The sequence below is a fragment of the Schistocerca gregaria genome, chromosome 8 (assembly GCF_023897955.1).
Source record: "Schistocerca gregaria isolate iqSchGreg1 chromosome 8, iqSchGreg1.2, whole genome shotgun sequence".
Taxonomy (NCBI): domain Eukaryota; kingdom Metazoa; phylum Arthropoda; class Insecta; order Orthoptera; family Acrididae; genus Schistocerca; species Schistocerca gregaria.
In genome coordinates, this window is record NC_064927.1 from 217,033,958 (window position 1) to 217,106,046 (window position 72,089).

Below are 72,089 nucleotides of genomic sequence, written 5' to 3' on the forward strand. Positions count from 1 at the left end.
CGTTCTCGCTTCCCGCGCCCGGGTTCCCGGGTTCGATTCGCGGCGGAGTCAGAGATTTTCTCTGCCTCGTGATGACTGGGTGTTGTGAGATGTCGTTAGGTTAGTTAGGTTTAAGTAGATCTAAGTTCTAGGGGACTGATGACCATAGATGTTAAGTCCCATAGTGCTCAGAGCTATTTGAACCATTTTGAACTGCTACGGTCACAGGTTCGAATCGTACCTCGGGCGAGGATGTGTGTGATGTCTCTAGGTTAGTTAGGTTTAAGTAGTTTTAAGTTCTAGGGGGTGATGACCTCAGAAATTGAGTCCCCATAGTGCTCAGAGCTATTTGAACCATTTTGAACTGCTACGGTCGCAGGTTCGAATCCTACCTCGGGCATGGACGTGTGTGATGTCTCTAGGTTAGTTAGGTTTAAGTAGTTCTAAGTTCTAGGGGACTGATGACCATAGATGTTAAGTCCCATAGTGCTCAGAGCTATTTCAACCATTTTGAACTGCTACAGTCACAGGTTCGAATCCTACCTCGGGCATGGATGTGTGTGATGTCTCTAGGTTAGTTAGGTTTAAGTAGTTTTAAGTTCTAGGGGGTGATGACCTCAGAAATTGAGTCCCCATAGTGCTCAGAGCTATTTGAACCATTTTGAACTGCTACGGTCGCAGGTTCGAATCCTACCTCGGGCATGGATGTGTGTGATGTCTCTAGGTTAGTTAGGTTTAAGTAGTTTTAAGTTCTAGGGGGTGATGACGTCAGAAGTTGAGTCCATAGTGCTCAGAGGCATTTCAGCCTTCCAAGCCAGTCCTCACCTTTTTCGTTGAATGGACGAAAAGACGGTATGTCACTCTCAGCTACAACTGTTGCCTGTTGTTCTGTTAGATGCGCGGCATTCGCCAGTAACTGCTGCACCGTGTTCAGCAGAGTGGAGATTTGCTGCGTCTGAAACTGAAACATCTGTGTTAGCTGCGTTGCATCTATCGCTTGCAGCTGAGGCCCCTGAGCAGGACGTGGGAAAGGTGGGTTGTTCATGTTGTGCTATGAAAATGTAATAAAGAGATAAGGCAAGCATGAAAAATATGCACACAGGAAAAGAAAATATCCGCAATGACCACCTGGAACAACTGACTATCAAACGATTCAAATGGCTTTTAGTACTATGGGACTTAACATCTGAGGTCATCAGTCCCCTACAATTTAGAACTACTTAATCCTAACTAACATAAGGACATCATACATATCCATGCCCGAGACAGGATTCGAACCTGCGACCGTAGCAGCAGTGCAGTTCCAGACTGAAGCGCCTGGAACCGCTCGGCCACAGCGGCCGGCACTGACTATCAAGTATACTATAAGAGACACTGTCAAAGCAAGTAAACATATCGCTGCAAAGAAAAGACAATGTAGAATTAGGCACCATCAAAAGACAAAGGAAAATCTGTGGCCGCCATGCACTGGGTTCCTCTTATAACTCGTGGCCAAATTTCAAATCCCGCCTACACGTCAAATGTGGAGTGTCTAGCAAAACTTGCTTTCTTGGATCGCTAGACAACATTCAAGCGAATTGTGTTAATGAGTTTTATTACAAAATGAGCAATTACAATACCTAACTTTGTATTACACAGATGTGTCGCAAGAAAAGGGCGACATATGAAATAATCAAGTCTCGTCAGTATAACAATTCCAAAGTCTGATGCTTAGAGGGTTCAATCGAAGTAATGAGCTTTGACGCTTCTATGCAAGGCGCTGGTCTCGAGGCAGCTGTTCGACTGGGCCACGACCATCCGGGCGCGGCGCTTATGTCTTCTCCACATAGAGGCCGCTGCTGTCGCGTTGTCATCCTGGAGAGGGGTCGGTCAGCGTGCAGCTGGCTGACGTCGTCTCAGAGCTCTCTCTGCTCTATCGTTCCCGACTGGTGTGCTGACGCTTGACTTTACGCCGTAACAGATACGATAGAGCAGCATAGTAACGGTGCGTGTCCACGATCTTTTTGACAGAACCGTCGTATTTGCGCGGGCAGTGGGCTCAGCGCTCGCAACTCCAGTAGCGCCCTGGGCCACGACCGGTGCGTTGTACTGGCGCTCGGCACATGGTCTGCATGGATCTCCACCCTGAATCTCTCGTCGGGTATATTCTCCAGAATTGTTTTAACTCATGCACCAATATGCTGTCATCATGCAGACCTTTCTCGAAATGTTCAAATGTGTGTGAATTCCTAAGGAACCGAACTTACGCACTACTTAAACTAACTTATGCTAAGAACAACACACACTGCCATGCCCGAGGGAGGACTCAAACCTCCGGCGGGTGGGGCCGCGCCATCCGAGACCTTCCTGAATTTTCAGGACTGTCGCCCGTTCAGCTCCCTTAATAATCTGACACCGTATGTCAGTCCCCCCCTCGTAGTGTCCCATACAGTAAACTTACAGATATTTTAATTCACCGCTGGATGGCGGTAAAAGGGACTCGAATTTGTGGTGTTCTTGCCCCTGCACTGTCAAGGTCGATGAAAGCTCACGTTGGTCAGGAATTCTCAAAGAAGGTCATGTGGAAACATGAATAATGTATTTTTATAAGGTTCAGGAACTACTGTGACTCGTCAGTCTCTCCACAAAATAATTTTTTTTAAAGGATCCCCCGGATCTTGTAGTGTAGGAACGGATACCTTGCCCCCAAAGCAACATATTCCCCCCGTTTTTTCCTTGCATTTCAGTGCCCTACAAGCTCTAGTTACTTTGTTAAAAAGGGTCAATTTTGATGAGCCTGTGGTTAGTGAAACCCAAAGCTTTTTTTCACAAAACCCGAGGTGTTCACTGCAAATATTTGCTGAAGTTCAACTTCTCATTCAGCAACAACGTGTTGACATGTGTCTGCTTCTTCGACTGTTTCAGAGGCACCCACTGATGCTATCTGTGTTGCGTTCACCTGACGCCTTTGGCTGTCTCAGAAACACGCTGAGGTGCAATGGGTTCACCGTTCTGCTAACATCCAGCATCTGCCTGCGCAGCGGTTTCAGCCGCGTTTCGAGCATATACGCCTGAAGCTCTGCCTGCTGTATTCTTCGCTCTACAGCATATGCGAACGGCTGTTGCTGTCTAGCTATCTTCATAGCTCGAGTTGTTCTTAGCTCTATGACAGATTCGAATTACGTTTCCCAGGCATTAGAAATTTAAACAGTAATTCCCAAACTGACGACCTGGTGCAAGATATCCCATCTAAACTACCTTACCTAATGACTAACTACAATAATAACGATACAGAAATCCAAAACCGTGCCGCGCGTGGCTCTTGTTCGTGCCATCTCTCTCTTTTTTTACATTCTGTTTTTACTGTACTGCCACCTCGTTTTGTTAATTCAATTACTGGTGTTACTGAGTTGCTGCCTTGCCTGCCCGTGAGGGACAGCAGCAGCGCTTATGGATATATGCCCCGAAGTATTATCTCTGCTGGACTGCTATTACTTCCCGGTTGTTGTGTGTTGAGAAGTGAGTTCGTATCTGGCAGTGAGTTGCAACGCGCCCCCAATGGAGTTCGGAGCTGGCAGTCGGACATTTGGGACGCGGCAGGAGTCGGTCGAGTTGGAGCGGCAATGAGGTTCCGATAGCCATGAGTCGTCCTAACGATGCCGGCACACGTGGTTTCAATAGGGACGTCTTGGTTGATCGTCGGTTGGTCGACTTACCGGACTACGTGACTGCCCACCGATCGTTTATGGGTTGCCGATGTGTGTGTCTCAACTCGTCGTTCGTCCTCGTCACTGCCTAGTCACTGCTTTTACCATTGGTCGCGTCCTTCGTCCAAGTGTTTGTGATATTGTGTGTAGCTCGTGATGTCGAGTTCCCAGTTATTTTAGTGCTGTTTCCGTGCTGATGGCCGGCCGGTGTGCGCGACCGCTACGGTCGCAGGTTCGAATCCTGCCTCGGGCATGGAGGTGTGTGATGTCCTTAGGTTAGTTACGTTTAAGTAGTTATACGTTCTAGGGGACTGATGACCTCAGAATTTAAGTCCCATAGTATTCAGAGCCATTTGAACCATTTGAACAGTGCTGATGTGTAGCAGTTGGTCAGTTGGCGCAGTCGTGACGTAGCACCAGTGGGGCATGTAGAGTCAGGAAGATGCGGACAACCATCACTTACTGACGATTGCCGACATGCATGCTTTGAGTGGGGACGTCTTTGGTTGACCGTCCGTCGATCGTCTTGTTAGACGACGTGTATTTGACCGTCGATTGCTTATGGGTTGGCTGTGTCAGCCGATTCGTGGTTCGTCCTCGTTATTGCACAGTCACTACCGTGAGCATCGTCTAGTTCTCGTGCAGATATTCTTGGGGCTATGTGTAGTTGTCGGATTTTCACTGACAAGTTTATTTGAGTGTTGTCGGCCTACTGCCTCTGAGGTAGTCGGTCGTTTGATTAAACGACGTGGGTTTTCGGGTCGTCACCCCTAATGGATTGTCTGGGATCCGTTTTTGTTTGGTTCCACAGTCTCTGCTGTCAGCATCGGTGGAATTTTGGTGCAAGTGTGGAGCGTAACTCACCTTGAGCATTGGTCTGTTGACGGTCTGTCGGTTGGGTAGCCGGCGGATCGGATGTAGTTGGGCCGACTACCTGTCTTCCCTAAGCGAACGTTAATATTTCAAGTTGAGACCGACCCCCAGAAACTTTTTAGCGCCGCTGGCTGTATTACCTTTTCTTATTGGTGTTGATTGTGTATTTTAATGGCTCATAGCAGATGATTTGAATTTGTATGCTTTTAGTTGGGCTTTAAATAATGGGCCTTCAGCCGTTTTAAAATTGAAAGTTCCTTACTTGTCCAGTCTTTCATTGTTTGGGCCTGCAGCCTCATTTAATTTTTTTCTGGATGAAGCTTTCGGCTTTCTGCATTATAAAAATTTAATATAGTTGTGTTTTGTATCATGGGCTTTCAGCTGTTTTAAAAGTAAAATTCCTTATTGTTCAGTCTTACATTGTTTCGGCCTTCAGCCTCCTTTTTTAAAATTATTCAAGGATAGAGTTTTGGGCCTTCTGCCTTTGAAAATGTGTTGTAGTTGTGTTTTTAAATCATGAGCCTTCAGCCGTTTCAAAATTAAAATTCCTTATTTGTCAAGTCTTAGACTGAAAATTCCTGGCAGATTAAAACTGTGTGCCGAACCGAGACTCTAACTCGGGCCCTTTGCCTTTCGCGGGCAAGTGCTGTATCAACTGAGCTAGCCAAGCACGACTCACGCCCCGTCCTCACAGCTTTGCTTCCTCCAGTACCTCGCCTCCTACCTTCCAAAGCTGTGAGACGGGGCGTGAGTCGTGCTTGGCTAGCTCAGATGGTAGAGCACTTGCCCGCGAAAGGCAATGGTCCCGAGTTAGAGTCTCGGTGCGGCGCACAGTTTTAATCTGCCAGGAAGTTTCATATCAGCGCACACTCCGCTGCAGAGTGAAAATCTCATTCTGGAAGTCTTAGACTGTTTGGGCCTTCAGCCTCATTTGAAATATTATTTAAGGATAAAACCCTGCTGCTTTCTCCCTTTGAAAATTTATTGTAGTTTTGTTTTTAAATCATGGGAGTTCAGCCGTTTTAAAAATTAAAGAGGTTGTGCCCTTAAGCCATAAGCTTGTGTCGATAGTTAAGCTTGGAAATTTGCTCTGTAATGTTTGGGCCACTAAATAAAGATATATGTGTTCGAGTGTGACTGACAGCCGCTCTTTTGTAGCCCCATTCCACAATTCCAACTACCTGTTCTGTCCTGCAGATTTGAGCAGGCGTTTCAAAAACAAATGCCAAGTCAACGAACTAGAGAAACAACAAATCTAAACTATAAACGAACTATCGAAATTCTACGAATATGAAGGAAACGAGCGAAAGAAACGACAGACCTAATATGAAAACAAACTACCCAGATACCACAAACCAAGGAATTACCAAAGAAAGTATCACTTACTAAAATCTAAACTGCAAAGCCACGTTAATGTCTTCAAAGCAAATGTTCGAATACTAGAAACAAGCTTTGAGTCACTGAAATCCAAGGAGAAAACAATGCTTAAGAATCCCGATAGTGTCACGATCGAATATACCTTCTATATTCTGTGAAATATTTTCAGGAGCCTTCATTACATTGTTATGGACTTAAGTGATGATTTTATTCTAAAGTAACATGTTTTGCTTAGGTGGGAACCTAAGAGTAATACCGTTTAAATTTGTGCAAAATAGATTTATGTTCATACTTCCTTCATTTGTTAAAACAGTTAAACAATAATCCGTAAATAAACTTAAATCATTCAATGGAACACCAACATTCACGTACGACATTTTTAGACACGTTTCTCATACCATGGGAACGGTAGTCTCGTAGCCTTATTGACCATCCCACAGGAATAGTTATTTGTATCGGAATAAAACGCAGCGTGTGTGTTAATTCAGGGTTTAGGGTATCTACATTCTAAAGTTCATCTAAAGTTGTTCAGTCGCTTCACCGCTTCATCGTGAATGGGTAACAAACATACTAACTCGACGGAGAAGAAAATAAGCAATTTCTGGTTCGGTGCACCGAAAATTATATAACATTTGCATGTGAAGCAACATCATCTGCCGCCACATGTGTGCCTCTTACTAGCAGGTAAGTTCGCATATCATAATGCAGTCTCACTAAAACCCTATGACGTTCTCCATGCAAATGAAGTCTCTCTGCAATACCACATTTAAGTAACACCATCGGTGTGAGTGCTCAAGGCGATTCCATAGATGACAAGATCTTGAGAAATTCGTCAGCTTTGGGATGTGGTAACACCAGGTGTGCGTATCCTCGTAAAATGTCGTAAAAGAGCACAATAATAATGAAGAAAAGCAAGTATTAATAGGAAGAAATGTTGTAATAATCTCAATTTTTAATAAGAAACTGTCAAAATCTTTTACAAACGCTAAAAAAAAAGAAAAAAATGTACTGCAGCAGGACGCTCATCAGGATACTACACAATTCTGTTTGATAACATGACATCTCTAACCGCGCAGCTACGCTGCTGTTTCGTGTGATTTATTAGTACCTCGTTAAGCTTGTTAGTGGCAATTTGGCTCTAACTGGCTTTTGATTACAGCAAATCATACCTAGAATTATGGGTTTTTGATAAATATTCAATTCCCCGTCGCCATGAGACGTAATACCATCATAACTCAATCTCCAATCTGGAAATTAACGTACACTGTGCACTTTTTGTCTGGCCTTCCTGTTGTGACTTTTCATTGGTCGTTGCTCAGAGCTCAATTATTTTTCCACATTTCACGTTATACCCTAAAAAATTAAATAAATACCTATTACTATACACATTTAAAAGTAGCCTGTGTGTTAATCCAGGATATTAGATATCTGTCTGTCAAGTTTCATCCGAATCCGTGCGGCCGTTTTAGCGTGATGCGGTAACAAACATGCACACAAACTTTCGTATTTATGATGCAACCTTTATAAAACATGTCTAACGGAACAACACACATTTATTACGAACCCCATATTCATTTAACAGTTTGACACTTTGCCACAGCTGCAGGCATATCAGGAGGCCTCTGTATTCCACTCGTCCAGTCTCATTCTTTCTGCCACGTCATCAGTAGTTTACTGTAATCTTTTTGATACAGATATGGATAATTCGTTTCGTTTGTTTTCTTGTTATATTCTCCAGTAAGGGAGTTCTTTAAAAGCTACCTTACACATAATCCCGTGAGAATAAAGGTAAATGGTTTATAAGGCGCTCGCGGACACCTAACAGTCGTGACGTTAACTAGCCGTTTATAGTCCAGGAAAATTCATACACAAGTAAGTGGGACGATCCACACTCCAATGATCAACTCAATAACTTTGGATGGATAATGATTACTCTATGAAATCCAAAATCTGCAGAACAGTGCCCACTTGTATGTGCAACATTCGTAGTGGCTGGTTTGAATGGCTCAGGGCCTATTTCCACCCAGTTCATTGAGCAATATGAGCGGTTGTTCTGTCTCTAATCACCTCGTGTTTGACGCAACGTTCAACTATAATCTCTCTCCCACCCTTGTAAACAGTGCGTAAATCGACACAACAAATCGCTCTGATCGTCCCATTCTGAGCTGGGGATATTTTCGGTGCATCAACAGAGTCACTCCGGGAATAAAGTATAAATGAAGAAATCACGAGCATTCTATGTTCACCATGCCTAGGGAAGTGCCGTGATGGTTAAAACTAGTCGCCGGTTTGATGACCGATTTCCTAAGGTGTTTAGATACCTGGGGTAGTATCATAGGTTGCTGAATGTTGCTTGCCTAACGCACAAGGCAACCTTACATCTAACATGATTAACGTTAATAATTTTTCACATTATGCTGCAATAGAAGGAACTGCACATCCAAGCAGTTACTCTATTTAACACATTTGGAATATCCCACATTGACCACGGGTACATGTAAATCATGGCGTCGTTATAGGTATTCGTAAAGTCCTGTCAGATTCACTAAAACTTAACTTCAGCTTGGTCAAACAAGGTAGAGCAATGTAACTTATTATTATGAGTTAGGATACACAGAAGAAAAATCTGGTAAAAACACAAATTGATATTAAAGCCCAGCATTTGATTAACCCATTTCGTATGCAGGTCAGACAAGTTACTCGAGAAAATACTAGGAAGTGATAACTACAACAGAAACAATCCTAAATGGTGATAAACAGAGAACAGATTCGTCTTTTATGGATCTGGTTACTCGAACAAAATGATGGAATACAAAGCGCTGACAAATGTATCTGTACTGGATGTCATGACAATGTAACTTCCTAAATCAGCTCAGAAATCTGAATATCTGAACAGCCGATGCAAATCTTATACAAAATATTTAATTAGAACATTTTTTTATTTCATAAGCGCGAAAGCATTTTAACAGGTTGTGAATATCACATATGGTGGTTGTAACGCAGAAAAGGTGCACTTTACGGATCGGATTATAGGACTACGATATATACGAGTCAATTTACTTTTGTTTGTATAATTTTTTTATTTGTGTTGTAGATTAGAAACTTTTGGCCTTTGTTATACAGAGTCAGACACATTACATTTTTCACCACAGACGCGCCTGCTTTTACTTAGAAATTCATGGCGAAACAGGAGATTACGTTCATGGCGTACATGAAACTATCTGTAATATCCAATAAAATGGAAATGCCGTGTGGATAGGACTTCCCGACAGGTAGACCGTTCGCCTGGTGCAAGTCTTTCGAGTTGACGCCACTTCGGCGACTTGCGTCTCGATGGGGATGAAATGATGATGATAAGGACAACACAACACCCAGTCCCTGAGTGGAGAAAATCTCCGACCTAGCCGGGAATCGACCCGGGCCGTTAGTTACGACATTCCGTCGCGCTGGCTACCCAGCTACCAGGGTTGGACGTGATACACAATAAACAAGTGCAAAAAGAATAAAGGGAACAACAGATAAAAAATAACCGATGATAAAAAAAGTAGGGAAAACGAGGCTGGGAGTAAGAGTGTGTTAATGACTTAGGGTAAAAATTATGAGAGACTGCAATTTGTGTGATACAGGAATCGTCAAGGAGTGAAACACAGGACGCCATAATTTTGGGACGATGATACTGTCGTCGAGTTTTTAAAATGGGGCAATTTAAAACTTCTGTGACACATTGTACAGAAATTTACGACAGTGATTACTGAGGAAACTATGAACAATATTTAGAAAAACAAGAAATTACTAAGCAAATGCAGATTTTATTTATACTAGTTGCTCAGTCATATCAAGATAAAACGTGTAGATCAAAGTCTTACTGTCCTTTCCTTCCGTAACACGTTTTCAAAGTGTCATATTCATGTTATCATTCTTATGTACCATGTACCTCAAGAAATATTGTCTTACAACATTATTCACAGCGGAAATTTTAATTAGTAAGAATTAATTTCACAGCAAGTAATCACGCTGAATGATGAAGTTATAAAGACTTTTTTCAAATTCAAATGGCTCTAATCTCTATCGGACATAACATCTGTGGTCATCAGTCCCCTATAGAACGTAGAACAACTTAAACCTAACTAACGTAAGGACATCACACAGAACCATGCCCAAGGCAGGATTCGAGCCTGCGGCCGTAGCGGTCACGCGGTTCCAGACTGAAGTGCCTAGACTTTGAGTTTTATAGGTTTTGTTGAGTGGCCTTGACATGTTACAGTAGGTCGTATTGGGAAGCAGAAAGAGTATTAATTCGTTTACTCGCCTTCATGCAGGCACTCGCCCAGAAAGTGCACCATTTACTGAACATGATTACCTGTAGCCTAGTTCATGCAGTTCTACGTCAGGTAAAATTCAGTAAATCACATGGCAAAGAAAGTGTTTTAATGGCAATAAGGAGGTGACGGATATCAATGTAACCAAGAGTAGTGTCAGTAAAGTGTATTTGCACGAATTTTATACTCATGTCAACCCATCACTTGCACCCTATTATAGAAGATCATTCACTTTGTTCTACAGGAGGGAAAAATATCAACCACCTCAAACAAAAAAGTCTTATTTGCCTGAATTTAGCAGAACTTTTACCGTCTTCATGTACTGTCCATACCTCAGCGGTCTCTCAGCACACAATGACTTTGCAATTCATGGGCAGGTCAGCTCTCCTTGGCGATCTAGCTTGGTGGCGGTACATGTTGCTAAATCATACATCTAGAAGAATGGCGTATTTTCGTTCACTTTTGTTGACGGTTTCACATCTCGAATATTACGTTCATTCCACTTTTACGTATTCATATTTGGTTTCTCAAGCGACATACTATAAATATTCCACTGTTTTCACGAAAATGAAGAAAATTTGTAGTCAGTTATCAGGAAGCACGATGCGCTCTTGTACTTTAGATACCTGTGTATGTCTTTAGTTAATTTTCTTTGTGTTGCTGTACTTTTTGTATTTTAAGCAATGTTAACCTCTAACATTTTATTTCATCAAAATAAAATAACTCTATTAACGCGGTATTCTCGTTGGGTCCTAAATCGTACATCAGGGTTATTTGTGGACTATATGGTTCTTCCCCATTTACGATAGTAAAACACTTTCTTCATAGTTATCTAGCTTATTACCTGGCCCAACAAGAGAAGATGAGTTATACGTCAGTTTCTTATGACATGTTTCTTGAGACATATTTATTTTCTGGTGCCTTTCAGGGGTCTCCCTTCTTTCGACATCGATAATATCCCCTGCCGGGTCGTTATTCTCACTTTCATAATATTAGCTTGACAGTTAATGATGTTTCCGATCAAGCAGCCGAAGTAATTTTTCTGATCGTTAGATATTGGCTCTCTTGCGAACTTCATTATCTTTGTATCTGAGAGTCAATATAGGAGTTCCTTCAGCATTATAAGTCAATCTACTTTCATTGTTAATCTTCTTCAAAGTTAGATTCAGACGATTTTTCATATCCGATGTCTATCCTTGTGTAGACTAACTTTCTGATCTCACTGGACCAGATATATAGCGACGCAATAAATTGCGACTTGAATGCGGACTTACACTTTTCGTTAGTTCCTTTACGGATTGGTCCACAGCTGCAATAAGCCTTTTCAAGATTAAAGTAATTTTTCTACCCTTGACTGTTTAAAATTAACGTTTCTGGGTGCAATCATTCGCTCGTGCACTGTAACCAGAATCTCGACGAGTCTTCATCAGCAAGTGCTTCAAAACCCTAAGCTCCATGTGCACCTTGCAGCCATAGGATAAAGACGGGAGCGTAAGCAAAACTCTCTGCCACCGTACTGTGTCGTACACTGCATAAGTTGATCAAATGTCAGAATAATACCCCACGTAATGGAAGCACTTCATATGGAAACTACTCCAGACGGAAACCTGGAAGTTAAATCCACTGGAGCGATACTCTATCGCTATCGGATACATAAGAGGGCAAACCAAGACGAGAAATGGAGTCGGAACTCTCTTCTTATACGCATGAATTTAACTGTAAGCACACTGAATGCGAATAGACTGAAATCTACAGAAACAATTTTCTCTTACGCAGTGCGTAAGTTCGGAGATGAACATAAGGAAACTTTAACTGTTCGAGTACGTAATGGGTAAACAGTATATTCCAAATTATTTATGTAGCTATCATTTATAGTTGCTGAGGAAGATCAGATACAGTGAAGTTAAGAAAGGTGGCAAAACAGATACAGAGGACTGCTTGACAACTTTTGTGGATAGACTTATCCCTAATACCCATCTCCATAAGGGATGTCGCAAAAATAAGCCTGCATGGTGTCACTCAACTCGGAGGCAAACCGATTCGAATCCTGGGAGTTCATGAAATTTTCACTTTCAGATGATCAGCAGTCTTCGCAGCACTGTTCGAGGTTGAATTCCAAAACTCACCACACTATCTCATAAGGTGGGTGCACGTGACACTGTTGATGAAGATCCCGCCGTTGGATCTGGGCCCTAGAATCGGGTGCACCGTTGGTGCTGTTCTTGAGGAGGAGTCTGTGTTCCGGCTCTGGGTTGCATTCTCTCCTTTTTCTCATCATTATCACACAGCAGCAACATGACGCTGTACTACACAAGCACCAATTACACTCACCTACATTCTACAAATACTCATACGATACAACTGTCACAAATCCGCTAGGAAAGGGGTCAATGTGCGCGGAGTAACAACATCCGTTCCGACAGGCCGCTGAACTCATCCCCGCTAACAAAGCCATACGACATTCCCATTGACATTTATTCATAATGCTACTGCGATATACCTGAAGAATATGTTACTTCAAGCATTACCTGATATTGAAGTATGAACTGGATTCAAATAAAGCAAACGTTGAAAGAAACTGCCAATCAAGGAAACGACATTGGAGAAACAAACGCATATCAAATTTGTGTGTAAAGCTTTTTGAAATGCGCAATGTCCTTCTGGAAATTTCTCCAAATTAAGTATGGTGAACGTTCCTCTGACGTTCTCACGCTGGTTAAACGAACTCGTGGCCGGCCGCGGTGGTCTCGCGGTTCTAGCCGCGCAGTCCGGAACCGTGCGACTGCTACGGTCGCAGGTTCGAATCCTGCCTCGGGCATGGATGTTTGTGATGTCCTTAGGTTAGTTAGGTTTAAGTAGTTCTAAGTTCTAGGGGACTAATGACCACAGCAGTTGAGTCCCATAGTGCTCAGAGCCATTTGAACCATTTTGAAACGAACTCGATAACAGGCACGTTCCCCTTCTTCCAACCCGCTCTATCCCGTTATGCCACTTTCTTAAAGCTTACAGTCCTTCGAATGATAATCAAGAAGTGGTCAAAGTAGGGTATCAAGTGCCGTCTTTCGTTCATGAAAACCGCATCCTTAGGCTTCTCTTAACAAAAATGAGCCTTATATTTTGGCTCTCGTTAATCCCAATCAGTGAGTCAGGAATGTAATTTGGGTTGTCTGCTCAGTAGGCGTTAAACTGTGAGGCCTCGTACAGCTAAAGCAGTAGTTCTGGCCTGGCCTGCAGACAGCGACTCCTTTACCATCATAGTTGGAATCGCCTGTCAAGTGGGTGGCAATAGAACACTACTCAGGAATTTTCTGTTTCCCTCATATTTAAGTGGGCAGCATGGGCTCAGAAGTAGAATGGAAAACTGTACTCTTCCCAGCATTCCTCAAGGGTCCATAAGGCATGGACCCTTGAGGACCGCTGGGAAGAGTACAGTGCTCCATTCTGCTTCTCAGCCCATGCTACGACAATGTTGTACACACTGTAAACAGCAGATGTACGAAGGATCCATCAAGCCCAGCTGGGTCTCTACACGAGGAGCATGAATGCCACAGATTTCCAACACAGCCTACGATTCTGCGACGTCCTTATGCTGTGGGTGACACAGTGGTGAGTGAAGTTCAGCGGATTGAAGATGCAGACCTTGATCGCAGCAAAAAGGTCCTGCAGCTATGAATGCCAATGATCATCACAGTTGTAGCAGTGCCTTGTGGAAGCACTACTAAACACCTGATGCTGACCACCGAATGTCACCTCACGTGGTTTCAGCATTTGGACGTCCTACACAAGACAGCGACAGGAATCCATCTGCCCAAGGATTCCTAATGGAAGATTTCCAATTATCAGCCAGGTGCAAATTCTTCGGGAATGGTTTCGGTACCTGATGCAGATATTTTGCCAGAAGTCGTGCCAGTCTCCCAAACGATGTATCTTCGTGCTCAAAACCCATGTGCAGCATTTGAATACCATTCGTTGACCTCATCTCCTTCAGAACTGAGCTTACTGAAGACTGATTAATGAACATCACCATCACCTAGATGCATCACTGCTAGGCTACCACAAGAGAAGAGAATAACAGTCCATCCTATAGCCTGGTGGCATAGCTACCCAGATTGAACTCCACTTTAACCCAGAGAGAAATGCGACATCCTCTCCAGATTGCAACAGCGGTCCGGCAGAGGTGGATGGAGAGCCAGTTGAGAGGTCTATTCCCAGAGCCCATGCCCAGCCTTCTATTACTATCGGACATCAGTGTGCACACAGTCTTGGATCCATGATGTTCGTCGCAGCACATGTGACTTCACAATTGAATTTAGATGGAACCCTTGAACGTGTCTGCCCTCCAGATCAGGAATTTGATTTAGAGAAATACTTGTCAAATGTTGCACCTGACGTTGGATCTCTCCCAACTCACAGCTGTGTCGACCAGAGGAGATAATACACAGCCGTATGGCTTCACATAGCATTGTATAGGTCTAGAGGGAAGCAACCAAGATATGAGTACACATGAGATGGACTACGTAATGCTTCCGCCATACTCCTGTAAAATAATTTTATACATCTATCATGGTTATGATTTGAGACCTTAAGAGGACGGCCAAAACATGGACAGACTGCATTATGTTCTTACTTGTCCCTGTGCGAGAACATTCATCCACTAAGGGTGGATAAAACAAGATGAAAGGTTGCATTCAGCTGATATTGCATGTGTCTTGGGAGGGAACATTCCCAAGTGTCAATAAATTATTTCGATGAAACTTGGCGGGTGTGTAGAGGTTGCAAAATAATGCAGTACATATTTTTATGCCCATTTTCACTTTTAACACCACAAAACGCAATTTGCCATGTTAGGTTTGGAGAGATTATCTTCGAAACGATGATATATATATATATAAAATCTCAAATAAAAGTTGATATGTAATTAACACAATGTACTGTCGCAGTATTTTCAACATACCTAATTAAAATATCTAAACATTCATAATGAGTCTAGTTATTTGTTTTAATTATATTTATTTTATATTATAAATGTTATTTTACGTTTTACATATTTTCTTAATTTACCGTGTCATAAAGTCTATTTTATTAGTTGAAAATAACAAAAACACGTTATTATGAGACAAAATCGTTACAGAAACGGTAGTCTGGAAAGAAACGCTTAAAACGTAACGTTTCCTTACATGATGCACATAAAATGAACGAAATTTTTTCACATAATTTACATGACAGACGACAAAACATTGCACAAAATTCAGCAGGTGATCCTCTAAATATTGTGATTTGTATCAGGAACACTTTAGGACACTGATAAGCCATAACAAAATGAACTGATTACGCTACAGTGGCTGGAGCTTAATTATATTGTTTCTCAAGTGGAGCCTGACATCAAACTCATCCAACAGAGCATCATCTGAAATTATTGAGTTTTGGGAACGCTCCATTGTAAGTTTTGCTGTAACCGCCGATTTTCACAGCATGCGTTTATCAACTGACCCTCAATACAGCTTCAGCAAGCACCTGAGCCGGACTGTACATTCTACTACTTGAGCTAGTTATCGATAACTGGATTCGGGGTTCGAATAGTGCAGGCGAACATTTAACACGCCTTATCAACAAACTGAAATTAAATAAAGTAATATTTCCTTTAATAAATTATTGTTAAGTGTTATTAAATTGTGTTTCCAATTTTTACCCGCACCTACACGAGGCTGTGATGAAGTTGTTTAGCTGATATGTGCTAGCAAGTCACCTAAAGGATAGAAACTGATTTCTGTGGTTGAAGGTTCTCTTCCTGCCACCTAAGATAAAATTAAACAGTGATCAGTAGACAGGAGAGTTCAACGACGAGCGCTACAAAGATTAATGGTTAATAGGTTTCTGCTGCTCTACCCAGGATGACGCATTTCTGGTAATTTTAGGAATATGTTCACTGGAATTCTAAATCAAGAAAATGCAGCCCTTTATTGGCTAAAGAAAGGTTATCTCGTGGAAATAAGAAGGATACTTCGAACTGAGGCCAGTACGAACAAGTAAGTACAAGCTCGGGTGCTGAAACGTAATACCTTCGAATTTTTGATTGAGAACTCTTCAAGCTTTTTAAAGAAAACAGACTTTATTAATATATTGCATCTTTAACCTACACGTTTACACATTTAATTCTCAACATAGTCACCCTGGCAACGAACATATTTTTCCCAACGACAAACCAGTTTGTTGACACGGAGACAGTGGAATGTTTTACTTTGTTGGCGGAGCTGCAACCTGACCTCTCCTTGTACCGCTTCATAAGTGCTTCTTAAGTTTTGAAAACACATGAAAATCTGATCGGGCCAGGTCGGTACAATATGGAAGATGATTGATGATAATGGGCCCAAGGCGTCGGATTGTGGCATATGTAACAACCTTGTGTGTGGTTTGGAATTATCAGCTGAAGGAGGGGGTGCTCCATGTGTGGACAAACTATTTTGTAGTAAAAACCTCTATTGTAGCAGGCAGTTTCTTAGGCACCAACATACTTACGTTACGTGCTGCCACGTTACGTAATACAATTCGTAGCCATATGATGACAGATGGCTGCAAATATATAGACATTAATAATAAAGTGTAGAAAGTTAGTAACGTCTTTTCCATTTATAAAGGTTTAAATAGTTTTCATATAAAAATCCTGAGGCATTACTTTTCAGCTCACCTTCACGCAAATGTGTCAAAATGTACGGGATACTTCAGGCACAGGCAAGAGAACACATGCATTTCTCCCTGGCATTAGACAGCGACTAAAAGTAATATATCTTAACATGTCGCGTGAACTAACATGTTACCTGACTAGTCATGGCCCGTATGCTACGTATCTGTACAAAATGAAAAGACAGCTGCGTCAGCGGCAGTGTGGGCACTTCGGAGCACACATCATGGAACTGTGAGGTGTACGAAGACGCACCGCGTCTCGCATTAATAACGTTGGATCCCAAAGCATCACTGACGAAGGAGTAAATGTGGTGTATCCTGGATGATCCCGCAGTATCCGCGAAGACCAAGGAAGACTTCAAGAGGCCATGAACCAGACGTCAGCTTGCTGCCGTGCCTGCAAGACAACTTACTCTACAGATAGAGAGAAGAAAACTGAGATCGGCAAGCTCAGAGCGAAATGTTTTCTGAAGAATTTATATTCTGTTGCTGCAAGTGATCACGGAATCGTGGCCGGCTGGAGTGGCCGAGCGGTTCCAGGCGCTACAGTCTGGAACCGCACGACTGCTGCGGTCGCAGGTTCGAATCCTGCCTCGGTCATGGATGTGTGTGATGTCCTTAGGTTAGTTAGGTTTAAGTAGTTCTAAGTTCTAGGGGACTGATGACCTCAGAAGTTAAGTCCCATAGTGCTCAGAGCTATTTTTAATGAGTAGTGGAATCGCTTGTTGCAGAGGAAATGGTGCTGATGTTTTGCCCTATGCCGAAGGCATTCATCAAACAATGGGTGTTCATCGTGATACTGTGAGGGCCGATCCAGTAGCTGGATCAACCATCTACACACACATACTTTGAGCGCGGAATTGTCGTAGGAGTTAGACGCGTGGGACATTCCACTTCGGAAATCGTTAGGGAATTCAGTATTTCGAGATCCACAGTGTCATGAATGAATCGAGAACACCAAATTTCAGACATTGCCTCTCATCACGGGCAATGCAGTGGTCGATGGCCTTCACTTAACGACCGAGGTTAGCAACGATTGTGCAGAGTTGTCAGCGCTAACAGGCACGCAACACTGCACGAAATAACGGCAGGAATCAATGTGGGACTTACACGAACGTATCCTTTAGGACAGTGCGACGAAATATGGCGTTAATGGGCTATGGCAGCAGAGGACCGATTCGATTGCCTTTGCTAGTAGCGCGACATCGCCTGCAGCGCCTCACCTGGACTCGTGACCACAACGGTTGGATAATAGACGACTGACACACCGTGGCCTGATCAGACGAGTCCCGATTTCAGTTGGTAGGAGCTGATGGTAGGGTTCGAGTGTGGCGCAGATCCAAATTTTAGAGCAAGGTACTGTGCAAGCTGGTGGTGGCTCCGTGACTGTGTCGGTCGTGTTGACATGGAATGAACAGAATCCTCTGGTCCAAATCAACCGAAAATTGACTGGAAATGGCTTTGTTCGGCTACTTGGGGTCGATTTGCAGCCATTTATTGACTTCATATTCCCAAACAATGATGCAGTTTTTATGGATGCCAGTGGGTCATGTCACCAAGCCACAATTGTAGGTGTTTGGTTTGAAGATCATCCTAAAAAATCGAGGGAATAATTTGACCACACAAGTTCCAGCACCAGCACCACTTTCGCAATAATATGGGCAGCTACAGATGGAGCACTGTTCAATGTTTCTGCAGGAGACTTCCAAAGACGAAGATGCTGTACTACGCAGAGCTAAAGAATGTATGACACGTTGTTAGGAGAAATTCCACAACTTTTGTCACCTCAATGTATAATTAATTCCGCAACAACAATTACGATTTTTAAACCATAATTCAAACGTTGTGTTAGCCGCAGCTATCTCAGTAAAACTGACACAATTAGTTTTACGAGTGGTAAGTCTTGTAGCACGCTGAGGCCTACCAATCTTCGTTATTAAAGTGTCACCTGCAACAAAGCACAGAACAGCTGCTGTGGTCTATTCTAATGACTGCTCGCTGATCACGATGTCAAACTGGAACCGGAGTTTCATCTATTTACACCTACTGTATTTCTTTTACCTATCATGACAGCAAATTACTACTCGTCGCACCAGGTGCTGTAACTATCAACTGTCTCTGCATTTCGTAACAGTTTCATTGTGATATCACATCCCTGATGGAACAATTGTCCTCTAAAAAGCTTCACACAACTACAGTTGCCAAGTGCCACGTAATCCGTGTCGTGAATAGTCTAGGCGTATCGCTGTCACATTACCTGGACGCAACTCTCGCTTTTGAGTGTCTCTCCCCTCCCAGTAATCATAGATATTTTACTACTTTGTGCGATGAATTACTCATCAGAAGCGTAAAAGAAAGCTATGAAAGTAACTTCTACAGCGTTATGTATCACCTGAAACCGAAAGAAACAAATAAATAAATCAGTAAATAAATAAAGGATTTCACATATCTGAAGATAATACGGATGCGAACGGCTAAAAATTCCAATGCCTGAACAAAGTAATTTGCTAAATTTAGTTTGAATGTTGCATCGTATGAGTATCTTATGTGCAATAGAAACTTCTTGGGACCTTACTAAATTTGATTTCCTTCTTTCTTCAAGATGTGGTACGGATTTCTTTCAATGTAAGAATTCCATGGCAGACACAGGAATTGCTTAAGATATATTCCGCTAATATTAGTGTGACCTGAAAGTCAGACTTATGATCATTAATGTTACAGCATAAACTGGGGCTTTCTGCTCATCTTGATGTGTCAGCTAACCAAACTCCAGTCATAATGTTCGAACGTTGCCTGTATGTGCTGATACGGGACCTGCCAATGTTAAAAGCAATTGTTCAGTCTGATGCCAGTAAAGGTGATGCAGTGGTTCGACTAATCAACACTAGAATTTGCGAGACGGTGAAGAACTACGAAAAGTTTTAGTCACTACCTCTCAACAGGCAATGGAACGGTATCAGCGCTACAACACACCGCTCCTTGACACAAACATCTCCTTGGAAAACAAATAGTTTTAAAATATTAGAAAACGCAAAATACTTAAATACTTCTTAAAGTTATAAAAATAATGAATAAATTTTGATGTTATAAAAATAAAGAACAACCGCCTTCAGTCTCAATCGTGATTTTATTCCAATGCACGAAGCAGTTCTGGGAGCTCGTCTTCAGATGCTTTAACTGTCTACATCCCTTAATTTTGCAGATTTACATTAATTCTGGTCCTGGTAAGAGCTATAAACGCATCGTGCGTTGAAATAAAATCACGATTTTGGATGGAAGCGGTTGTTCTTTACTTTACGAAAGTAATCCAGCCACGGAAGGAGCACTTATAGCAATGGATAAAAAAGCTAATATTATTAGTTTTTATGATACAGTTCCTCCGTACTAAAATCGGAAGGATCTGCACCAGGAGACAATTATTTAAGAAATCAGAAGCCGAGTGTTCGAGGTGGTTTAAGATGTGGGTATTAGTCTTACAGAAAGGTTAGTAACTGCGGGAAGGTGTAGTAAAGAAGGTTGGGCTTTAAGTAAACTGTGGGTTTTGTGATAAGTGTAACTGCGACTGATGACAGGTTATGGTTATGAGGAGAAGAGAGTAGAGGGTGTGGAGTGTGCTAAAATTGTATACCTTGATGATGTGGAGAGTATGTAGGTGTAGGATCAGCGGTATGTGTTGGTATAGATGTGGCTGCATGGCAAGGTTCAAAACTAGACGGGAAACAAAGTAGTTGTTGGAGTCAAGTCTGGGGGATGTATAGGATATACGATTACGCACAACGTGTGCAAGGAGGCAGGAAAAAAATGATGATCTGGCAAATGATTCGTGTAAGGGAGGGTGGAAAACAAAGTGGATTGGCCACTGGTAGGTTGCGAATATTTTTTGCCCCATGCAGACTGAAGCTCTTAGTCTACGAATTTGCACAATTTACAATGAACTAGACTGTGACAGCTCTATTAAGAATGGTTTTATGCTGTTTTATCATATCTTGTTATTTAGACTATATTTTCAGTACCCTTTCTCGAAATGTGTTCCCTCATTTGAAATTATTTATAGGTTCCTCAGTGAGGTTTTAGAGTCTTCTGTTATTCGTGTTTAGGAGACGATGTATTTAAATGTAAACTTATGTCATGACAATAGCTACAGTATTCCTACATTTCACTGTTATGCGAGTGACAGGTGTGAAGGTCGCAGCCAATAAAAGGCACCGACAATTTGTCCTCGTGGGAAGTGCCGACTGAGGAGACGCTCAGGCTGAATAAGCTGACCAACATTCGGAAGGAGAGGTGTTCAGTTATCCGGTCCACAACCAATACCCAGGGTTCTGTGGTCTTCCTGCCATGTAAGACGAATGTCTGCGTGGTTTCTTCCTAAAGGTCGCTTTGGTTTTCTTCCTCAAGCTACACTTTTGCCTAAGGTGCAACATTACAGAATTTAAGGAAATGTTGAAGAGTGCTTGATTTCACACCAAGAAAATGGAAGCAGAGTAAGTTCTCCATTGTCAACTCACAAAAAAGAGATTTGAATCTGACTGGTGCACTCAAAAGTAGGAAGTGCTACGGGGTCCTGATATGGGTCCATGGCTTTCCCTAGTACACACCATTGAGCCGAAACATTAAGGTCACATGCTTAACAGCATATTGGTCCAGCTTTGGAACGCAATATAGCAGCAATTTTGCGTGGCATGGATTCGGCAAGTCCTGGTAGGTTACTGGAGTTATGAGACTCTAGACGTTAACGCAGTGGTCATCCAATTGCCGTAAATTGTGTACCGGTTGTTCATGGGCGCGGTGCTGGTGGCCGATATTGTTCGAGATGTGGCCCATCGGGTTCAGATAAGGTGAATATAGTGGACAACATATCGACATATATTTAGTATCGAGCTCCTAAAACCAATGTGGCATGTTTCTGGCACTTGTAACGCGGGCAGTTGTCCTCTGAAACAGTTATTTCGGAAGACATTGGGCATAAACGACTTGATGCAATCCCTATAAATTCTATACCAAATTTACGGCCTAGTTAATACCTCTATTATTCATAATCAACCGCAAATCCTCAAAATAAAATTCTGCTCCAGTAATTGGGGAAAAGCAAAGGTCTCACCAGTCTACAACAAGAACAACAGAATTTTATAAAATATTCTGAGTTCAAACATAGTGAGGTATCCCGAACAGAATGACCTCCTTCTTGTCAACTAGGTATGACTGCTTAACATCGATCATGTAAAACCTAACTCTTACTTTTCTCACATGACATCCTGAAACAGATCTATTAAGGGAGGCAGATGCAGTATTTCTTTATTTCCGGAAACCATTTGACTCGGAACCACACCTTCTCTTAATATCAAAAGTTTCATTGTATGGGGAACCGAGCGAAACTTGTGACTACATTAAGGATTGCTTGGTAGGAAGGAGGCAGACTGTTATCTTCGATTATTCAGAGTAATCGATAGACATATAAGTAACTTCGGTTGTGGCCCGGGCCGACAATAGTAACAGTAACCTCAGGCAACTCGCGGATAATACAATTATCTACAATGAAGCGCCAAAAACACTAGCATAGGGATGCGTATTGATGTACAGAGATATGTAAACAGGCAGAATATGGCGCTGCGATCGGCAACACCTATTGAAGACAATAAGTGTCTGGCCCTCTTGTTAGACCGGTTACTGCTGATACAATGGCAGGTTATCAAGATTTAAATGAGTTTGAACGTGGTATTATAGTCGGTACACGAGAGATGCGACACAGAATATCCTAGGTAGCGATGAAGTGCGGATTTTCCCGTACGACCATTTTACGAGTGTACGGTGAATATCAGGAATTTGATAAAACATGAAATCTCCGACATCGCTGCGTCCGTATAAAAGTCTTGTAAGAACAGAACCAACGAAGACTGAAGAGAATCATTCAGCGTGACAGAATTGCAACCCTTGCGCAAATTGCTGCAGATTTCAATGTTGGTTCATCAACAAATTTCGCTTGTGAATCATTCAACGAAATATCATCGATATGGGCTTTCGGAGCCGAAGGTCCACTCGTGTACGCCTGATGACAGCACGACACAAAGCTTTACGCCTCGCGTGGGCCCTTCATCACTGACATTGGACTGTTGATGATACATGTTTCCTGGTCGGACGACTCTTATTTCAAATCGTACAGAACCGATGGACGTGTACGAGTGTAGAGAGATCCTCGTGAACCCATGGATCCCGCATGTCAGCTGGGGACTGTTCGGGCGGGTTGAGGCTCTGTAATGGTGTAGGGCATGCACAGTTGGAGTGATATGGGACCCCTGATACGTCTAAATACACCTCTGACAGTAACACGTACGTAATCATTCTGTCTGATCACCTGCATACGTAAATGTCCATTGTGCATTCCGACGGACTTGGGCAATTCCAGGAGGACAATGCGACACCCCACAAGTATGGGACACTTTGAACAAGAGTGTTCCAGGACTTGCTGCAGACTTCTACGTGCTCGCGGGGGCACTGCACGGTATTAGACATGTGTACCAGTTTCTTTCGCTCTTGAGTGTATATAGTTAAGTAATGAGACATAACTGGTCACTGAGTTATACTGGAGGTTCAAATAAACTGAAAGATTCGCTTTCACTTCATTTGATTCCATCGGCTGCATGCGCCCAAAAAGGTACACAAACACCTAATGATGTGTATTTTACACAAACGGTATTTTCGAATTCCCAAGCACGTGCAACCACTTTATTACATCAACATGTGATCTGTCTCGTCACAGATACCGTAGATGAAACAAATAGTTTTCAGAACTGAACTTTCCTCAGTATATAGCTGTAATGGTTCAAAAAATGTCTATAGCTTCTAGTGTGTGGGTCGTCAACAAATGTGCGAAAAATGTGTCGCTGTACGAGTCGCCGAAACACTTAGGACACGGAAGCACATGTCAGAGGCGTTGGTAGCTTCGTATAGAATCTACACTGATCATCGCTGCCACTAACATTCCATTTATTAGCGTCGCTTTGATATGTAGCAAAACCGCGATGCTCGGCATTATGGAGTTAGTAGTATTAAACCGCAGCGTCAATAATTACTTGACGTGTCCGAGGCATTTCTGAAACCAGATTTTCCGCTTATTCACGTGGAAGAGACCTCCAAATACGTTGAATTTGTGTTGACAGCAGTTTCAGAGTGAAGACCTTTTTTCCTTGCAACTTCTTTTTGATGTAGGACCACACATTTTCAACAGGATTACTGTCAGGCGACTGTGATGGTCAGTTTAGTACGTACACACCTTTCTCCTTTCTCCAGCCGCTGCAAAGTTTGCTGTGGTGCTTCGGATCATTGTCCTCCAGATCTACTTAGTCTTACGTTTTGTTGGGTAGAGTGGTACCATGTAGACATAAAGGCCGGTCTTAATAATGTGGCGTAAGGCCGTCGCAGTGAACGGAGATTATGTTGAGAAATAGGGTTTTTTACCGAAAAGAGTGGTGTATTGGAAATCCTAAATAAAACCAACCAGGTGTCAGAAAAAAAAGTGTGTTGCATTAATTTTAAACGCTCCTCGTACATTTGTAGCACAGAATTATGTGGCAGTGAACAACAGAAGAAGAAAATCGGAATCTTTATATTGTGGTCCTGCAGAAGGAGACTGAAGATTAGGTGGATTGATTTGATAAACAAGCGAGGAAGTTTGATGAAGAAAGAAATGGAAAATACTGAACAGAAGAAGCGATTGGATGACAGGACACGCGTTAAACTATCAGAATACATGTACACTTTCCATGGTACTAGAGAGAACAGAGAGGATAAAATCTGTAGGGCATGGAGATGCAGAGGTTTTATGATCCACAAAATATAAATGGAGATTTAGAAGCCCGAGAACAACCCGCAGAACGAACTGTGGCAGTTTCCAAATTCCCTTGATAAACAAAACGATCTACCCAAATTCAAATCCAGGAAGAGACACTCAGCAAGCAGGGAAAAGACGTAACAAATAAAAAGGGAGGTAAGCCTACAACCAGTACAGAGGCAGATCAGCTGTGCAAGAAGCACTAGGGTCCAAGAAAACAAGTTTCAGGACAGCTTACCCGAATTGATGTATCAGGTCATTGGCGTCAGGATACACTAACACACGGCAAAGATGTAAAACATCAAACTGCAACGGACAGAACTCATTTATGTGTAATAAGTGTGATGTTCATCTATGTTGAAAGAAGAGAATAAGGCTGCACTGTATTTTTCATAGATGTTTATGACGATTGAGCCGTGCATGGCTCGTGTTCATGCCATTTATTGTTTGTTATCTTCTATTACGGTACTGTTGCCTCGTTTTCTTATTTCATTTACTGGTGTGGTGTGCGTACTGTAAGACCTTCGGTACACACACCATCAGATTATTTGACTTGTCGCTCCAACGAAGTAGGCGAGTGTCAGCAATATGTCTCGTGGTCTTATCGTGGCGTGTTTATCTTATGCCGTTAGGTCAGACGATAGAAATGCCACTTGCACCCTTAGAGTAACAGATTGACAGTGACCAACTTTAAACAGAACTTGATTAATTTTCACACATATTTATTAAAATAATAAAAAAACATAGACATTACGTAACTTGATTCTGGATGCTGTTTACAATTGACAATCTGAAGTTCCTTTGGTCTTGGTACGTTGACCTTATTCTCATATATCTCTGATACTTGACAAAATGTCTATACATTTATCTTCATGGCTATGTACAGGAATATGGTAAACTTATTAAGTGCAGACTGAAACTTGACTGTAGACTGGTACAGACTAATGAAGACAAATGCAGACTAATGCAGACTGACTAATCGGAGATCTGTAAACTCGTTACAATTCCTCTCGCGTTCAGGTATCACTGCACGATTGTGATCCGCGGGGAAAAAGGTTCTACGTTAGCTGCAATCTCATTGGCTGTGTTACATATTAATATGCAGATCGGCGGAAGCAGAATTTGGTCCGTCTCTAAGGCAGCGCCATCTCGTAGTATGGAGACGGACGATCGCTGCGCCTGCGCTGTTGTGCTTAGCGGGGAGCGCTCTAGTGGTAAAGTTGTGTACGCGCTGACTACGCGGAACTATGTACACAACTGGCTTCACTAACTTTCTGCCTTACCTGCCCGTGAGTGGCTGCAGGAGCGCTTATCGATAAGTGCACTGTCGTACCATCTCTGGAGCGAACGATAGTATTTCCAGGTCTTCGTGTGTCTGGAGTTCAGTTGGGATCCCAGTCGGGACGCACCAGCAGTGAAATCAGGGACGGAGCGCAGGTGAGTCGCGGACACACATGACGAAGGAAGGAGATTTGAGCGGGGACGACTGTTGGTTGGTTGTTTGGTCAGTTGTCCCATCGGGTGACTTGTAACTGGTTCTCTGACCGCTTATGGGCCACTTCAATTGGTCATCTCGCCGGACGTGGGTCGGTTCCTTGCCTGTGCAGAGATGTCGGAGTGTTCCCTTTGCATAGTTGGGTCCGAGCCAGTGTCTCTGCGTCGCCGTGTGCCCGAGATGCGAATGGACCTCAAGGAAGTGAGGCACGGGGCAGTCGGAGGAAGAACCAGCACGGCAGTCGGCTGCAGTCTGTCAGTCGGAGACGGACCAGCAGTTGGTCGGTTGGGGCAGAACAGCGGGGAAGTCTCCTTGTTGCGTTGTCAGGCCAGAGCCGCTGGCGCGTGCTCCCGCGGTCGGAGTTGTGAGGCGCTTCTTGCGAGGGTTACGAAGTTGGTCGCCCACTGATCCTCGACACTAAAGTTGAGTGCTCACTTAAGCTAATATCAAGCCTCAAGTGGTATCACATCTCTTTGTTTGATCCTGGTTGTCGCTTTTTGGGAGATTCCCGCTAGCAATAACGTGTGTCCATTGAAGTCGGATAGAATTGCTGCCGTCTTCCTGTGTGGTGTTTAACTTAATTTAATTCATTCCTTCATTAATGAAGCGGTATCTTCTGCCTTGTGGCCGTTGACGTTCCAGTTACCTGCCCTGGTTTTGACGTAGTTTTCAGCAGTGTATTTTCCTGGTCGTGTTGATGCTGTCCAGCAGAGCGTGTAGTTCGAGAGCTGAGGTGTTGTTGGTAGTTTTAGGCGTTTATGCTGATTGGCTGGATTGGGGACCAGTATCCAGTACGTTGTGCTATTGACATCTTGTTGTCGTTTTGCTGGTCGGGTGGAGCAGAACTGGTCTTACTGGTTGGTTCGTCGGCTGGCTTGCCCTCCGATTAAGAGGTTGTCGGTCTGGCCGCCTGTCTCACCTAAACGTGCGTTAGTGGTACCTTCCCATTCCGATCATTTGAACCTTCTGAGCGTCGCTCCTTGTTTTACGTAGTGATTTCCTTTTTAGTCTTAAGTACTTTGTGTGGCCTTCAGCCGAGTTTTAGTTTATTAAAATTGCAAGGCTTTTGTGTGAAGCATTTTAGGATAAAGCCTTTAGCTTACTTTAGTGGAAAATTAGAAGCTCTTCCCTTCAGGCATTAAGCCGTAAAATTGTTTTCTCTAGGCTGTGTGACCTTCAGCGAGTTTTAATCTCTCTTAAATTAAAAATTCAAAATCCTTGTCTTGCCCTTAACTTATAGGATTGTTATTCTTTAGTATGAGGCCTTCAGCCGAGTGTTACACAAAGTATTTTAAGATAAGGTCTTCAGCCTTTTCAGATTGAAAGTTCTTCTTCCTAGGCCTTAACCCGATAAATTGGTTTGTTAATATGCGGCCTTCAGCAGAGTTTTCAGCCTATTTAGATTAAACATTGAAAATTTTTGTCTCGGCCTTAACCCGTAACACTAATCTTGACTAATTTTTGGCCTTCAGCCAAGTTCTATGGGAAAGATTTAAGCTAAGGCCTTCATCCTATTTCTATTGAAGATATTTTTTTTTTAAAGAAGTGAAACCTCCAGAAGAACTCGTGTACTCTAGGCTTTGCTTAGCCCTTGTGCCTTGGATTTTCGATGTGGCCTTCAGCCGATCTAAGTTTTATCAAACAAGGCCTGTCGTTAAAACCTTGAGAGTTTTTGATTCTTGCATGTGTGATTGTGTGTTTTAACAAATAAAGTTTATATGTTGAGTGCCATTGACAGAAACTTATTTTGGCCCCTTTCCCCAAATATAACGTCATCCGCTCTGGCCTGCTACCACAGGGATATCACGTATACAATCAGGTATTTTTCATTTTTAATCATGTAAATCCTTTCAGAGCATTTTGAAAATATTAGATAAATACCTATTACTTAAAGAAGTGTTTTACGTCTTCAGTTTTTTAAGTGCCTGTTGTTGCAAATATGCGACATATTCACTTATACGTGACTGGTAGGATATATCTTAGATTTGACCTTACGAAATCAATGACACTTAATTACGTATTACAAAATATGAGTTTTGATTTTTCAAGTAGGAATATATTCCGGTATTAAGGGGTGAATTTTAATTGCATTTTTCTTTTGTTCGTATATGATGTATGGATGTGTTTTAGTTTGTTGTCAAATACATTTTTCTAGTGATTAACACGACCACGCTCTTAGTTAACAGGATGTAGAAGATTCTTAGTTATACATATGATGATATGACGTCCACAACTACCGGAATTACATAGTCGAAATGCGTGACGACCAGGGTAAATGAGACTCCTGGTGACGTGTTACCGCCAGACACCACACTTGCTAGGTGGTAGCCTTTAAATGGGCCGCGGTCCGTTAGTATACGTCGGACCCGCGTGTCGCCACTATCAGTGATTGCAGATGGAGCGCCGCCACACGGCACGTCTAGAGAGAGACTCCCTAGCACTCTCCCCAGTTGTACAGCCGACTTTGCTAGCGATGGTTTACTGACTACATACGCTCTCATTTGCAGAGTCGACAGTTTAGCGTAGCCTTAGTCATTTGCTACGACCTAGCAAGGCGCCATATTCAGTTACTATAATTACTATCTTCAAGAATGTATTCTGAACAGATAATATTGTGAATCATGTACCGTCATACCGTCAGGAGCGACGTTCATCATTAATGGATTAAAGTTATCAAGCTAATTACGTCCGCTCTCTTAATTCTCACTCCTGGTCATGTTCCAGCCTGCGTGACCTAAAACGCGTGCATATCGGCCTCCACTCGTAACACGGTGTTGGCTCTTCTGCTAACACAAACACCTAAAGATACCTTTCTGATTTTAGCAGCGGTGTTTACAGGGAAGCTAAGCGACGTGGCACTAAGTACGTTGTTTAACGCTCGCCGTATTTCTCGCGGTGCGGTCCCGCGGCCGCGTTCTGCACGACGTGTTTTTAATTAACCCTGCGGTGTACTGCGTGCCGCATAAGGAAACTTAATTAAGAATCGCGGCGCGGCTGGCAGCACTGCAGCCGAGGCGAGCCAAGCCGCAGGGCAGGGCCCGGCAGCGAGGCTCGCGTGCTGCAGCTGCGCCACGCGGCCAGCGGTGGAGACGCGTGCGGCCGGCGCTCTGCCGGCGGCCAGTCAGCACGGGCGGCGAAAGCTAACTGGCGCGTCAGTCGCCGCAGGAGCTGTCGTACGTCTACTTCTACATCCATACTCCGCCAGCCACCTAACGGTGTGTGGCGGAGGGTACTTTGAGTACCTCTGTCGGTTCTCCCTTATATTCCAGTCTCGTACTGTTCGTGGAAAGGAAGATTGTCGGTATGCCTCTGTGTGGGCTCTAATCTCTCTGATTTTATCCTCATGGTCTCTTCGCGAGGTATACGTAGGAGGGAGCAATATACTGCTTGACTCCTCGGTGAAGGTATGTTCTCGAAACTTCAACAAAAGCCCGTACCGAGCTACTGAGCGTCTCTCCTACAGAGTCTTCCACTGGAGTTTATCTATCATCTCCGTAACGCTTTCGCAATTACTAAATGATCCTGTAACGAAGCGCGCTGCTCTCCGTTGGATCTTCTCTATCTCTTCTATCAACCCTACCTGGTGCGGATCCCACACTGCTGAGCAGTATTCAAGCATTGGGCGAACAAGCGTACTGTAACCTACTTCCTCTGTTGTCGGACTGCATTTCCTTAGGATTGTTTCAATGAATCTCAGTCTGGCATCTGCTTTACCGACGATTAAATTTATATGATCATTCCATTTTAAAACACTCGTCATGCGTACTCTCAGATAATTTACGGAATTAACTGCTCCCAGTTGCTGACCTGCTATTTTGTACCTAAATGATAAGGGATCTATCTTCCTATGTATTCGCAGCACATTATACTGGTCTACATTGAGATGCAATTGCCATTCCCTGCACAATGCATCAATTTGTTACAATTCCTCTTGCATTTCAGTACAATTTTCCATTGTTACAACCACTCGAAATACCACAGCATCAACCGCAAAAAAACTTCAGTGAACTTCCGATGTCATCCACAAGATCATTTATGTATATTGTGAATAGCAACGGTCCTACGACACTCCTCTGCGGCACACTTCAAATCACTCATACTTCGGAAGACTTCTCTCCATTGAGAATGACATCCTGCGTTCTGTTATCTAGGAACTCTTCAATCCAACCACACAATTGGTCTGATAGTCCATATGCTCTTATTTTGTTCATTAAACGACTTTGGGGAGCTGCATAGAACGAAGAAACACGACATCTACCTGGGAACCCGTCTCTATGGTCCTCTCAGTCTCGTGGACGAATAGCGCGAGCTGGGTTTCACACGATCTGATTCCTGCAGAGATTTCTAGTCTCCAGACACCCTTCGTGCAGAATGACTGCAAGGCGAGTGGCGTGACACTTCCCTGCCGAAACCCATAGCGGTTAACAGTATTTACTGTCCATCAAACACGTTTTTTTTCTTCTGATTAGATCGACTCGACCCACCTCTAAGTCCTCTCTTCTGTCAACCTCTGCGTCTCCGTGCCCTACAAATTTGATCATCTACCACTCTCTCTAGTGCCATGGAAGTTATATTCTGATAGCTGAACGCGTGCCCTATCATGTAATCGCTTCTTCTTGTTTGCATTTTTCATTCCTTTTCGCCGATTTCTTTATCTTATCAATCCACATTATCTTCAGTCTCCTTCTACAACATCACATTTGAAACGTTTCCATTATATTATTTTCTGGTTCATTGCCGTATACCCTGAAGAGCCAAAGAAACTGGTACAGCTGCCTAACATCGTGTAGGGCCACCGTGAGCACGCAGAAGTGCCGCAACATGACGTGGCATGGACTCGACTAATGTCTGAAGTACTGCTGGAGCGAACTGACACCATGAATCATGTAGGGCTGTTAATAATGTTCATTTCTGGGGAGCTTGGTGGCCAGTGGAAGTGTTTAAACACAGAATAATGTTACTGCAGCCACTCTGTAGCAATTCTGGAAGTGTTGGGTGTCGCATTGTCGTGCTGGAATGTACAATTGACATGAATGGACCCAGATGATGAGACAGGATGCTTATTACGTGTCACCTGTCACCTGTCATATGTAGACGTATCAGGGGTCCCATATCGCTCCACCTGCATACGCCCCACACTATTACAGAGCCTCCACCAGTTAGAACAGTCTCTGCTCATGTGCAGGGTCCATGAATTCATGAGGTTGTCTCCACAACCGTACACGTTCGTAATCTGGATACAATGTGTAACGCCGAGCGGTCTAGAGCGCTGCAGTCATGGACTGTGCGGCTCGTCCCGGCGGAGGTTCGAGTCCTCCCTCGAGCATGGCTGTGTGTGTTTGTAGTTAGGATAATTTAGGTTAAGTAGTGTGTAAGATTAGGAACTGATGACTTAAGCAGTTAAGTCCCATAAGATTTCACACACATTTGAACAAAAAAAAATGGCTCTGAGCACTATGGGACTTAACTGCTGTGGTCATCAGTCCCCTAGAACTTAGAACTACTTAAACCTAACTAACCTAAGGACGTCACACACATCCATGCCCGAGGCAGGATTCGATCCTGCGACCGTAGCAGTCCCGCGCTTCCGGACTGCGCGCCTAGAACCACTAGACCACCGCGGCCGGCCACATTTGAACAATTTGAACAATATGATACGAGACTCGTACTACCAAGCAACATGTTTCCACTCATCAACAGTCCAATGTCGGTGTTGATGGGCCCAGGCCAGGCGTAAAGCTCTGTGTCGTGCACTCCTCAAAGGTATACGAGTGGGCCTTCGGCTCTGAAAGCCCATATCGATGATGTTACGTGGAATTTTTAGCACGCTGACACTTGTTGACTGCCCAGCAGAGTAATCTGCAGCAGTTTGCGGAAGGATTACATTCTCTTCACTCGTCGTTGTTCGCGTTCTTACAGGATCCTTTTCCGGCCGCAGCGATATCGGAGATTTGATGTTTCTCCGGATTCCTGATATTCCCGGTAGACTCGTAAAATGGTCGTACGGCGAAATCCCCACTTAATCGCTACTTCGGAGATGCTGTGTCTCATCGCTCTTGTGCAAACTATACCACCACGTTCAAACTCATTTAAATCTTGGTAACCTGCAACTGTAGCTCCAGTAACCGATCCAACAAGTACGCCAGACACTTGTAGTGTTATATAGGCGTTACCGACCCCAGCGCCGTATTCTGCCTGTTTACATATCTCTGTATTTGAATATGCATGCCTATACCAGTTTTTTTCGGCACTTTAGTATAATTCTGTGCTACAAATGTACGAGGGGCGTTCAGCAGGAAATGTACCACATTTTTTACTGAAAACAGGTTGGTTTTACTTAGGATTCCAAATGCGCCATATTATTTCTCACTCTTTTGGCTAAAAATCGCTATTTTCAACATAATCTCCGTTCACTGCGACCGCCTTACGCTACCTTACTGAGACGGCATGTATGGCCACATAGTACTAGTCTACTCGTCGACGACTGAGCGAAAGTCGTGCATTATCAATGCCCTCCCCATAATGCAAATACTGTGGCCTGCGGAGTGCATTCTTCATTGTGTCAAACGGTTCTAGCTGGAAGGTGAAAGACCTGGACTGCAGGGTAAGTTAGGGAGAACAGACCAATCAAGTTTTGTGAGCTCTTGTGGGTGCAGACTTGTGTGAGGCCTCACGATGCCACGGAAAAGGTGAAGTTTGTTTGCATTTGTATATCGACGAGCACGCTCAGTTAGGATATTGAAGTAATATGCCGCCGGACGATACGTCGGAGACCGATTATGTACGCTCAGTCTTGTCACGCTCATGACAGTGGTCTTGCCCAACGACTGACAATGGTTTTGTTGACAGCCAGGTCTCCGTACACATTCTGCAAGCACCTATGAATATCTGCGATGCTCTGTTTTTCAACAAAAGAAACACATTGATAGTTCTCTGCTTGCGGCGTACCTGCGTTACAGAGGCCATATTCAAGACTGCCTACAGTGGGACTTCATGGAACTGTAACGGGAATATTCCGCATTTTTTCAACCGGAAATCACCGAGAAAAAAATGTATTGCCATACTTACTGAACGCCTCTCGTACATTTTCAGAAATTCCTTCCTCAAATTAACACCTATGTTTGATAGTACTGAGCCGTGCTCCGGCTCGCCTTGGTGCCATTGATAGGTTGGCGTCGAGTATTGGGGTTGTCACCTCTCGTTTCTTAGACTGTTCACTGGCGCCACTACGTTTGCTCGCTTTGTCTGTCCGTCAGTGGCAGTAGCAGACCTTATCGATAGCATGTACTGTGGTACTACCTTTGGAGCAGTCTCTAGTATATTTGGGTCGTCGTGTCAAGAATGGGGCTTACGACGGAGGAGCGATGAGGTCCGCACAGCGCCAGAACTCGCCGGGACAGCTGGCGATACATGCACTGTCCCATGTGGTCGGGAGAGTTCACGACCACGTCGAGGTCGAGATTCAAAGGGTTTAAGTTGAATGAATCATTATATTCGAGTAGTGCAATCTTCACTTCTGTGCAAGTCTCTCCGTCCGTGGAAGTGACTTCGTGCTAATAAGCTGTCAGTCGACGATTCATACTGGCACCTTTCCCTTGCCTGACTTGAGTGGGGATGACTGTTGGTTGGTCGTTCGGTCGGTCGTCTCATCGGACGACGTGTATTTGGTATTCCGACCGCTTCTGGGCCCTCTGTGTTTGTGTCGACTTGTGGTTCGTGCTTGTTGTTCTACAGTGACTGGTTTTAGTATTGTTTGGGTTGTTGGTGGTATTGTTTTCGCGGGTCCGTCTGTAGCTAGTGTTTGAATGAGCAGTTATTTAACGCTGTCTGCGTACTGCATTTGTGGAGTGGTTCTTTCTGCCTTTCGGTGTTTTAAAGGCCGGATTCTGTAGACGCAGTGCTGTCTGTCACTTCGCCCTCGCCTGAATTATTCCATCGTTGCACTGGTTATCATATGTTAGGTGGATTTGGTAAGAGGAGTGGTCGTCGTTTGAACTGTCCCTAGTTTGAGTTGTCATCTGTTACGTTGAGTTGTCATCCTGTTACCTGTCTCACCGCTTACACAGCGGTAGGGGCTTTTGCTCAGGTCGATCCTTGGAGCAATATCTGTGGATCACGCTCTTCGTTATTTGTTATGATTGTGTCAATTGTTTGAAAATAATACTTTGTTTAAATTATTCCCGTTGCTTGTGGCCTTCAGCCGACAAATAATTTGAATTCTCTTAATAAGGCCTTCCAGCCGTCAGTGTTGCTTTTGTTACAATCAGTTTTTTAAAAAGATTGTTTTAAATTTTTTTTGATATTTTTAACGTGTAGTTGTCTTCCTCACTTGTAAATCAGGCCTTCAGCCGGTAATTGTTCTGAAGTATTGCTTGTGTCCTTCAGCCAACAAATAATTTTGAATTCTCTCTTAATAAGGCCTTCAGCCGTCAGTGTAGCTTGTGTTGCAGTCAATTCTTTTTTAAATGATTGTTTTTAAAAAAATTATTTCGTTAAATAATGTGTATGTGTTTACTGCGCAACCAACTGTACCTGATTAGCCCCGTCCACACCTTTTCCTGCTTTCTCAAAGTCCGATGTCTCAACTACACTGCTCTCCAAAAATTAAGGCCGAGATAAAGTAAAGTAACATATTAGCCACTCGGGGGAAATGAATGGAAGTGCAGGAGCATATTGACAAAGTTCCCTGAGTCCTGCACAGGAAGCTGAACGGCACACGCCGTGAGGTCAGCCCGATCAAAGTGACGTAACACAAGCTAGCTGAAGAAATCGCAAAAGACAATGTGTGCCAATCAGCGAGCAGTGACGGTGCAGTTTTTAGGTGTTATTCACTGCTACATGGCCCGGAGATAATACGTGAAAGGCTTCACACAGGAGAGAATTATCTGGAAACTGGACGAAGGACGAAATGTGACGATTATAGCTTAGGAGTTTCCCACTGTTCGCAGCGAGCGCTCAGGACCACACACACTGCTGCGCGAAGGAGAGGTGATGGTCGTCCACAATCGACTACAGCAGTAGATGACCGCTACACTGTGCAACAGGCAGGAGGAGGTGCAGTTACAACGACATTTAACAAGACAGCAGACATTTATTGTCATGTTCCACAGTGGTACGCAACTGCGTGGTGGTGGTCTCCCTGCTCGACGATCAATATACTATGTTCCGTTGATATCCGTACATTGTCAGCAGAATTTTCGATGATGCCAAGAGCTGTCTCAGAGAGGAGTTGGGCGCGCACTATTGTTAAAGGAGAGCACATTGAGTAATGATTCTGAACCTACCCTCATATGAAGAGAGTTGGAAACACGTAATGCACCCAGGAACATTGTGGAACATGGTCGTTTGTTTGACCTGGTGTTATGGCATAGGGAGGCAGAATTTTGTGTGGACAAACTCATCTCCAGTTCTCTGAACTGAGTGCACCCACTGGTCAACGTTACTGTGACAGTGTGCTCCTTCCCTGCGTGCGTTTTTTGAGGGTTGAACTCGACCCTCAATTTATTTTTATTTTTTGTTTTGGATGGCAATGCGCGACCACATCGAATCATGTGGGTGGATAAGCTCTTAGAACGAGACTACAAGGGTTGCCCAGAAAGTAGTGCACCGCATTTTTTTTCTCAGCCGAAAACAATGCTAGGAACGCGAGACGTTACGCATATATTATTTAAAGCCTCCTGAGTGACAGCGCCAAGTTTCCGTCACTTCCAACAGATAGCGCAGCTGCAGGACACTTTCAAATAGGCGTCTGAATTTGAGGTACGCTACAAGCAACGTGCCGTCATTGAATTCCTCACTGCAGCGGAAAAAAACCGTGGGGAATATTCACAAATGCTGGTGTAAAGTCTAAGGAGCTTCTGTTGTCGACAGAAGCACAGGTAGTCGCTGGGCACGGCAGGTGTGGCCGTCAGAATGCTGTTCGGCGGAGCTCCACGATTTGCAGCTGTCGGGGAGACCAACCACCCTACAGCCCCTCGGACTTCCACTTGCTTGGGCCGTTAAAGAATGCCATTCGTGGAAGACATTTTGAGGACGCTGAGGAGGTGATTCACACAGTGAAGCACTGGCTTCGCCATCAGGACAAGAATTGGTATCGACAGGGCACACACAACCTTGTTTAGCGCTGGAGGAAGGCCATAGAACTGGATGCAGCTTACGGAGAAAAATTGAGTGTGTCGATAAAACACCGTTTTTCATGTGCGTAATCCTCATCCTGTTCAATAAAGAATTGTTGAAGAAGAAAATTGCGTTGCAATACTTTCTGGGCAAGCCTCGCATATTCGTCAAATGGAGGGCCTGCTCTCTCCCATGGAGCACGTGTGGATGAATTGGGGGGAGGTACAGCTGCAAACCTATGTTAACGAATGAATATCGAGCAGTTCTCAACGCGCTGATGGAGGAATGGAACACAAAAACTCCTTTTTAGCCTTGTGACCGACTGGGAGCACTGCTGTCTATGATGATGACACACACAATGAAGAAGCGTGTACCGATTTTTGTAATGTCCAAGAGGGCACCATAAATCATAGTGACTTCAGTTTAGTTATTCTCTTTGAACAAAAGAGCCCTTTCTGTTCAACTCTTTGTTTATTTATTTCATTTACCTTTCATACTATACTCTAGCAGTACTTTCTATGTATGGTCCCTGTTTCATGAAACTATGATACTTGACATTTGACGCACAATGCCAAAGTTAATTTCATCGTTTAGTATATTAGTCTTGTTTCGGCAAGGAAAGCATTCTTTGAATGTGATAATCTTTGTTTTATGTCCTTCTTGCTTAGTCCGTGTGTGTTAGTTTGCTTCCAAGGAATACGAATTCCTTAATCTCACCTACATTATCTTCATCAGATTTTATGTTAAGCTCATCGCTCATCTTATTGCTCTTATTGCTCATTACTTTAGTTGTCCCTCCATTTACTCTCAACACATATTATCTTCTGATCGGAATGCTCATACCATTCATTCTGTCTTGTAATTGTTCTTAACGTTCACTGAATGCCACCAGAGAAACTTATCGTTGATAGTTTTTCACCGTTGATTTTAATCTTATTCTTTAACCTACGTTTTATGTCTATCATTACTTCTTCAATGTATAAATTGTATAGTGGAGGCGAAAGCTAGCATCCTTGTCTTAACCATTTTTTAATCTGAGGACGGACTTTGTGGTGTTCCATTCTTATCGTTCCCTCTGGGTTCTTGTACATACTTTATATTGCCAATATTTCCGTATAGTACACTTCTTTCTATTTATCTTAGATTTCGAACACCTTCCGCGGGTTTACTTTGGCAAATCGTTACTGTAGGCCGACAATTCCTATTAACATGTGTTGGTTATTGTTAGTGTTACTTCCGTTATCATATGCTTTGCCAGAACTACCTCTCTTGTGCCTTTTTTTTTTTTTTTTACAATTAATACAACTGATATTACCGCAAGAAAAGAAACGAAATTAAAGGGATTGATACGTTAACTTCTAGAAGTTCACCGTTTGTCACTTCTTAATAACGTAAATTCAGGAAATCATACGTGGCATAGGCCACTGCAGCACAGATGTCCAGAGGAAATGTTTCTGAGTCTGTTATCCTTAGTCCAGCCCTGGTAACAGTGACAACATCCTGCGGCAGTACAGTTTGGTGAATTTGACAGAGTCTGTCGAGAGAGCCGATGTCGGGCTGAAGAGGCCAGAGGCGGTGACGGTGAAAACATAGTGGCTTATCGCAGGCCTTTGCAGGAGGCGGTTAGGCGAACATCAGCACTCGTGCTGACTCAGCGCCCGCGTATTAAGTGCTCGCGGTAGAGGCCGTAATGTAGCGCAGGGGAGGACAAAACCGTACGCAGTCTTCAGACGAATGAGCATGTATAATGTTCGCACACAAGCGTATATTGTTAAAATTCATGGTAAAATTTTCAGCTGTCTTTTATTTCGCACAATGCGCTACTATTTTCGGTCAGCGACCATTATCAAGCTTATCTGACATAAACGGCAGGAAAGTTAAACCATAATTTGAACAAAACTAATTTGCTCTATTGAGCCTACGATAGTCTGTAAAACATTCGTCTGAATAATATGTGTGTAAGATAATTTCTGTCAAGAAGGAAGTCCACATCGACATTTAGTAACACACTTACATGTCAGTCTGTTCCTAAATTCCGATATGGACATGTGACATGTCAGTGTGTATGGTGGGCTTAATAGAGAAAGTTACTTTTGCTCAAATTATGGTTTAATTTTCCCGCCGTTTATGCCAGCTAAGCTTGAATGGTCATTGACCGAATATAGTAGCGAATTGAGCAAAATAAATGACAGCTGAAGGTTTCAACATGAATGTTAACAATTATTTGGCTGGTGCATACTTACGACACAGTGCATAGAGTGGAGAATAACTTTAAAAAATTATTGATGAAGAACGATACGATGGTCGAGTTAGGACCTTCGAAGTAACTTAAAAACATAATTGATGAAAAAAGACATCATGGTCGAGTTAGAACCTTCGAAGTGAGGGTCAGAGACACTGACATCACTTTACAAGACGTCAGTGCAGGATTCCTTGCTACAGTTAGAACTTATAGGCCTACATTGAGAGAGGCAGTTCCGTGAGAAATTTGATAATGAAGTCTGATAGACTTGTATAAAAAATTTTTCAACATAAATTTCCGAGACGTTGAAAGTTTGTTCCTTCGATATGTCGATATTTGGACTTATATACTTGTGTCAGTAACTTTCATCCGCAATGAAGAGAACTAAATTCATACACAAAAGGAACTCTAACTCTTCAACTTAAAAGCTTATCTTCTAATCTGCACTGCTCAGAAACTGGCAATAGACACTGATTCTTTAGTGAAAAGTAACATAAATAGTATTCACTTACATGCTTAAATTCTGAACAATGTAGTCATAAGCAGAAGACAATTTATACTTCATCTGAAAACATTCATCAAAATGCTACCTTAACGAACAAAAAGTCTTCATGTTTCGCACTAAGTTGTTCGTCACTTCATTTCTTAAAATAAATAAAAGATTTATTTCATTGTCACTTCTCATAAACGCGAAAATCTTAGAAAATAATTTATCATAAAAAGCATGGATTAGCCACGATGGAGCGATACATTTCCGTACAAATGATATTACTGGCAGTAGAAGACTCGCAGATAAGAGTTTTTCATGCGGACCTGCCGGGTTCCATTTCCTCCATCTCCCACTCTCCCTTCTCTTCCCTACACCGTTACGCTCTGTGAGTCGGCTGCTTGTTCACTGTTGTGACGAGAGCGCGAGTCAGCTCGCACGACCAGATCGGTGGGGAGCCCTGGCGTTGAGTATCTGACAGTGATCTCCTTGGGGTGGCTCCTCCAAGAGAAACTTCCTACCGCTTGCCCCTTATTTCGCCAAATTCTTAGTCTGCCAGAGGGACGACGTGCTTATGGTCACGTGACGTGGTTTCGCCCCTTGGGGTGGAGAGCCGCTAATGTCCAGATCTCTGTCTTTGATACCTCTTAGGTCATCAATATTAAAGATATATGAAATTCAGTTAGTAGGAAAAAAGTAACTTTATAGCTAAGCGAGAACTCTTTGCCGTATGTTTTAAACTCACTCTGCAGGGTACACGATATTACATGCAGTAAATGTTCATGCAAAGCACATTCACGTCGAAGAAATATCTTCTGGGAGAGAGTGAATTCTTAAGACACAAGCCCCGGGGAGCTTGCACCAGCATTTTTTATGAATAAAATCAGGAAACTGGCTTTATAAACTGCAGCCAGAGCTGGCACTTTTTGCAAAGCAGTACGTGCAGCTGCTAAAACGTGATATATTTTAAACGTGATATTTCTTTTAAAAAAATCCTGATTAGCAGTTCTCAGAAACATTGTTGTTAGTTCAGCTGGTGCAGCCAAACGTGCTATAGCTCAGAAGAGAAAGAAAAATTAAATCACTTCATATTATATCACTACCCAAAATCATGCCCGTAATCACTATTTTTGGCTTATCTACCGTTGGCCCTGTGTTTATTAGGAAGGCCGTTTAAAGAACATAAAATAACAAATAACGCTTACAAGAAGAAAGGAAACATAAGAAAACGATGGAAGAAATCACTGTCGGTAGAAGTGAGCCATATCCCAAAGTACGGCCCTATGGGTGAGAGGAATGGTAGGAACAGGAAGATCAAGAACGCTACGAATCCCTCCCACAGGGGTACTGTGTGTGTAAAACCCCGGCGTGATGAAAGATGACAAGAGATAAGCGTGCATTAGTTAACCACGATATACACTCCCGGAAATTGAAATAAGAACACCGTGAATTCATTGTCCCAGGAAGGGGAAACTTTATTGACACATTCCTGGGGTCAGATACATCACATGATCACACTGACAGAACCACACGCACATAGACACAGGCAACAGAGCATGCACAATGTCGGCACTAGTACAGTGTATATCCACCTTTCGCACCAATGCAGGCTGCTATTCTCCCATGGAGACGATCGTAGAGATGCTGGATGTAGTCCTGTGGAACGGCTTGCCATGCCATTTCCACCTGGTGCCTCAGTTGGACCAGCGTTCGTGCTGGACGTGCAGACCACGTGAGACGACGCTTCATCCAGTCCCAAACGTGCTCAATGGGGGACAGATCCGGAGATCTTGCTGGCCAGGGTAGTTGACTTACACCTTCTAGAGCACGTTGGGTGGCACGGGATACATGCGGACGTGCATTGTCCTGTTGGAACAGCAAGTTCCCTTGCCTGTCTAGGAATGGTAGAACGAAGGGTTCGATGACGGTTTGGATGTACCGTGCACTATTCAGTGTACCCTCGACGATCTCCAGAGGTGTACGGCTAGTGTAGGAGATCGCTCCCCACACCATAATGCTGGGTGTTGGCCCTGTGTGCTTCGGTCGTATGCAGTCCTGATTGTGGCGCTCACCTGCACGGCGCCAAACACGCATACGACCATCATTGGCACCAAGGCAGAAGCGACTCTCATCTCTGAAGACGACACGTCCCCATTCGTCCCTCCATTTACGCCTGTCGCGACACCACTGGAGGCGGGCTGCACGATGTTGGGGCGTGAGCGGAAGACGGCCTAACGGTGTGCGGGACCGTAGCCCAGCTTCATGGAGACGGTTGCGAATGGTCATCGCCGATACCCCAGGAGCAACAGTGTCCCTAATTTGCTGGGAAGTGGCAGTGCGGTCCCCTGCGGCACTGCGTAGGATCCTACGGTCTTGGCGTGCATCCGTGCGTCGCTGCGGTCCGGTCCCAGGTCGACGGGCACGTGCACCTTCCGCCGACCACTGGCGACAACATCGATGTACTGTGGAGACCTCACGCCCCACGTGTTGAGCAATTCGGCGGTACGTCCACCCGGCCTCCCGCATGCCCACTATACGCCCTCACTCAAAGTCTGTCAACTGCACATACGGTTCACGTCCACACTGTCGCGGCATGCTACCAGTGTTAAAGACTGCGATGGAGCTCCGTATGCCACGGCAAACTGGCTGACACTGACGGCGGCGGTGTACAAATGCTGAGCAGCTAGCGCCATTCGACGGCCAACACCGCGGTTCCTGGTGTGTCCGCTGTGCCGTGCGTGTGATCATTGCTTGTACAGCCCTCTCGCAGTGTCGGGAGCAAGTATGGTGGGTCTGACACACCGGTGTCAATGTGTTCTTTTTTCCATTTCCAGGAGTGTATCTACAGGATCCTTAATGCCGTGGGCATCACATACGAGGTTTGTCCAGAGAGTAAGTTCCAATCGGTCGCGAAATGGAAACCACTGGGAAAACCCGGTGTATCTTTGCACAGATGTGTTGGGCAGCGTCTCTAGCATGCCCGTCGATTGTGTCGCGTCGCTCTTTTCAGTTTTGAGTGAACAGTGAGGACGTAAAGATGCGTAGAGAATAGCATCTCCCACCAAGTATGAGGGCCTGGTTAGAGATTTAGCCTGTGTCATGCAGCCCAGTAACACATTGTCGAGCAGTTCCTTCTTCATGCCAATTCTCGGCCGCACACTGCGGGGGCAGTGAAGACGCTCCTGCGGCATTTCCGATGAGAAGTGGTTGATCACCCACAATACAGTCCGTAATTGGCTCCCCCTGAGTCTCATCTCTGCTCACAAGAACCGCTGGCTATTAAGACTAAAAGTTTTTCCACAGAAAACGAGCTGCAGACCAGTGCAGATAACTGGCTGAAAGCACAGACGGCTGCTTTCTATGACGAGGATATTGGAAAGTTGTATAACACTACGACAACACTCGAAGTTGGAGCGAAGTCTATGTAGAGAACTGTTGCAAATAAAACGTTTCTGGTTTTCACTGTGGTTTCCATTTCGCGACCGATCTGAACTTAGTTTCTGGACAACCCTCGTATAACAAAGAACAAAATAAAAATTATTTGATGGATTCGGAGACATCACACCACCTTCAGAACTAAGACAAAATTTTTCAGGAAACCATCTGATCTATAACGTAAAGCAGAGTCAGTATTTCAATAAATTCATCTAAAAATACTTACGTCGGCATTTTCTGCTGTCGCGTACCTATAACGTAGCAGAAGACGTTTTGGCCACATTGGCAACTACTTATCTGCTGGACGTATACGCTGTCATACACAGTTCCTCTTCCAGGACGAACCTCTGTTTTACGAAATACGCATTTCCCTGCAATCAATTTAAGCGACGGCGAATTTCTTGTAGGATAAGAGGACTTTCAGACATAGAAATAAGTTTCAAACATCGCAAAAAGCAAATCAGAGCATTTATTATTATGCAAAGGGTCACTCATTAAAGAAGGTGGGGTTCCAATAGCCGCACGGAGTGGCCACGCAGTTTGAGGCGCCATGTCACGGATTGCGTGGCCTCTCCCGCCGGAGGTTCGAGTCCTCCCTCGGGCAATGGTGTGTGACTTGTTCATAGCGTAAGTTAGTTTAAGGTAGTTTAAGTAGTGTGTAAGTCTAGGGTCCGATGATGACCTCAACAGTTTGGTCCCTTAGTATTTCACACACATTGGAACATTTTTGATTCAAATGGCTCTGAGCACTATGGGACTCAACTGCTGTGGTCATCAGTCCCCTAGAACTTAGAACTACTTAAACCTACCTAACCTAAGGACAGCACACACATCCATGCCCGAGGCAGGATTCGAACCTGCGACCGTAGCAGTCGCACGGTTCCGGACTGCGCGCCTAGAACCGCGAGACCACCGCGGCCGGCTGATTCCAGTAGCCTCTTACGGCATAGCTTATGTTAATACGCGCGTTAATCACTTGGTCAAAGGTGTTATGATTATTTTTGATACTAATACCCTCAATTGAGACATAAAGGAGGCTGCTCCCATTCATTTTGGAAATGAAATTCAAAACATTCAACGCCAGAATTTCCTCCTCAGCACTGGAATGCGGTAAAGTACGTGATTATCTGTTCATCTTAATGAATAGTGTGTAATTTAGTCACCAACCCATACATCAATAACAAGTTATGACACACACTTGATGAGTTTTTCTCTAGTGTTCCTCCAGTAACCGAATTATCTGCTAAGATAATATACTTACCAACAATACTTTCGCGCCTTCAGTGATTTGCAAGTCAGAAGTGTAGAACAAGACGGAGAGCTAATGAATATGTGAGGTGACTTCATGACATTGAGATTTAACTTGCTCAAAAAATGGTGATAGGGATCCCTTATTACGCCTCAACTCCTCCCAAAATGTGTGTTGTTCCCATTTGAAAGCATTAACATCAGCGAACTTCAAATTTCATAGGTCGCTAGGGTGCATAGTCTCAAGTAATGGTAGATATTCTACAAGTGATAGAAAAAATTTCTTTTGGCGCAGCAGTTTTCTTAAAACAATATCTTTTGCCTCGATGAGGTAGTAAATGGAGCAGTCCTTAGTTCCAATGCGTCTGCAATTTTATTTCAGTAGGTTAATGGAGTAGAAATTGATAGTACCCACGGTGGTTCTAAAAGATAAGCGTTAACAAATGCAGGGTGAACATGCATAAAAATCCCGACATTTGGGGATAAAAGCTTTAACGTTTATGTTTCCATAAATACTGCTGATATGTATTACCCGTATATTAATCAAACTTCAGATTCAGATGATGAACGACTTAAAGTGTTGCACACATCAGATTATTACATCTCACTTTCCGTAGCCGGGAACTGTACGAGTCTCCACTACTTTCAACAGCGTCTAAACATACTTGGATGGCGAGGACAGCTACGTATTTGTAAGCATCTAGATATATGACCTTATTCATAATAATTGTCATAGTCGCATTCCAAAATTGGTCACCATAACGGTGTTGAAGGATACTCTTCGTGCGTTTGAGACTACGTAATGCAGAAGAAGGTGTTCAGACTATACACATACAGGAACTTGCTGGAATGTTGCAACACGTTGTGGAAGCATTCGGGAGTCACAACGCTCTGGATATTTAGACAGCGTTAGCACAACTCACAGAATCTTGCAAGTGAGCATCTACTTGCATCTGTATAACATAATGGTTGTGCAAGAAATCTGGATGCATCAATTCATCAGAAGTCAAAAGTTCACATAAAGAGTGCAGCAATTCGCTGAAGGATAGTATATGCTATGTCTTTCAGAAAACATGGAACTAGAGTTGCGGTCTATCAGTACTGGTGTTGATAGTTTTGGTGGTGTACGTAAATGACGTAGTAAATAGTAGGCTTACCGAGAGTACTGCTAGCATTCATAGGCAAAGAAACATAAATGAATGTGTAAGAGAGAAACAGAGGACCGACGATTTCCCGTTGTTTGTTTGTTTATTTGATTGTTTGTTTGCATATCATTCTGTGGAACTCGATTGCGTGTTTTACGTCCGTACAGAATGTAAATTGTATTTTACAAGTAATAAAATGTAGTTGGTCTCGTAACTTCACTCTTTTATGTAGCAAACGCGATTACTTTGATGCAAGCGTGGTCTGTATTCATAAATGTTAAAAACTGTGTAATTATTGTTATTATTTTGTACTCAATAGAACTTTCTTCACCATGGTCAAAAGCAAGGGTTTCCTGTTGTCATAGATAAATGCTAAAGTTGTTTATAATAGCTCGACGAGGAATTGAAGCTATGTTCTATGTAGTTTTATTTTGTGCTTTTTAATCTTTTAGTGAGGAAATTACATTTTCCAGCTTTATATCATAAATCTGCATATTTAAATAATTTTTACTACAGTATATTACTGTTTTACAATTAAGGTCAACAATTTTCGAATAAAACCTGAATTAAACTTTGGAAATTGGAAATTTATGGCAAGGTCTTATGGGACCAAACAGCTGAGGTCATCGGTCCCTAAGCTTACGCACTATTTAATCTATCTTAAACTAACTTAAGCTAAGAACAACACACACACCCATGCCCAAGGGAGGACTCGAATCTCCGACGGGATGAGCCACGCGGGCCGTCACAAGGCGCCCCAGTCCGCGCGTCTACCGCCGCGTGGCAAAAACTTCAACTCTGCTGTGAATACTGTTTAAGTAACAGTTGGAAGATAACAAAATGTTCCACAGTTTATGTGGCCCTTTATTCATCCTCATTCAGTTTCGAGTCAGTTCACCACTTCCGAGTTCTAGGGGAATATAGAAAGACACCGCTTGCCTACGTAAATGACGTGATCGGTACGAGGTAAGGTCCGGTAGGTTTGGAACACATTTAATATTCAAGTAACACGAGTACGGCGTCAAATGACCAAGGCTATTAGGGAAACGACTATAATTTACGCTTGCTTATGATAGTCTGCAGTTGCCTACGATATTTTTATAGCCCTATATGGAACGCGGCCATAGAAGAGAGCTGAGTTGTATAGTACTCAGGGGCAACTAAGTTTATGGTAGCCTCCAACAGGTGGCACACAAGGCAAGGACTGCTCCATTAAGTTTCGGGAACGCAGCCGCATGAATTCTGCTTCTTCTTCTAATATTTCGGCTGTATACCTTTCAGCCATCTTCAGAGAGAGCCATACGACTGACGCTCCAGCGCTCGCTCCATCCTTTTAAACTCGTGAACCACGCCACTGCGCATGCGGCCACAGATAAACAAAGCGCCAGTGATGTTAATCGGCGGCAAAGACTTACAATATGCATGAGTTACGTCTGTGGCTGCGCTTCGATCCATGGTGGGAGGTCGATGTATTACTGGCAGCTACAAAGGTGTCATCAACGTGGCACCATGGCGAGGACAAATTGCAGGACTTCTTAAACCATCTGAATTCCATCCATGGACAAATTCAGTTTGCAATGGAAGTGGAAAAGGAGGGATGTCTTCCATTTTTGGATGTCTTGGTACGGCGCAAAGAAGATGGCACTTTGGGTCATGCAGTATATCGGAAACCGACCCATACGGACTTATATTTACATGCAAATATCTGTCACCATCCTTCGCAGACGAGTAGTGTTCTAATAACTTTGGTACACCGAGCACACGTCATTTCTGATGAAAGTAGTTTAAAAGACGAACTTTTACATCTGAAGAGAGTTTTTGAGGACAACGGGTATTCTCCTCAACAGATACGTAAGGCACTACAAATAAAACCTAAGGTGTTCGTAAGGAATGCAGAAGATGACGAGGAAACATTTAAATCCATGGCTTTCCTGCCGTATGTGGGAAGCCTGTCATCCTAAATAGCAAGGATCCTCACTAAACATAAAGTAAAAGAGTTTTTTCGTCCACCGGCGAAGACGGCTGCACTCTTGGGTTCCGTTAAAGATGACTTACTACTCCGCAAGCCTGGAGTTTACAAGATACCATGTGAATGTGGCCTTTCATATATCGGACAAACGAATCGTACAGTCCAAGACAGGTGTACGGAACATCGCAGGTACACTCGTCTCTTACAACCCAGTAAATCGGCTGTGACAGAGCATTGTATTGATTCTGGTCACTCTATAGTATATGAAAATGTCGAAATTCTGACTTCTGTTTCATCTTTCTGGGACTCCGTAGTAAAAGAGGCCATTGAAATCCGCTTGACGAAGAATTTAATTAATAGAGACAGCGGTTTCACATTAGATAAATCATGGAATCCGGCACTTTCAATATTGTACTTACAAAGACGTCGCTACAGTTCAGCTCCCAGTAATACATCGACCTCGCAGCATGGATCGAATGCGCAGCCACAGACGTAACTCATGCATATTGTACGTCTTTGCCGCCGATTAACATCACTGGCGCTTTGTTTATCTGTGGCCGCATGTGCAGTGGCGCGATCCGCGAGTTTAAAAGGATGGAGCAAGGGCTGGAGCGTCAGTCGTACGGCTTTCTCTGAAGATGGCTGAAAGGTATACAGCCGAAATATTAGAAGAAGAAGCAGGATTCATGCGGCTGCATTCCTGAAACTTAATTGGAGCAGTCTTTGCGCCGCGAAAACTTGAAGATTCACAACAAGGCAAGGACTATTTTATGCACCCGCGTGACTTAAAAAAAGTAGTTCCGCGAAACGATGGTATAATCGGATGTATGGCTCTAGTCAGTGGTACCCCCACAGTACTGCACAGCTTCAGCACTACCTTAAGACAGCATCTAGACTCATCCGTAGTCACCACCAAGGGGAGACACACTGAAAAATCTACAACTGACAATAGTTACCATTCACTGGTTTCAGAACGAGACCTAAGTTAAATACAGTTCAGTGCAAGTGAACTTTAAACTATTGATACACACCATCTTCAGACTAAAGCTAAGCGCTGTAATTTCTCTATTAATAAGTTATTGTAAATTGGCTCCTATCGGTATTTCCATCATTTTGCTGTATAGTTGTCTAAGGCTTTTTGTCCCTGTTACAAAGCTGTATAATTGCTGCATGGAAGTAAGCCGTCTCATAGCAGTAACTACTTTCGGCGATAAAGGTTTTCCTTGCTGCCACCTGTTTGACACTAAGTGTATATGTTGAACACGAAAGTATCATTCTGATCGTGACTTATAAAGGCCTCTTCAATTCATCAAAGTTGGTACAAAAATATATTTCAGTTACTGGGTACGACAAAATCTATATGAACTGCATTACACGCTTCACATTTTGAGTGATTAATGTTTCGCGGCGCTTATCTGGAACCTAGAGTATTAGATCTTCCTTTTTCACTGGAGACGGACGAAGACAGATGACTACCTTTGCGTGTTGCGTGATTGTTTCCTACCGTCTTGCAATAGTCCTGGGCATAAAACTTGTAGCACTTTGAAGGTGCATGCAATGAACAAATTAGCATGAAATGGACTACATCCTTCGATATGTAAAAGATTAGCATTTCAGTGCAGCCACGGAAGGCAGGTGGGATTAACGCAATCTGCATTCTGCTTGTAATGAGAGATTATCTGCCGAGTTCCTTATTCATAAACTACACTTGAATGAGGGTGTGTTGTATGAAGATCGTTTTTTACTTGATGCGAGAAAGAGAAACACATACCAGCATGTGTCATAATTAGACATCGGCAGGATCGTGGGCTTTGTTCCATGTGATTGGCTGGGTCGTGGCCTTTGTTCTGTGACACTCTGCTCGTATTGGTCGAGTTACTACGACTGCCACGTGAATATGGAGCCGATGTGTTAAGAATTGCCAGCCGCGGTGGCCGTGCGGTTCTAGGAGCTGCAGTCCGGAACCGTGGAGCTGCTACGGTCGTAGGTTCGAATCCTGCCTCGGGCATGGATGTGTGTGATGTCCTTAGGTTAGTTAGGTTTAAGTAGTTCTAAGTTCTAGGGGACTGATGACCTCAGATGTTAAGTCCCGTAGTGCTCAGAGCCATTTGAACCATTTTTGTTAAGAATTGGCATACCCAACACTAGATCAGTTCTCAATGGTTCTATGTGGTTAGTGCTCTAAGTAGAGACATGTTATTCACTCGGCCGTGCGCGATCCTACAGTCATATGAAGCACCTCGAGTCAGGAAAACGACTTTGTTTCCTGCAAGACAAATATCCCGACATAGGACCGTGGGACTCGTAGCACGGCGTCCATTGCGTGAAACGTGCAGCAGCAACAAAGACGCGCATACAACCTTGTGTCCAGTGTCAACACTGTACACCGTAATGGCACCACGTCGTCTTTCCAGACGAGTTCATGTTCTGCGTGCAGCGTCACGAGACACGTATCCGTGTATGGAGGCTGCGAGCAGAACGAATGTTGGCACCGTAATGTCATGGTCGTATGGGATCAGCACATGTTTTGATGACATGGCTTGCCACCGAATAAACATTACGATCACCTCAGTAGTTTAGGTACCGGATGTTAAATTCCAGACATGTTAACGCTGGTGCCTGTGCCCTATCTTCGTGGTCTCTGTGACATTATCTTTCACTAAGATGAATCAAGACCACTTACTGCCTGATATCCTAACATACTGGGTGATCAGAGAGTCAGTATAAATTTGAAAACTGAATAAATCACGGAATAATGTAGACAGAGAGGTACAAATTGACACACATGCTTGGAATGACATTGGGTTATATTAGAACAAAAAAAATCCAAAAGTTCAAACAATGTCCGACAGATGGCGCTTCATCTGTTCAGAATAGTAATAATTAACTTGACAAAGTAAAACAAAGCAAAGATGATGTTCTTCACAGGAAATGCTAAATATGTCCACCATCGTTCCTCAACAATAGCTGCAGTCGAGGAATAATGTTGTGAACAGCACTGTAGAGCATGTCCGGAGTTACGGTGAGGCATTGGCGTCGGATGTTGTCTTTCAGCATCCCTAGAGATGTCGGTCGATCACGACACACTTGCGACTTCACGTAACCCTAAAGCCAATAATCGCACGGACTGAGGTCTGCTGACCTGGGAGGCCAAGCGTGACGAAAGTGGCGGCTGAGCATACGATCATCACCATTAACTATGCGCGCAAGAGATCTCTCACGCGTGTATCAGTATGGGGTGAAGCGCCATCCTGCATAAACATCGTACGTTCCAGCAGGTGTTTATCAGCCAGGCTGGGGATGATGCGATTCTGTAACATGTCGGCGTATCTCCCACCCGTCACGGAAGCAGTTGCTAAACCAGGATCACGCATTTCCTCGAAGAAAAAAGGTCCGATAACGGTAGATGTGATAAATCGCACCACACCGTGACTTTTTCGTCGTGCAATGGAGTTTCCACGACCGTTCTAGGGTTTTCGGCGCTGACAGACCCTTGGCGCGTGAAATGAACTTCGTCGGCCCACAACACGTTACTCAACCAATCGTCATCTTCCGCCATCTTTTGAATCGCCCACACCGCAAACGACCTCCGCTTCACTAAATCGGCAGGTAACAGTTCATGATGCCGATGGATTTTGTGCGGATAGCATCGGAGGGTAGGCCTAAGTACCAACCAAACAGTAGTGTATGAAATGCCGGTGCGACGTGCGACTGCACGAGCGCTGACTTCCCCGTGCATAGACGAACCCGCTACAGTCTCCATTTCTTCCTGAACTGTCTGAGCAGCATTACGCCTTGTGCCCGGTCGGCCACTACGGGGTCTATCGTCTAAACAACTTGTGGTTTCGAACTTCGAAATCATTCTTGCCACAGCTGCATTTGTCAACTGACCTTTACCCGTTCGAATCCCCTTCCTATGGCGATAGGATCGTAACGCTGAACTAACACATTCCCCATTATTATAATGCAGCTTCACTAAAAGCGCCTTTTCAGATAACGTCAGCCCGCATCTCGTGGTCGTGCGGTAGCGTTCTCGCTTCCCGCGCCCGGGTTCCCGGGTTCAATTTCCGGCGGGGTCAGGGATTTTCTCTGCCTCGTGATGGCTGGGTGTTGTGTGTTGTCCTTAGGTTAGTTAGGTTTAAGTAGTTCTAAGTTCTAGGGGACTGATGACCATAGATGTTAAGTCCAATAGTGCTCAGAGCCATTTGAACCATTTTGAACCATCAGATAACGTCAACATGCTCCGACTGCTGGCGCATCTGATTCTCTCTCTCATTACAGGTCCTTTTATACACGACAATCATGCGCAGTCACTGACGTTTTGCTGTCCAGCGCCATCTGTCGGACATTTTGTGAACTTTGTTTTTCTGTGTTAATTTTTACCTCACTATCTACATTATTTCGTGGTTTATTAAGTTTTCAAATTTATACTGAATTTTTGATCACCCGGTACCTCGATGCTAAGGGGCTTCCACTGTCGCTGTTGTCAGTATGTTCTCCAGATCTCTAACTTTCTGAAAATATACAGGTTTCAGGGCGAGAAAGTCACGGTGTGGTGTGGATTTATCAGACAAATCGTGATCTGACCCTTTTCCTTCGAGGAAATGCTGCATACGAGGTACACCATTATGTTACAGAATCGCTTCATGCCTAGCCTGGCTGATTAACATCTTGTGGAAGATACGACTTTTATGCAGGATGGCGCACCACCCTGCATTGCGACCTCGGTAGGGATGCTAAATGACTAACGCAGTTTCTCACCATGCCTATACATATACTGTACAGTGCTGTTCACAACATTGTCCCTCGAACACAGATATTGTTGATGAATGATGGCTGACATGCAGAGAAATTGTAAAAAATAAATAAATAAAAAAACATCTTTTTTGCTAAAAATCAATTGTTATGCCAATTATTGTTTTTATAACACATAAAACATCATCTGTTTGTCGTTTTATGCATTTTTTTTGGTTTCCATAAGACCCTATTTGATTTTGCTGTGCCGGACGTCTTTGCAAGAGCTACCGGAAACCCTTCGTGCACCTCCGTTACCCGTGTAGCCTACACGGCCACTGCACGCCTCAGTGTCACTAATTCGCCTCGTCGCAGTAAGGGACGGATATTAGGCGGTTGTAGCAGCGCTAGCAGAGGCCGCCACTTCCAAGGGACCTGTTCACGTCATCTACACACGTGACTAGAAAATAGTGCTGCCAGTATTCTGCTACCGGCCGCTATAAAAGTCGGCGCCAGAGCTGCACAAGCCAGTTCTTCTGGTTTCCAGAGTCTCTCCTAGCCTCCGGGAGTGTGCGCCTCACCCCGTCGTCCTAGTACGTTCTCGAAGCCCGTTGTAGGGACAGAAGTCGCTGTATTCAGCGTTCATCGTTGTTTTCCGAGGCGCAATCAGACTGTGAGAGACACATCACATTTGAAGCGTGTGTGTCAATTTTAACTCGCTTGCTGCGTTAATCCGTGAAGTATTGAATTTTCAAGTGTTAACAACTTTTGTGGCACGCTACGACTCACCAGACACTACAGTTATTAACACTGCCAGAGTCGACGCATGATGCAATGGCGTACCCGTTTCTTTCGTCCAGGATGACTTCCTGCTCGATGCCCTGCCGAGTTTGAGACATTCTTGGAGCCACAGGTAGCAGCTCTGTGTCCTCAGTTTCTCATATTATATACCTGCAAATAACCTACAAATTTATATGTGGAGTCTTCCTACTATACTATATTGTATGTGGAGGACAGTATGTCAACAAACAATCGGCATTTCAGTCAAGCGACTGAGTTCAGAATCATATGAAGGAATGAGCACTGGAAAACGCCATAAGGGTTATCGATATATTTTGCAGGTGTTTTTTCTGAGATATGAGTTCGTCTACACCACTTGTAAATATTACGAAGTTCACACGGTTGTGCTGTAAGCCATGCCGGCTTGTATAGATTGATTGATCGGGTCGGCATGGTGTGATCTTTGGGCTCGGCCGTTTGACGTGGCTTTTGGCGTGTGGCAATAGAGAGGGACAGCCGAAGAGGCTGTGGTGTGTTTGACAAGTTTGTGAGACCGAACCTGGCTTGTAGTGTGGGAACTGGACTCGTCCAAATTACCCGAATCGAGTCATGCGGCCCTGATTTGGATCTGTAAAGGATTTCATAAAATATTAGTGTGTTATAGTGTACTGTGTGCGGCACCCTGTCCAGCTCGCCCGCTTGCTGTGGGTTCTGGGTCAAGCCGCCTCTGGTCTGGGTCCAGTGCCCCAATCCCTCCCCCCCTTTTCTGCTACTTGAATTAGCCCATGCCTATGTGACGTCACCTGTTTTGAAAATCTGTCGCGAAGGGCTGTATCTGTTTGTATTTTATTCTAAAAAAATTGTGATAACCAGGATTGGTTAAATTTTATCTCATTATTGTAGTCTCTTTTTGCGAGCTTTACTGTGTACAGAATTTAATTAACTTGCGAATCAGTTAATGCCTGTTTAAAGGTTAATTTTGTCGTTTGAATAGGGCGCTTGCCCGTGCTCGTAAGGATTCTTGCTAACCTACCTTATCACAAAAATTTTAAAGATAAAATTTTGTTTCCTAAAAAAAGGTTAATAAAAGTGTTGTTGTTATAAACTGTGAATGTTGCTTATGTAGCCCGGACATCCCGCTCAACAGCAATCGCCTGATTAGGGTGGATTGCCCACCACATGCTGTATAATATATCAAAACTATTTTATGGATATTGTTAGTTCTTCGGTTGCAGAATTTTATGGGGAGTAAAATTACGTGCATTTTTAAAACTATATCCTGATTAAAATTACCAGAGCGTTGAAACTTTTTGTGTTGGAGGTGTCTTCCTCCTATGTTTTTGCCAAACTGGCACAACAAACGGTCAGTTCACATCCGGTTCATTGTCAGATTTTTTTCTTGTTGTATCTGGGTCCCGAATCCTGGATCAGTCCTTTTATGCATGATAAATACACCCAAAACAATACACACAACCTGTAAGGTGTCAGGAAAATCCAACACCTTCCATGAAAACCCTGACATGATAAGAAAATCCAGTAGTACGTCACATAGCTCCGAATAAATCGTGACATTAAATTAACCAAAGTAATACGAGTAACGGGTGAGCAAGTGGAATACCACAGACTAACACAAGAATGCCTAAATGCATGTCGTACCTTCCCACTGTGAGACCGACGCAGTTCTGAGGGGAGAAACGAGAACAGAAGCCGAGAGCAGAACCATGTTAAGCTAGAAGGCCCTACGATAAGGGACAGACTGGACACCCACGTCGCCAGCTAACCACTAGAGCCACACAACCATCACGTTTTAGCGTCAGACTTTTTCGCGTCTCTGTTACGTCAAGGACCACCCCCCAGCCCATGTTAAAAGCTAGAGCCCTCCAGAAAAACAGTATAGATCCTACGATAACACAAAAAGGGCCACTACCACCCGCAAGTTTTAGCGTGAGCCTCTTCGCGTGTCTGTTACATTAGGACCACTCCCCAGCCCATGTTAAAAGATAGAGCCCTCCAGAAGAACAGTATAGATCTTACGATAACGCTAAAAGGACCACACCAGCTGCACGTTGTAGCGTGTGACTTTTTAGCATCTCTGTTACGTTGCAAACTTTAAAAACATTGCCCCACCACGAAAAGTTTAACGTTTCTCATTGGATAGACAGAATTTTTGTAGGCGGAGCTTAAGGTTAACATTGAGACCCCGATTGGCCAGATGAAAACACAGCCAGATAGTTTTTTTTAAACCAACTTCGGTAAATTGTAGTAAGGAGATGTTAGGAGAGAGTTGCTTCCGAGATGGCGAGGTGAGCGGAGCTGTGCTGCCCGCCGCTGCCCTGACGCTGCCTAAACACCGACAAGCTAATGAACGCACGCGATGCCGCATTTTTGAGCGCATAAGGCTTCACTCAGGACTGCAGAAGTCTCATCTGTTACACCCCCTTTTTGCGTAATACTAGTGTCGATCGTTAATTAAAACTCATGGTGTTCGCATTTGCCACTTAAAGAACAGATCTGAAACGCGATGATTTTTCTTTTATATAGTTATTGAGAGGCCACATCAGCCATTGTAAATTACGACAAGTTAGATAAGTAATTAAAGATAATTGAGGGTCACTGTAGACCATTTTGATAGTTTCCTCTTTTGTAAAACTTAAATTAAACCTAGATTATAGATGTGATATGGCATAGGTCATCCTTCGATCGATTGTAGAACTTGGAAACCCATTCAGGGAATATTCGTTCACATTTTTGTTGAACGCAGTTGGTTTTTACCATCCTGTATTAAAACACTTCCTTTTATCAATAGTGCAATTTATAAACAATGTTTTCTGAGTAGAATAAAATTTCTAATGGTAAACTTAACTGCTTTTTCGACGTTATTTTACCAGCTAACTAAAAATAAGAAAGCCTTGAACCCCTTCCACTAAATTTAGTTAGTATTAAGATTATTTTACAGGGAGTGCAGTGGAGCTGACGCTGAGATCATTAAGTATTTGGTTATATCATCGCTAGTCTCACTGAACTCTTCTGAATTCTACATGTCATGTGTGGTCTGGCGTCTCCTTACCAGCAACAGGTCCCAGGTTCAAACTAGTTAATTCCCTAAAAAACACGCTCAGAGCGTCGTTGCGCGAAAGTGGTAGGGAGACACGATATAGAACAATCGGACACCACCATGAATGTTTAGAAAACTGATGGCAATGAAAAAACGCACACATTCCGTACTCAGCAGTAGCAAAAGGCTTCTGCATTCTTTCGCAGAAAGACGTTTCACATATTGAGTTGTTACCATGCGAGAGCTCATGGCTTGAAAATCAATATTTCGAAGGCAGCAAATGATACGTAAATATAACAACATAACCTGAACGTGCACTGAAGTGCCAAAGAAACTGACTTAGGCATGCGTATTCAAATACAGAGATATGTGAACATGTAGAATATGGTGCTGTGGTCGGCAACGCCTATATGCCGTGGTGCGCCTTTTCTGGCACACCAGCTCTTTGGAGGTACTATCGATTACCCGGCTGTAGTACGATCTTTGCCCCAGTTGTGATCTGGCGATAGGTATTCGCCGTAGGGGAGTTGATCGTCGGACTCGCTACGAGGCGCTAGGGCGTGCTTCAGGGGACGAAGGAGCAAAACACGCGGGCTCGCCCAGCAGCGGCGCAGTTGGTCTACCTTGGTTGGTCTAGTGTATGTGTTGATGAAGTAAGAGCAGCCGGCAAGGTGTATGACCGGAAGGAGACCAGCAGTCCAGACTTCCTTTAAGGAAATTAGCGTCCTCGAAAGATTTAGTGACTGTAAGCTACTGAAGATTTTAGGTCATGGTCTAGTTGAAATTTGCTACAAACGAAACTTAAGCAATTCATTTACTTTGCAGACCTAAGCAAGGAAATTAAGAAGCACAAAACCTAGTTTGTGCTGATGTTGCGCATTTGAATAACGTAATATTATACTGAAATTTATCCATTTCATCTTTGTACACATTGTCGGTCTTAATCATATGTGGAAATATTGTTTGGGAAACTCTGAGAGTGTAAAGGTCTGATACTATATTTTCATTGTTGGACTTGTGTACATTTCTGAGTTTAAATGTTTTCCAGCAAAGTTGTGCATTGGAGTAACGGGATAGTAACTCGAAATTTTTCATTTCATCTTTGCTCACGTTGTCGGTCTTAATCGTGATGATCGTGGTTTCGTCCGTGGCTTCCAGGAACACTAAACGCACAGGTACCATCAGTTTTAGTTTTGGCAAGTCCATGAGCCATGTGCAGCCAAGTTCATTAGAAGTTCATGACTGACTTGAAGATGCGATCAAGGTCATTTCATAACAGGTTTACATGGCTTACTTCGATTCTGAAACGTACGTGTTATGCCAAGTTCGTAGTCCCGCTTCAGGTTGACAGGCTCCTCTTGCGGCACGAACAACTAGTCCCTTTCACTCACCTTGATGGATATAATAGTACGGTTATTCTGGCGAACGAGGCGATGGAATATACGAACGTTATTGTCTTTAACCATCCGCCCGAGATTGTTGGATTTCTTCACGACCGTCCTCTTTCCGTTTGGTGATATGCGGAATATACGGCGGGAACGCTGGTACGCCCAACATCGTTTAATAGTGGACTTTGATCGGTGGACGTGGTGGCCAAACGGGAATTCAAAAATGGTTGAAATGGGACTTAACATCTGAGGTCATCAGTCCCCTATAAGTTAGAACCACTTAAACCTAACTAACCTAAGGACATCACACACATCCATGCCCGTGGCAGGATTCGAACCTGCGAGCGGTGTGGTTGGACGGTCCAGACTGAAATGCCTAGAACCGCTCGGCCACACTGGCCGACCAAACGGGATATTCCCTCTCATTTTCAGGTGTGTGGATTCCGGGTACACATAATATACACAGAACAAGAAGGGACATGTTTTGTACGTAATGAAAGTGTACACCTGAGCACAAATTGCCAACGTCGTGTCACGGTATTAAAATCCACTTATGGCGGTAGTAAAAGGCTGACTTTAGCGCACCTGGTTCCCCACGTGACAACCATTGTTCCTAACCAAGCTTCTGGGGAGCAACAGGATCCATTGTGTGATGGTCCTAGCGTATTTCCGCCTCGAGTAGCGACTTCTCCACTGTAGCTTCCGCCCCTTTACACCTCCATTTCAAAACAAGGGTAGACGGACGCAAGATGGGGAAGAGTCAGACGATTCCTCATCCATTCTCCGCACTAGTGAACAGATTCCGTTGGCGGAGAACTCTTCTCTCCTAGAGCCCAGACCAGATGATAACATGTCGGTTGCTTTCCGAGATTAGAAAGTATCATGCACCATCTCCGATGTGGCTCGCAAGACCGAGACCGCCTCTTCGGAATTGCATAAAGGTAGACCTGTTTGGAGCTCCGTACCATACCAACTGTCCCCTTAAAGGTTGGTAAAATGGTTCTTATACCGAAGACAACCGGACGTCCACACAATGATAAATTCCACCGGATCACACAACTTAATTACGATGACAAAACTGTCGCTCAGGTGACTTATAGGAGTTTGTTGATACTGCTAGAGGAAATTCTGGCTGTTCACCAAAGCTGTGTGCCTGCACTCACGATTCTGACCTTCCTAGTCGAATGCCGGGACGTTGTCTCTGTGGCTGCAGCGACTTCTGTCTCTGAAGCCTTGCTTTTTATTGATTTCAGCAAGGCATTTGACGGTTTCTTGATGCAGGTGCTCAAGGCGACCGGTCTCAATGAATCTGCGTGTCATCTGTTATCCTATCTTACTACAGGTATTCGCGCATCTGTCGTAGTGAACCGATAACTTACTCCCCGATTCACCATCCTAGGAGGCCCCTCTCCATGTAAAGTTCGTCTTGTGCTTATAACCTCTTTTACACCGTATTGCTGATCAATTATGTGGCTGGAAGATATTAGGAGAAAATTTCCCAGTACGAGCGTACACGAATCGTGCGGTATTGCTACATCATATCGATAACATATCCTTGTTCACGAACATATTCGATTTCTTTTGTTCTCTCTCTGGGGCCCTAATTAATGAGTGCGAATGTACGGTATTACTACTGTAGGGTTTTCAACACGTTGTCATTTCATGCACATCGGTGGTTGCTCGACACAAATGGTTGGGGATTAGCGTAGTCGCTGCGCGATGAAAATGGCTCCACTAACTGGCGGGATTCGACGGATCTAATTGAAGGGGCAATGAGTGGAAACGAAAGACGTTCCCTTATTCTTCTTTAAAAGTGTAGGTTTTGTATTCCTATATTTTCAGCAAGTGTGCTACGTTGCACAAATATTTTCGCTCCCGGCAATGATGGCGCACAAACTGATACCACTGTCTTGTCGTTCCCTTTGGAAGAGTCTAAATACACTCCTGGAAATGGAAAAAAGAACACATTGACACCGGTGTGTCAGACCCACCATAGTTGCTCCGGACACTGCGAGAGGGCTGTACAAGCAATGATCACATGCACGGCACAGTGGACACACCAGGAACCGCGGTGTTGGCCGTCGAATGGCGCTAGCTGCGCAGCATTTGTGCACCGCCGCCGTCAGTGTGAGCCAGTTTGCCGTGGCATACGGAGCTCCATCGCAGTCTTCAACACTTGTTGCATGCCGCGACAGCGTGGACGTGAACCGTATGTGCAGTTGACGGACTTTGAGCGAGGGCGTATAGTGGGCATGCGGGAGGCCGGGTGGACGTACCGCCGAATTGTTCAACACGTGGGGCGTGAGGTCTCCACAGTACATCGATGTTGTCGCCAGTGGTCGGCGGAAGGTGCACGTGCCCGTCGACCTGGGACCGGACCGCAGCGACGCACGGATGCACGCCAAGACCGTAGGATCCTACGCAGTGCCGTAGGGGACCGCACCGCCACTTCCCAGCAAATTAGGGACACTGTTGCTCCTGGGGTATCGGCGAGGACCATTCGCAACCGTCTCCATGAAGCTGGGCTACGGTCCCGCACACCGTTTGGCGGTCTTCCGCTCACGTCCCATCATAGTGCAGCCCGCCTCCAGTGGTGTCGCGACAGGCGTGAATGGAGGGACGAATGGAGACGTGTCGTCTTCAGCGATGAGAGTCGCTTCTGCCTTGGTGCCAATGATGGTCGTATGCGTGTTTGGCGCCGTGCAGGTGAGCGCCACAATCAGGACTGCATACGACCGAGGCACACAGGACCAACACCCGGCATCATGGTGTGGGGAGCGATCTCCTACACTGGCCGTACACCTCTGGTGATCGTCGAGGGGACACTGAATAGTGCACGGTACATCCAAACCGTCATCGAACCCATCGTTCTACCATTCCTAGACCGGCAAGGGAACTTGCTGTTCCAACAGGACAATGCACGTCCGCATGTATCCCGTGCCACCCAACGTGCTCTAGAAGGTGTAAGTCAACTACCCTGGCCAGCAAGATCTCCGGATCTGTCCCCCATTGAGCATGTTTGGGACTGGATGAAGCGTCGTCTCACGCGGTCTGCACGTCCAGCACGAACGCTGGTCCAACTGAGGCGCCAGGTGGAAATGGCATGGCAAGCCGTTCCACAGGACTACATCCAGCATCTCTACGATCGTCTCCATGGGAGAATAGCAGCCTGCATTGGTGCGAAAGGTGGATATACACTGTACTAGTGCCGACATTGTGCATGCTCTGTTGCCTGTGTCTATGTGCCTGTGGTTCTGTCAGTGTGATCATGTGATGTATCTGACACCAGGAATGTGTCAATAAAGTTTCCCCTTCCTGGGACAATGAATTCACGGTGTTCTTATTTCAATTTCCAGGAGTGTATATGACTTTGGTATGAAGTAGTTAATAGGCCCCGTCCCCTGGGAGTGTTGGGACAGACAGCGTTACGTTTAAACATGTACTCGAACTACTCATTCTATAACATCACGCTTATTCACATGTCTTCGACCTGCCGATGTTGGCCGAATCAACCCTAAATTGCGGCACGCAAGTAATTTTTTGGGGGCCGACATTTTCTCGATGACACACCTTACCACCAGATTTTTTGCTTTCTCTTTGGGGAGTACAATCATCCCCCTCCCCCGCTGACACGCCAGCGACATTGATATCCTCGAAAGTAGTGTGATTTCACTTTAGTCTCCTATCCTCTCGATGGAAGTCACCTCATGGTAGTAGAGGATAATTCACAACCTAAGCCCAACCAACGAACGCCTCCATCGAATTGGTCTTAGTCCGACTGCTCTTTGTGACACATGTCATCTCTCACCTCGGACGAACACTAGTTCGATCGTATGGCTCCTCGGACAAACGGGTTCATATGGCTCTGAGCACTATGGGACTTAACAGCTTAGGTCATCAGTCACCTAGAACTTAGAACTACTTAACCAACATAAGGACATCACACACATCCATGCCCGAGGCAGGATTCGAACCTGCGACCGTAGCGGTCGCGTGGTTCCAGACTGAAGCGCCTAGAACTGTTTGGCCACTCCGGCCGGCGCTCCTCGGACACTATGTCCACTATATAGTCGGGTGTGACAACATCCCGACCCCCACGCTTTTCGCCAATATATGCTCAACACTCACTGGAAGTGGCAAAGGCTTCCGCGTTATCGTCCTTTATTTGCAAACATATTGCACCTTGTCTTTAATCGTCAAGCAAATTGGACAGATCTTGTTCGTTGTGTTCTTCCTAGAGAAAAATTTTGTTTTCTTTTGGATCAAGGATTTTCAATAAAAAATAAAAACAAAAATAAAGAAGTAGTTGAAAAATATAAAAAATATGAATATGAAAAAATCAACCTAGTTACATGTCCATGTGAGGCACCAGCACAGTGAGTGGCGTGGCGGAGGCATAGAGGCCAAGTCTTGGGTTTCGACCCCACCACACCTTGTCTCCACCTAGCCTGAAGCTGACAGTGCCCACTCTTCCCAGAAAAAAAAGTGGTGCCGCTTGTGATACAGAAGGTCGTGAGTTCGAATCTCATTGGATAAATAATAATATATTTTTAAACATCTTTATAAAAAGTCTTATTATTACTCAATTACTTGGTTTCCTTGTGTTTTGTTTACTTTTAATCTTTTGTTGCATCATTTTGATCATCGTATGCACTTTTTTTATTTGCTCTTATTTTTCTTCCTATCATTCTTTTTTAGTCTGAAAGCTCCCTTTGTCACCCATAACATGTAAACGAGTTCTAACCAGGACCGCTCATCCGTCTGTACCACGTCACCTCTCGTACCAGAAATGAAATATTGAAGTTCGCTTTTAGCTCTGAAACTGAATTTTTTTTCTTAAGTTTGCTCGTGCAGGTCAGCCTTAATCGCCGAGAGCAAAGCGAGCGTAATTGATAGTGCTGTCGCAGGTTGCTGACCTCCGTTTTCTCGGATACATTGGACATCAAAATGTTATGGCTATGTTAGGACACGAGTGTAAATTCAGGACCACAAAAAGCCTTCTCTGAGGCAGATCAGTCATTGGTCATTTAAAATCGGCTGTGGTCAGAGCAATTCGCGTTCTCGCCGTACTTGATGGCAGCATCTTTTAACGTCGCTCCCTATAGCATTTCAGTACCTGTGAAGTGATCCACCGTGTTTGCGTGCGGCCTTTAACAGAGCGATAGCCGATGTGGCAAAATTGGAGCACCAACTGACAGACATAAATTACCAAAGAATTTTAAACGGACTATAGTTACAACAACACATGGACAGTTGAGACCTACTTCGTCTGTAATGCACTGTCTTACGCTTATATACTGAATATGGTCTCCCACCATGGAACACGTCATATTTGTAACTTAACTGACTCCAGTGTCTTAACAATGTCTATTGTCTTTACAGTTTTCTCTGTCTTGAAAATGGAAATATGTGTTAGTTGCCAATAGCTTATGTTACAAAGAGTTTTTAAGTGGTATTTGTTTTTTGATAATATTTTTCCCTAATTTCATTTCCCTTCCTGATTACTGGTATGTAGCAGATTAATAAAGTTACACAGACTACTAAATAAAGTAATGACTTTTTTTATTGGAACACTTTTTTTGCGTTGGTTATTTGTTCATTGGTACATGATCATGTTGTACCTTTCAACAGTTTTTCACCTTACTTTTTCCGATTTACCGAAACCAAACACAAGAAATCCGACTGGTTCCGAACGCAATAGTCCAAAAGTGGATGGAGAACATCGCCACGTATGTACAAGAATGCCTCAACATGCTAGGATGTCTCAAACTAGACTGCTTTGGCGTTAATGATTATTTCATTGGGTACAGTAAAATGGTAATGTTGAAACAGCACTTCACCAATGGCATTTAGACCTCCATATGCCTATAGATCAAGACCATGCTAAATAGAAGAGAAGTAGAAGTCTCCATTATGCACGACAAAATGGCGATCAACGCCACCAGGACGTGTCCTAAGGATAGGTTTTGGCCCCAGTGCTGTGAAACCCAGTGGTGAATGAACTTATTGGAGAGTTAAATACGTGAGGCTACTTTTGCCCAGTATACAGAGACTATTTAGTCACAGTAATACTTGACATACTTCTGTACTCTTATAATAACGATAGAATGTGCATTATAAGTAATGGAAAACTGGTTTGAGAGTCTATGAGTCAGACCCAAGAAAATCGTTGGAGTACCATTTACGAGGAAGCAAATCCAGCATACATATTACAATCTCAAAATCCTCGATGATACTTTGCTAATAGAGTGGGTTGTGAAATATCTAGGTGTAACCCTGGATGAGAAACTATCACGGACCCCTTGCATACATAATTTATGTTCCAAGACAAAGAGCACTATAAGCGCCTGTGGAAAAAAAAGTAGGGTCCAAATTTCAAGAGTATACTCCATTGTTATAAGATCTGTAATAATTTATGGGGCTACAGTATAGCGGAATTAAGTAGAAAGCATAGTGGCTGCTAAGGAGCTTGCAAGGTGCAAAGACTGGCTTGCTTGCCCATAACAGGACGAACTAGCAGTATACCCTTTGCTAAGCATGCCCCCATTACATCTTTGGGTTACAATGGAGACAGCGGCAGGGGCACACAGGCCAAAAACTGGAAAAACTGGATCCCTTTAGGATATCCAGTGATTCACAACAGTATAGGGAACCTGATGAATGTAGAAATGGTCGACGAAATGCCGGCTGATCATACAGTTCCGACTGCTTCAATAAACCTTTCAATGTGGCAACAGGAAGAGGAGATTAGTGGAAGAACGAACCATGACATCGTTCAGAAGACATAGCCTGATGTACTGAAGGGTCGAAGACAAATGAAGGCGATGAGACTGACGTATATGGAGTACAGCCTAGGGAAGCTGGCCACAGTGTTCCAGGCAGAAATATCTGCTATCAGGAGGAAATTTTTCGTAGTTACTATAAGGCCGTAGCATCTAAGAGTGCATTTATTCAGGCAGCCAAGCAAATATGAATCGTCTGTGAGCCTCTGAAATGGGATTAAAGTTTGTTGCAGAATGCCATGACGCACTTCGGAGACTAGGGAAAGTAACGGGATAGTTAGTGGCAACGAACAGGGTGGTAGACTGGCCAGGACAGGCGCAATGATTCCTGACCATCACCAAGGCGACGGTAAAAATCAAAACTACGTAGCTGAATCACGAGGCAGCACAGTGAATATTGGACTACATTGTAAAAATAGGGACATGGCAAGCTAATGCTGCCGAACACATGCTTCAAGAGAAGTTCTGTAATCCAGGAAACAGATCAAACTCGTGATAGGACTCTTGAATAGCCATGGGAACTTTAAGAAATACCTAAACGCTATAGAAATTGAAGAAGACGGCCCAAAGTGTACACTATAAGATTAGGAGGATAAAACTTCACTATATCTGTTCTTACAAATTGAAGTCTGGTGTGCAAAAAGCACAGAATATTCGGATCCTTAGACCCTCAAGAAATCATGTTTAGTAATGAACTTTGTCAAGGCGGTGTAAGAATATCCTTCACAGTTCCCAGCGCTGTTGCCATCTTTCATCTGCGAAACGCTAATGGCTGCAGGCATAAACAGTAGCCGGCTACACAGCAGTGACAACACTGAGGAGTTACCATAGAGACATTAACAAAATCGCGTTACATTTCTGGTTGAGGTAGGCCTGCGAAGCTGCCGCACCCAGCCCACCAAAACTGCCAGGGACCAGCCGACTCAACTGTAGTAAAGCGTTTCCTACTGTCTGTTAAGGGTACCGGTAGTCTTTACTAGAAACACAGGGAGCGAAACCGCACAACAAACCCAGTTTCAGAGTGGGCAACCACGGGCTGAGACCACTGTTGCTTTTGTTTCCATACATTAATCAAATGAAATGAATCAATTGTCAATGTAACATCAGTGTGCAAAACCAAAGTATGTACGCGATACCCTATTGAAACCCATCATAACTCGTTGTTTAAACCGTACATTCTGTACCCCAAAGGCACAGCGGACGGTCGGTGATACGACCCCCTGCAGACACTGTTACTTGTTAGCTGACCTGCTAATGGCACACAGAGCTCACCATTTGTAATATTCAGAACGTGGCTTCCATTTCAGGCATATGCTTTTCAACCAAGAAAAATCTCCCAAAAGCCTTTGAGTCGGGAGATGGACGCCATTACTAATGCCTTTTTCAGATAACAGGTTCCAGACAAAAGTATGGTACCACAATGCGTGTTCTAAGAGTAACCGATGTGTGTGTCTGTGTATGTGTAAGAGGGAGGCGAATGATTTGTTCGAGATTCACAAGGTATCTACAGGCATGCGTGATCGCGCGACTTCGCATTTCTCGGAATGAGTGGTGACTGCAAGAAAGAATTGTTGCATTCTCTCAGGATAAAAAGCAACTCTCATAAAAGTTGATATGATAATAAAATAATAACAGTAACAATAACAATAATAAATCTAAACTGGCGACCTAGAGAGCCACGGTCTGTTTCCATAACGCCCTAACATAGCTTAGTTTCCGGACTATGTAGTTCGAAAGTGGCAGAAGAAACTTAAAACTACTCGAAACCCTCATAAGGAAGACAACAGAAAACCGAAATCAGAATCGTTTGCTTAGCCTTCGCGGACAGCCTGACTATATTGTGAAATGACAAGACCAGCACAATCTAAAAGACGCTGTCAAAGAATTCACGGAAAATGTTTATTTACAAATTTCTTCTGACAGGACTGAATACATCTGTTCAAAACTCAACGTACAAGAGTTAGCCACAACGTATGGTTAAACCGAGAATGCGACATCCTTGTACCTACTGTAGACGAAAATATAGCACAAAAAATTCGTCTACAGAAACACAAGAGAATCTACGGAAGACATCACATCTATAGCAGAACAGCCTCTTCTGGCCAGGAACGCAGTAGGCCAGTGACAGTCTCAGATTTAACATAAGAGGTGACGTGTAAAACATTTTGAACGAAGAATGCAAAATTACGGAAAGAATTTTTAGCCCAAACAGAACGGAAGGTGGCTACAGATTAAAATCCCGGAAACTAACGAAATAATTATCATTTGATTTTATTCAACTGTGGATTCTTCGTGAAATATTGTGCATTATGTTAACTAAATGCTGCATTTTTAACCTTATTTCACAATAATATTTTTATACGACCTACGTTTCGGTTTGTGAGCCCATTTTCGAGGATAAAACTGTTTCCAAAGATGGAAAGTAAAGATAAACACGTAAATTTTTCAATGTATCAGTTCTTGACTTAAATTATGATATTTATCTCTGTTGGTTATTTTGAAACTGTTCCTTTCCCATAGTACAGCCTCACCACTGTTATTAGGACAGGATTTGCTCTAACAATAAATATACATACACTGGAGCTAAGCTATAGACAAAGGAACGGATATTCGTGTCGTTACCTGTTTATGAATGAAAGCACTGACTTTCTTATACTACGCAGAAGTTACAACATTATCTAAATGGGATGGGTAATTGGATTTAGTTTAGCCATTCAGTACTATATGGGGGATACACAATCTGATTTTGAACTTCTAATGTTTGTAATTGAACGAGCTGTGCAATCTTTCCCTCTATGCATAGCACATTGTGCATTCGGAAAAAGAAGTTGGAAATTTTTTGCACATATCCACTCTCAGCAGTAGTCCTACGTATACAGTTTCAACATATTCAGAAAGCCTGAAAAGTACACCCCAGATTCAACAAGTCAGAAAAAGTCTTTTAAGTGCTTTCTTTCCTTTACTCTTGAGAATACGAGTCCAGGCGCTAATCTTTAGCTCAAAACACGTATAATTTCATTCAAATATACAATTTAAAATACTCGAATACTTATACTACAAGTAGTAGTTGAGTTTATTGCTGGCTACAAAATTTCAGTCATTAACATAACATAAACTATAAAGATACAGGCAGTTTTACAACTATAAATTGACTCCAGAGTATGTTGTCACCGATTGAGCAAGTGAACTACAAAACCATTTCGTAAATAACAAAACTGTTCAAATAATTAAGGCTGAGAGAATACTTCTAAAATAATTAGTTTCATTGATTATGAAAGGGAAGTCTTTAATTCACATATTGGTTCAAAGTAATAATGCTTGCTACACTCTGAATGCAGATGTCACTCATTGTTAGCACATTTTTGGTTTCCTTTTACCGCCAACGTCTCTCTGCGGTTAAATATGTAAGCAAGTAAACTTCATCTAACTCGTGACATAAGGAAATGGCGCGCGATAGTGTAATCTTTGGTTCTGCAGTCTACGTTTTATCCAATATGGCAACTTCTCTGCCTTAAATGTCAGGGAATTCGCTGCTGAAATTACAGATGGCTGTTAAATGAGTGATGATCGATGTCAATTCGGCTGTTTCAGAGAATCAAATCTATGTAACACAATTTCTGGCGAAATATTTGGGCTTATTAAATTCAGACAGACACCGGTTTCATTTTTATACGTGGTTCACTTAATTTTTGTTTGGACAAGTGGGCTATGGATTATTGATAACGAAGCACATTCGACGTACTCCGTTATTACACTTTGACCTGTGGCATTTGTTGTTCCTTCCACAACACTGTTTGTATAAATCCCGGTTTTAATAACATTCCTTTGCATTATTGTAGCACATCAGATATATATGCGCTTTAGCAGTTCGTATAAAAATTACCCTTCGAAGTGCAACACAATAGTCACTTTGCAATACACTCCACAGAAATAATTAATTGTTAATGTTCTTTAACACAAGTTTTTGTACCTCTCTCTCGAATCGAACCATTAATCAGAACAAAAAGAATCACAATACGTTCTTCTATATACGTATTTTCCTTCAAATGTCTGTCTCTCCCGGTTCCTCTGATTCTTCATTATTATTAATTTCTTTTGGCACGGTATTTAAATTACACAACACATACATGTAAAAAATTTACATACTTATATAAAATTTACCCATTTTAGATGAGATAAATTATATTAATTAAAAACAAAATAAATAAATACGCTAAGAAAAAATCCATTTTAGTTCCAGAGAATTTGCCCGGAAGTCTTACCGACGAAAAACTGACGGCTGTGAAGTACTGTCGAAGAACGAAACTGCGAATAAAACAGGAACAAAATGGGCTGAAGAAAGAAAAAGAATTCATGGAAAAAATTAGAGCTCAGAAAATTGAAGCATAAAGCTTTACGTTTTTCAATAGGATCCAGCCGCACCTAACCATAACAACAATAGCGTAAATCCGCACTGGGAATCTTCGTATTGCTTCCAGTTCTCACAAGGATAGGGCCGGACCTCGAACCCTCAGAACCACACGCGGGATATGCTTGGAATATAAATCGCTCATCGCAAATCAGTGGTATGACCCATTCGCATGCAAAATTGCAAGTATTACTACGGTAGATATTTGAATCATCACCTGTTTGGAACTTTGGTATTGAGGAGAAACAATATCGATATAAATTAACAAACGACACATATATTTCCATGTCGAGATTTGTTGCTATATTTACGACTGTTTAAAATATGTACGCTCTATAAAGAAAAAAACTTTTCCACAAACGTGATACTGTCGCTCAGCTATTCAGTGTTCAGGAATAGGATTTCAATGAAGTGGTTAAAGCTATGTGGACCAGAACAGTAAGCACATCTGGCTAAATCCGCTTCTTCACATTCAACAACACTTGTGTATTCGAGCGGACAAACACCAAACGCCACACTAATTACATTTGGAATGATGGTATTGGTATGTCAGTACCATAACCTGCCTTCTATAACATAGGCATGTAATTAGGTGCAGAAAGTTGATTGTATAGCACAGAAAGAAGTCTGATGATGAAGTGACAATCGTTAGCGTTGTAAGAGGTCCATGATTAAAGAATATGTTGCTAGCGCACTTGAGCAGATGTAATTTCGATGTATTGCTCACGCGCTGCCTGCGATATGTAAGCTAGAAGAGAATCTGAGACCAAAGAGCAGTATTGACTGCAGTAGGAACTTGTGTTAGTAGCAGTTGTAGTTACTAGCGAGCAGTCGTGTCTGGTGTATCGTGTTGGCTGGGCCGGTCGTGTGCAGCGATGGCGGAGCCTGAGCGTTGTAGGATAAGGAAAAAGCAGCCTCGCGCATATGTAGTATTGTTACATCAAGTCCCATGTAAATGTTTTTAAAAAAATCTGTTAATAATAATCTTGCTCATAAAAAGTAACTTTTGACATTAATCTCAATTTAAAGAACTCACTAACTTCTCCAATCCTTGGCCATCCCGATTATTGAAAAGAAAAATCAGTTCTTTCCTTTTATATAAGACAAATCTGTTGTTGTTGTGGTCTTCAGTCCTGAGTCTGGTTTGATGCAGCTCTCTATCGGCCAGCATTGCACTTAGCTGCGCAAATTTCTTATAAGAGCAGATATATACGCGTTATCCGGCGGTCTAATTAAGGTAAGATTTTTCAGTTTATTCAGAATGATGTATCAGGGCCATGACGCAGCATTGCTGACGTCCAAAATTTACCAGGTTAAATTGACTGTCAATTATTGAAAGGTTATAAGTGACCCACATTTTTTATTGAGAGATTAGTCACATTCTATTATTGATACATTACGCAATTTTCCTATTGGTAGGTTATACTGAATGTGAACGACATAATTATATTCTTTTACTGTTGAGAGGTTTAGGATTTTTCTGTTTTGAGGTTACACTAAATGAGAATATTATTCATATCATTTTATTTTGCTGGGAGGTTACGGAAACTATTTTGTGGGGAGGTTACACATGGTATTTTATGGGGAGGTTACACTTGTCGACAACCGGCCAGGATCGTATTTTTGTGAATTTCTGAGGAGTAGTCAGTTATATATCCGCTTTTATTTACTTAATATTGAAAGTAGTTTGCATCTGGCGCAACGCATTTACTAATTTGTCACTTTTTCTTTCACAGATCATCGGCAATTTATTGCTCTTTGTCGTAACTGTATTCGTTCCATTTTTGCTTTGTCTTTGTTTGATTTTGTGCTTAACTTTGAGTTGTGAAAATGCCGCGAAAAACTGCGAACAGTACATCGCGAGTCGTAATGGGTGAAAAAGCCGACTTAAATAATTTGACCGATAATACTAGCGACACTCAGTGTCTTGATGATAATCCTCCAGTTACAGACAATCAGTTCGTACCGACCACCAGTAATGATTATAATCTAAATGATGAGCAAACAAATTCAATTGTGTCCACTGTAAATTTAACGACAATTGATGACGCGGCACTTTCCGTTACAATGAACGCTGTTCAGTTTGATACGGCTGATTTGCAAAATTTACGTAGCGAACAGATAATTGTTTCTAACGAAGGTGAACAATGTACTCAAAGTACGTCAGATTTATTTGATTCCGATGTAGTGACCAACAGAGCACATCCGATCTGCAAACCTTTTCCTGAATCAGACCATGACCTAATGGTTACACAAAACGCGACAAATGCGGATACACCAACACACAGCATAGAAAATAGAATCGCTAATATTGGCATGGATCAAGTTATGGCAGTATTGCTACAACTTAATGAAAATCTCAAACAGTCGAAGAAAGAACAAGACGACAATTTCAAACGACTTAATGAATCGAACAAACAACTTAATGAAAAACTAGACAACAATTCCAAACAGTCGAATGAAAAACACGACAGGTCGATCAAACAAATTAATGAGAACTTTAAACAGATTAATGAACAGATTGCAGCCGTTGTCGTGCAATGTCATGATACTAAAGAACAATTACGTGAGGAAATTAAGGCTAGGAACAGTAGCGAAGAAATTAGATCTGTGGCACAAGAATTAAGTAATACACATGCAGCCACAACTAAATTACTTAGAGATGAAATTAGTGCAGTCGCTAAACAATGTTCTGAAAACGCAACACAGTTACGCAACGAGTTTAAATTAATGTCATCAGAACTTTCGCGCACACTGGATGCGAAAGTAGACACGAAATTTGAACAACAAAATAGCCAAATTGACGAACGTTTTAATCACCACCTACAAAACAGTGAAACGCGTTACCGTAAATTCATACAGGAACAGAACAAAGTAAAGAAACAAGTCATGGAAACAATTACTGCACAGAGACAGGAAATAAGCGTAAATTATTTACGAAAGCAAAAACATACGTAGACAATAACATTGCTACAGTATCAGACGAAAGCAATACTATTAAACAGTTGAACACCGAATTGCATTATGAAATCTCCGATCTTAAAACAAAAACAGACACACACACAGTAGACTTTCAGACCAACAGACTTGAACAATTATAATTAATACAGGATCCCGATGCCATTGAAGCAGACGTTAAGAAATTGAACAAAACTACCCGTAAAATCCAAAAACAAATTAATGCTTGTGACACTAAAAATGATGATCAGGTTAAAGCATTGACTAAAAAATTTGATGAATGGGCCAGTCGTATTGACGTTACCGAAAATAACAATGACACCAAATCAGACGATACGTCACCAATTTCTTTCAATCAAACACCCGAACTCCAAAATTTACAGCAGACAATCAGTGAGATAGGTTTGTCCAACAATACATTGCGGAGAAAAGTGTCGTCTTTACAGCAAGAAGTGACGGAGATGAAAAATGTCTCAGCCTGTAACACGATACAGCGTACGCCACTCTCCGAACATTTCTCACACTCACTCAGCAAGTACAATTTAGGTAATTTACAGAGAGTACGTGACTTAGATTCCGAACAGTCACAGACAAACGGATTATCATACAATCCTGAACCAGTTCACACACTCAGAGACGATAACGTTGATTATAAGCAATTTTTATCCGTGAAAAAATCTAAGGTATTTAAAAATGACAGAACACAAATACATCCTTTGGACTGGATCTACATAGGATTAGGTATGAGTAAAGACAACCTGATATGACAAGTATTACCGAAAGTGACAGTTTTCTTTAGACACTCCCGAAGCGACAAGAACTACCAGCGTAATTTTAATAACAGACAAAATTTTAATCATCAGTATGTACAAAATTTTCAGCAATCGCAGACACATTTTGGCAACAACAGAGGGTTTTCCCCGCAACAGCATCAAAACCAGTCGGTTAACATACCTAACCAACAATGTAGTCTGTAAGGTGAACCAAGCTTTAATGTTTCGCCGCCTACAAGCATAGCGTCTGCTCCACCAAATAGTAACGCACAGCAACAAGGAAATCACTACGTACAGAAAACACACCATTTCAACTCATATCGCAATGCAC